This window comes from Bombina bombina, chromosome 7, assembly GCF_027579735.1.
Source record: "Bombina bombina isolate aBomBom1 chromosome 7, aBomBom1.pri, whole genome shotgun sequence".
NCBI lineage: Eukaryota > Metazoa > Chordata > Amphibia > Anura > Bombinatoridae > Bombina > Bombina bombina.
The window spans coordinates 510,097,409-510,169,497 of NC_069505.1; the positions used below are offsets into that span (position 1 = coordinate 510,097,409).

Sequence of the window (72,089 nt, forward strand, 5' to 3'; positions counted from 1 at the left end):
ATCTAAATGACAAAAGAAAAAAATCGGGTTCAGTGTCCCTTTAAGTTAGAAGTCTGGATAAAGACTTTTATTTTATTATACCCGCAACAAATGTGTAAAAGTGTATTAAAGTTTAGCATATAAAATGTCTGCGGTTGCCCATTTATTTATTTATTTATGTGTGTGTGTGTGTGTGTATATATATATATATAAAGGTGTAGATCACCAAGCACTCCACCATTAAAGGCAAATGACCTGGGTGCAGTCCAAAGGGTGCAAAATATAGAACAGTCTCTTAAGTATGGGCACTCACAGGATTTGTATAAAATACATTTAGACTTTATTCATTAGCATTTTGTAGATCACATGTCGACATTTCGGCCCCAAGTGGAGCCTTTATCAAGACAATATTTCAATTTACAGCCGTATTGCTAACACAAGAGCGGCATACAAGCCGTCTTCCCAAAGTCAGAAGGAAAATCGATTCTCTCTCTCTCTCTCTCTCTCTCTCTCTCTCTCTCTCTCTCTCTCTCTCTCTCTCTCTCTCTCTCTCTCTCTCTCTCTCTCTCTCTCTCTCTCTCTCTCGCGGCTTTAATATTGAACATTTACATTCTTCTATACATGTATAGGTCAGTGCTACTGTAAACGACAACGTGAAACTGTTCATCTATACACGTCATTAAAAGGCCAAATAAAATTCTTGGAATGCTAAAATCATTTGCATTGATCCAGCTTGAAGATGCCTGAGAATGACCAAACCCAAAGCAGCATGCTGAAGGGGGAGGTAAGGACAATTAGTCATATTGACACTTTTGCTATTTTGTGCTGAGTGACATGTATATACCCTTATATACACAGTAGAATTCTCGGGAAAGATCTATAGATTATTCATGGTCATTGCCCTAGCATCTTTGGTTCAGCACCTGGTTTGCGCTTGCTGATTGGTGGCTAAATGTAGACACCAATGAGCAAGTGCTATGCAGGGTTCTAAACCAAAAATGGGCCAGCTCGTAAGCATACAAGAAAACGAAGAAAAATTGATAATAGGAGTAAATTAGAAAGTTGCTTAAAATTGCATGCTCTATCTGAATCGAGAAAGGAAAAAAAATTGAGTTCAGTGTCCCTTTAACTTCTGCTACTGATGGACTGATTTTTTTTATTATTATTTTTTTTATTTTTTTTGAAGGGACAAATTGAGTTTGATGAAGTTGCGGTTTATTTCTCTGAGGAGGAGTGGGTCAATTTAAATGATGAACAAAAAGAGCTTTATAAGGATGTGATGGTGGATAATTACCAGACCCTCAGGTCTCTAGGTAAGAACCTATTTCTCTTTTGTTTAATTTCTTATAGAGTAATATAACACATAAAGGTTGAATAACTTTGGATTGCTCCATCTTTGTTTGTTATTCAATTAAATAAAAGTACTTTACTGACTTGTGAAATCAGGGCTTGACAAATCCTAGGAGAACGGGAGTCATGCTACCTAGAATTTTACATCCATCTCTTATAGTTTTAATTTACTGTCCATATACTTGTTTACAAATACCCTTCCCTTGAACCTAACACATGTAGCTGGCGCTTCAATGTTTTTGCTGGTTCCTAAGTTTGAACTAAATGTGCCCACCCCTTCTCTAGTTATACAGCTATTTAGTACTCTTCCTTTATGCCTCTCCTTGAGTTGCTGAGGCCTCTTAATCTTTTAAACTCCACAAACCATCCAGGTGACTTGTATTGATCATGTATACATGTGTTCAATGATGAAGTGCTAATTTGTCTGCCTTTGTCATAGTTCCAGTTGCAAACAACAGGGGCTATAGCTCAGCTTCTATCTGGTTCCAGTTGCAAGAAACAGGGGCTATAGCTCATCTCCTATTTGGTTCCAGTTGCAAGGAACAGGGGCTATAGCTCAGCTCCTATCTGGTTCCAGTTGCAAGGAACAGGGGCTATAGCTCAGCTCCTATCTGACTACATTTACCACTCAAAGGGACAGATGACCTTTTTTTTTTTTTTAGCCATCTCATACCTTTGTAAAAATGCATTTGTTAGCCAAAGAAATAACTACTGCCTGCAACACTTTACTGCAGTGGATACATTAAATGAGAGAGGATCTAACAGAACCCCTAAACTCATATATTTGTAATATAACTCACATTTCAGTGAGAAGCCTCACATCCTTATCAGTAAAATGTGTTTAAAAAATATCACAAAGGTTCCTCTGTACCCAAATATATCATTTATATTTATTATACACTCACATCACAGAGACTCAGCCTGAGGAAAAAGTATTTTAACTGTGAAACGCGTCACTGTATATTTTATGTGTTTTAATAAACACCTGTTTTTATACAACTTGCTGCCTGATTGCCTGCTTGCTCTTATTTCAAGAAACCTGCCGTACTGGTCTTATATTTTATGACCTTTTGGACACTACAGTGTTTTGTTTCAAACAGAGGTGGGGATTGTGGACCAACCTAACATTGAGTTCCAGTACGAAAGGTGAGTTTGCCAGGCAACTCTGAGGATCCGGTCTGCCTTGTTTGCACTACAATACAGTGCTTAAAACCATGTTAGTGTAAACTACCTTGCACTTTACTGATCTTATCACCCACAGAATTACGCTATGTGGCGCCTTCTCTACTCTCTTATAGTTATATGCTTTTGGTATTCGTCTCTTTTCGGAGCGGAATATACTCTTCTGCAAGTGAAAACACACTGAGATCTGGATTTGCACAGATCTTAGTGTGTTTCACATGCAATAGAGGATATTCTGCTTAAAAAATAGCTGATTACCAAAAACTGTCGAATGCACAAATTATATATCGAAACAGCATTCCAGATATTGTTTCTTGCTGAAACCACCCCAAAAGGGGATTGCTGTGTTTAAAACAGTACTTGGGAGCAAAAACTGTGAGATATTGTATATCTAATTTGCATATCTTACCCAGAGTTCCCTGGTGCATCGGTAAGAATGTATAAAGAGTACTTCTGGGGAAAAGCAAACGGATAATTACCTAGATTTGCTCATTATATATGATGGCAATCACTGCAGTGACCCTTCTAGAAATGCTTTCCACAAAATGTTTGCACATACGATCGGGTTGATTGACACCCCCTGCTAGCGTCCGTTTGGCCGTCAATCTGCAGGGGGCGGTATTGCCCATGCAGTTCTGGTGAACTGCTTGTGCAATGATAAATGCTGACAGCGTATGCTGTCGGCATTTATCGATGTGCAGCGGACATGATACGCTACATTGTATCATGTCCGCTCACACTTTGCTAAATATGCTCCTTCTGCTCTATTTTGTCCAGATAGAAGCTGTTGCAGACGGCTGTGTGACGTTGTAGCACTGAATGTGCATGATTTGCTTTCACATTGCAGTGGATTTTGGGAATTGGAAAAGAGCAACAATGTTAATCTCTGAATGCTTATTTAGGTAGAATGCAATCACACCATGCCCCTTGGTTAGGGTTAAACACATAGGCCTCTATTTATCAAGCTGTCTACTTACCTGCATTCGACGGCCCCAATACACTCGCCTAAGATCGCCTAACATCGCCGCCGCGGACTTGAATACGTTTGACAAATTTATCAAGAAAGCTGTCAAAAAGCTGCGCACCAAGTATGGAGCGATGAGCAGCGGACTGTTGTTAACTAACAGTCATCGATCTCGCTGCTCTTCGGCATATTCGCAGCTTTCTTGCTACCCTGTCACTAAGCACCCACACTATACTATACAGTTTTACCCCCTAAACCGCCGCTCCCGTAGCCCCCCGCAACTAAATAAAGTTATTAACCCCTAAACCGCCGCTCCCGGACCCCGCCGCAACTCTAATAAATGTATTAACCCCTAAACCGCCGCTCCCGGAGCCCACCACCACCTGCATTATACTTATTAACCCCTAATCTGCCGCCCCTTATACCGCCGCCACCTACGTAAAGTTATTAACCCCTATCCTGCCGCTCCCGGACCCAGCCGCAACTAAATAAAATGTTTAACCCCTAAACCGCTGCTCCCGGAGCCCACCGCCACCTACATTACATTTATTAACCCCTAATCTGCCCCCCCTACACCGCCGCCACTATAATAAACATATTAACCCCTAAACTTAAGTCTAACCCTAACACCCCCCTAACTTAAATATTATTTTAATAAATCTAAATAAATTTACTATTATTAACTAAATTATTCCTATTTAAAACTAAATACTTACCTATAAAATAAACCCTAAGCTAGCTACAATATAGCTAATAGTTACATTGTAGCTATCTTAGGGTTTATTTTTATTTTACAGGCAAGTTTGTATTTATTTTAACTAGGTACAATAGTTATTAAATAGTTATTAACTATTTAATAACTACCTAGCTAAAATAAATACAAAAGTACCTGTAAAATAAATCCTAACCTAAGTTACATTTACACCTAACACTACACTATCATTAAATTAATTCCCTAAACTACCTACAATTACTTACAATTAAATTAAATAAACTAAAGTACAAAAAACAACAAACACTAAATTACAGAAAATAAAAAAAATTACAAGAAGTTTAAACTAATTACACCTAATCTAATCCCCCTAATAAAATAAAAAAGCCCCTCAAAATAATAAAATTCCCTACCCTACACTAAATTACAAATAACCCTTAAAAGGGCCTTTTGCGGGGCATTGCCCCAAAGTAATCAGCTCTTTTACCTGTAAAAAAAGAAATACAACCCCCCCAACATTAAAACCCCCCCACCCACACACCCAACCCTACTCTAAAACCCACCCATACCCCCCTTAAAAAAACCTAACACTAACCCCCTGAAGATCACCCTACCTTGAGCCGTCTTCACCCAGCCGGGCACAAGTGGTCCTCCAGAGGGTCCAAAGTCTTCATCCTATCCGGGCAGAAGAGGACCTCCAGACCGGCTGAAGTCTTCATCCAGACGGCATCTTTTATCTTCATCCTTCCGGAGCGGAGCGGGTCCATCTTCAAGACATCCGACGCGGAGCATCCTCTTCATCCGACGGCCGACGACTGAATGACTGGTCCTTTAAATGACGTCATCCAAGATGGCGTCCTTTGAATTTCGATTGGCTGATAGAATTCTGTTACGGTACCAACAGGATACCAAGGGTTAATACCAGATGGAAGATGCCCTGAATGTGAGATCAGCAACTCACAACCCAGCTAATTCCCCCCTCAAACATGAGACCAGGCTCCACATTGAAGGTTAAAACAGAATGCACTTTATTGAAGGCTATATGCCCAGTATTTTTGCAGGTCTGACCCCAGATGGGGGGTTGAAAGAATATTGTACATTAGATAGAGGGAAAACGCCCTTTGACATGCCACAATAGAATTACATTACTTAAGCAGATAAACAATTTAGTCCTTCTTATCACTTGGGCGTCTGCTCTCTGGATGTGATTAAACAATGTGAATGTTTATCACTAAAACTTAATTACAGTACACAATAGCTGATGCTAGCAAACCTGTCTTTAGAAAATAGCTTCTCAAAGCTGAACAAAGTTAACTCTTTCAGTACTGACAGAAGGGTCTGTCACAAATTCTATCAGCCAATCGGAATTAAGGTAGGAAAAATCCTATTGGCTGATGCAATCAGCCAATCGGATTGAAGTTCAATCCGATTGGCTGATCCAATCAGTCTATAGGATTGACCTCGCATTCTATTGGCTGTACCAATCAGCCAATAGAATGTGAGGTCAATCCTATTGGCTGATTGCATCAGCCAATAGGATTTTTCCTACCTTAATTCTGATTCTTAATTCTGATTGGCTGATAGAATTCTAGTGGAATCTAGTGGAACACTCCGGCAGACCCGGCTTGACCCTTTGGCGGGTCAACCTGGGGATGACCGGACTAGGAGGTGGTAGGCATGTCAGTTTGCCGGGACAATCCATCTGTATTCCCGTTATGAGAGAGAATTCCTGCCCGTATGAATAAGGGTTCAACTTCTTCAGTGCCCAGACCAGGGCTAAACAGTCCTTCAAAATCTCATCAGCTTCTTTACGTGGTTTTTGTACCTGCTCTTTATAGGTATCCACAATCCCTTCATACTGACATAGGGTGCCCTTGAGTTGCTGCACCTCACTATGAGCCAGCGCCAGCTTCTCCTCCAGTGTCGCTAAGTTTGTCTTTAATGTTTCATGTTCCACTCTCAAGCTGGTGTTTTCTGCAGTCTGTCGGTGCAGCTTGTCTAGCAGAGATTCCCGTTCTAAACGTGCTTTTTCCTCTGCGCTCCTCTTCTCTCCCGCTAGCACTGTTACGTGATTGTTTAACGTGACCATTTCATCCTCTACTTGACTCTTCTCCTTCATCAGCGCATTGTAATGGGACTTCCACGTATCAATAGCGGATAGAGATTTACTGAGATCAGCGTCCTGGGGCTTAGCAGCAGGTGGGTCAGTCTCTGCTGCACGGATCTGGGCACGGGTAGTCACAGGGTTAACATCAGCGGGACCCTTAGGAGCGTAGGCAGAAACAAGGGGGGCCAAGTTATTTCCAAGGAGAACATCAGCTGGTAAATCCTTCATGACCCCCACATTCACAGGTCTAGCGCCCACTCCCCAATCCAAATGCACCCTGGCAACAGGTAGGCGGAACACAGCGCCCCCTGCTACCCTCACAGTCACAGTGTCTCCAGTGTGCTGTTTCTCAGACACCAAGTTCTTTTGAAGCAAGGTCGTGGTAGCACCAGTATCCCGTAGACCACTGACCTCCTTCCCATTCACTTTAACCAGTTGCCGGTTATTCCGGCGGGCAGCTTGCACAAGGTCTGCTTCATGTAGGATGCCCCAGCATTCTTCCACCTCTACGCAGTGGGCCGCAGGCTGAGGGTTACGTGGGATTCCGCCGGCAGGTCTTCTCCAGGACTGTGCTTGGTTCGCTGCATTTAGGGGACACTCTGGTCTTTTGTGCCCCAGTTGCTTACATCCAAAGCACCGAATAGGCTGTGAGTAGCCCCGTGAATTGAACGGGGCTCTCTGAGGATAGTTTGTGGCTGAAGGCCGTGTGGTAGAGCGGTGCGCCGGGGGTTGGTAACTGGTAGCTGCTGGGGTGACTGTGGGTCTGTACTCCACTCTGGCAGGGGGCTTAGTGGTAGCAGTGTCCAGTTTGCGGGCATCTGTATACTCATCTGCCAGACGAGCAGCTTCATGCAGGGTGGAGGGTTTACGGTCCTGAACCCACTCTCTAACTCCTGCTGATAACTTGTTAAAGCAATGTTCCAACAGGAATAGCTGCTCACCTCTTCCCCAGATACGGCCATCCAGTAAGATGCTGTGCGGTGCACCTTACATGCCCACTCAACGTAGGAATCACCGGCTAATTTAACAGTGTCTCTGAACTGCCTCCGGTATGCCTCCAGTGTAACCGCATACCTGGAGAGCAGAGCCTCTTTTACAGTATTATAATCCCCGACTTCCTCATCTGGAATGGCCCGAAAAGCCTCACTGGCCCGGCCGGATAATTTCCCGGATAATATCGTGACCCAGTCCTCTGTGGGTACCTGGTGTAGTGCACATTGCCTCTCAAAATCCGCAAGGTACACGTCAATCTCTCCTTCTGTTTCCAGGAAGTTTTTAAAAGCTGCAAAATTTACTTTTCTCTTTTCCACTGGGGTTGCTGTGACTTGGGCTGCTGCAGTGCCGCTTTGGCGAAGTAGGTTGGCCTCTACAGCTGCTATGACCTGGTCGATAATTTCCGCAGATGGGTTAGGGCCATAATGTGCCAGTCTTATTTTGACAGCCCGGTCAAAGCTTGCTTCTTCGGGGGTTCTGTCTGATATGCTGGGCCCATTGGTTCCTTCGGTCCCTGGTACTCCTTCCATCTTAGTCAGTATTGTAATAATCCCCCTCTTCCTGAGGTTACTGGCTTGTGTAGTTGCTCTTCTGGGCGATAAGGATCATCCCGTCGCTTGCCACCAATTGTTACGGTACCAACAGGATACCAAGGGTTAATACCAGATGGAAGATGCCCTGAATGTGAGATCAGCAACTCACAACCCAGCTAATTCCCCCCTCAAACATGAGACCAGGCTCCACATTGAAGGTTAAAACAGAATGCACTTTATTGAAGGCTATATGCCCAGTATTTATGCAGGTCTGACCCCAGATGGGGGGTTGAAAGAATATTGTACATTAGATAGAGGGAAAATGACCTTTGACATGCCACAATAGAATTACATTACTTAAGCAGATAAACAATTTAGTCCTTCTTATCACTTGGGCATCTGCTCTCTGGATGTGATTAAACAATGTGAATGTTTATCACTAAAACTTAATTACAGTACACAATAGCTGATGCTAGCAAACCTGTCTTTAGAAAATAGCTTCTCAAAGCTGAACAAAGTTAACTCTTTCAGTACTGACAGAAGGGTCTGTCACAAATTCTATCAGCCAATCGGAATTAAGGTAGGAAAAATCCTATTGGCTGATGCAATCAGCCAATCGGATTGAAGTTCAATCCGATTGGCTGATCCAATCAGTCTATAGGATTGACCTCGCATTCTATTGGCTGTTCCAATCAGCCAATAGAATGTGAGTTCAATCCTATTGGCTGATTGCATCAGCCAATAGGATTTTTCCTACCTTAATTCTGATTGGCTGATAGAATTCTATCAGCCAATCGGAATTCAAGGGACGCCATCTTGGATGACATCATTTAAAGGACCAGTCATTCAGTCGTCGGCCGTCGGATGAAGAGGATGCTCCGCGTCGGATGTCTTGAAGATGGACCCGCTCCGCTCCGGAAGGATGAAGATAGAAGATGCCGCCTGGATGAAGACTTCTGCCGGTCTGGAGGTCCTATATATATAAAAATATATACATTTTTCTTTCATGGTTCAGATAGAGCATGCAATTTTAAGCAACTTTCTAATTTACTCCTATTATCAATTTTTCTTCGTTTTCTTGATATCTTTTCTATTATCTAATTTGCTTTATTATCTTGACATTCTTTACTGAAAAGCATATTTAGATAGGCTCAGCAGCTGCTGATTGGTGGCTGCACATAGAGGCCTCGTGTGATTAGCTCACCCATGTGCATTGCTATTTTTCTACAAAGGATATCTAAAGAATGAAGCAAATTAGATAATAGAAGTAAATTGGAATGTTGCTTAAAATTATATTATCAATCTGAATAATGAAAGAAAAATATTGGGTTTAATGTCCCTTTAAATAGCAACACCTCTATTTTTTCAGATGATACAAAGTTGTGTAAGGTCATTAGGACACTGCAGGATGAAAATGCTTTGCAAGGGGATTTACAAAAATTGGAACAATGGGCTAGTAAATGAAAAATGAGATTCAAAGCCGGAAAATGTATGGTTATACATTTTGGAAGTAAAGAAAAGCAGGAAACATTATTTAAATGAGACTAGACAGATAAGGAAATACCTTTGGGTGAACTTATAGATAAGCTAAGAATGGGTGCACTTTGCAGGGCAGCAGCTTCTAAGGCTAATAAGATACTAGCATGTATTAAAAGAGGCATTGATGCAAGGGTGGTAAGCAATAGCATAAGTCACTATATAAATCCCTAGTAAGACCTCACCTTGAGTATAGAGTGCAGTTCTGGGGACTGATCTCCAAAAAAGACATTGCAGACCTAGAAAAAGTTCACAGAAGGGCCACAAAACTAATAAGGGGAATGGTGAATTTAAACTATGAGGAGAGTTTAGCCAAACTGGGTCTGTTTTCTATAGACAAAAGTCACTTGAGAGGGGATACGATTACTTTGTATACGGACCCTGAATATATTTATATAGAGTTGTCAGAAGCTTTGTTTATTTCAAGGAAATTGTTTGTGACAAGAGGTCACAATTTAGATACATTTCTGGCTCATCCAATGTGGTTTATCCAATATCATAACTGTCAAAAGGTTATTTTTATAACCTCTTTCTATAATATAGCTAGATCTAATATTGCGACTACCTTTTCCCGAAATAAAGAGATAAATAGCTTTATAAGCGATCAAGAAAGTTACCAATCAGAGCATATTCAACTATAGAATTCATCTTAACACTGTGATTGACATACGTGGGAACCAATGATATAATAAAAAAAAAACATTGGCCTAAAATGTAAGAATAAGGGAGTTGCAATTGGAGACAGTTTGTCATGTAGTGACTGATCTCCACTACATTGCAATTGGTTAGGTGTATCAACTAATGGAAACATATCCCCCCAAAAAGTTTATTTTTTTAGTAGTACATTTTCCCAAAAGATTATATATAGCGTGATATAATTGACAGTAGAACATGTCAATTGAAAGCTGCATGAACAAACTTCCACAACATAATTTAGTATATCTCCCATATTATACTTTTTGTATCGCAAATACACGATCACATGGTAAATCCTAGCATTTGTGAAACGCTTGGATTTACCGTTGGAACAAATAAAGGGGACATTCATTCATGAAGTATAAAATACTTCATGATTAAAGCTCCTTTATTTGTGCCAAGTGATCGCCGTTCTCAACTGCTAAGGCAGCCCGACGGCAGAACGCTATTTTCTGTATTTGGCTGAGTGGTGACGTTTTTACCTATTAGCCAATAGATGTGTGGGGAAATCCGGCTTTGGTGTCACTTTAAGGACACCAAAGTGCTACAATGATATACATTATACAATATTCATTATATAAAATAATAATGCACAGATAATCCTATCTAAAATTCAATTAATTTAAATTGTACGTGTATAACTAATAATTAATTCTGTGGGGCCGATTTATTATCGGTCTGTACGACATAATCCGCTCAGCGGTTCATGTCCGACAGACATGACATCATTTATCATTGACATCATTTATCATTGCACAAGCAGTTCTTGTAAACTGCTTGTGAAATGCCGCCCCCTGCAGATTCGCGGACAATCGGCCACTAGCAGGGGGTGTCAATCAGCTCGATCGTATGCGATCGGGTGGATTGCAGACCGCAGTCTCAGAGGCAGCGGACCAGCTTCATAACTGCTGTTTCCGGCGAGCCTGAAGGCTCACGCGGAAACAGGGGCATCAAGCTCCATTCGGAGCTTGATAATTCGGCCCCTATAACTACACATTTGTTCAGATAACCAATAAAAGTGAAATAGTCTATTAAAGAGACAGTAAAGTCATAATTAGATATTTGTGATTTAGACAGAACATACAATTTTAAACAACTTTCCCATTTACATCTATTATTTAATTTGCTTCTTCCTCTTGTTATCCTTTGCTGAAATGGTTATCTAGGTAAACTCAGGAGCAGCAAAGAACCTGGGTTCTAGCTGCTGATTGGTGGCTGCATATATATGTCTATTGTCATTGGCTCACATGGGTGAGCCAATGACAATAGACATATATATGCAGCCATCAATCAGCAGCTAGAACCTAGGTGTTCAGTAAGAAACCAGTACCGCATTGCTGCTCCTTCAACAAATGATACCAAAAGAATGAAGCTAATTTGATCTTAGAAGTAAACTGGAAAATTGTTTAAAATTGTGAGTTCTATCGGAATCATGAAAGAGAATTTTTGGGTTTCATGTCTCTTTAACTTAATTTTGCATTTAGTTACTAGACAAATTTACTTTTATTGGTTATTAAAGGGACAGTCAACAACCGACACAACCGGATTCCATACCTCTATCCTTGTCCTAGGAATACTTCCAAATACATACGTTAATGTAGTCGAAATATGTCCGCCAAACTCCCCCCACAGTTGCGTACTAACCTTCTCTTTCAATCCATCCTCCAATCAGAATGGAATCCTCGGTCAGAATCTTCAAACTCAGTCACAGCGTTTTGCGCATGTGCAATTCAATAGGAACCAAAAAAGCAGAAGTTTATTCTCCCCAATAGTTTCCGACGTATTATTTTTTTATCAGTACCGTATTACTTAACACCGATCTAATTAATTGGATGCGTCAACTGACTGATTTACAAATGCGCATGCGCAATGACATATCGTGCGCGCAATCAATACCTTCATGAACGAGCGTGATTTGGAAGTGAGATGGGGAAGAAGGAGGAGGGGGAGGAGTTTGACGGCCATATTTCGACTAGAGTAATGTATGTATTTGGAAGGATTCCTTGGACAAGGATAGAGGTAATAGAAAAGGATGCCGGTGCAGGCGGATCTTCGTTTGTGTTACAAACATATGGAATCCGGTTGTGTCGGGTGTTGACTGTCTCTTTAATTCAGGTGCAATCCATCCTTACTGAACAAATTGTACCCAAGTGAAAAGTCAGCCCAGTGCTCTAAAAAGTCAAACCCCTCATTTTTACACCACGTTTTTAACCAGGGATTAGCTGCCCTCAGCTCTTTCTGCCTTACTGGGTTGGATCAGGGCACTGGTAAAATCTCAGAGAGTAATACCTTGGAGGTCCTCGCTTTAAGCTTGCTACCTACCACCCTGAAGTCATTTTTGACGACAATGGATGATTTTCACTTCTTTTACATTTTTTCCTTCTCTTATTGTTCTTTGTTGAAAGAGCAGAGTGAGACAATGACAAGAAACATATATATGCAGCCACCAATCACCAGCTAGCTCCCAGGAGTACATTACTTTTCCACAAAAGATATCAAGAGAACAAAGCAAATTAAATAATAGAAGTTGAAAAGTTGCTTAAAATTACATAATCTATCTGAATCATGAAAATTTAATTTTGACTTGAATGCACCTTTACTTTTTACAAATAACTGACCCAAATATGCTCTTAGGGCCAGATTACAAGTGAAGCGCTAAATATCGCTTTCAAGAAAGCGATATTTGCGCTCCACTGTGTAATGCCAGCGCATGTTACGTGTGGTCACGTTTGCATTGCTGGGAAGCATTGCGCTTACGAGAACGTGCTTCCATAGGCTCAGAGGTGGCATCTGGACTGAAGCGTAGCGAAGGGGGTAAGTAGCGCAGCGATGCAGCATTTGTAAATATAAATGTATATGCTTCTATACATATATATTTATGTGTTAATATGTGTATATACACTTATTAACACATAGATATATATTTGTATATAAGCATATACATATACAGTTAGCCCTCAGTTGTAAATCAAAACCGTTGTAAATTGAAACCCAGTTTATAATGTAAGTCAATGGGAAGTGAGGGAGATAGGTTCCAGGCCCCTCTCAAAATTGTCATAATAACACCTAATACATTATTTTTAAAGCTTTGAAATGAAGACTTTAAATGCTAAACAGCATTATAAACCTAATAAAATAATCACACAACACAGACTTCACTTGCATTTTTCTGCAAACAGTTTTTTCTATGCATTCCAATCTGGACTGATTGATAGACAGGAAGATCTTGTTCCTTTGAAATCTGCTCAATAGCTCAGGTCTGGTTAAACTGATTAATTTCAGCTTGCTTGGCTTTGCTGCAACACAAGCGGACAGCTCCACCTACTGGCTATTTTAATAAATGCACTGCTTCTCAATGCTTTTCAATAGCAGTCACATGACTGGAAAAAAAGGTTGTTATTCTGAAACGGTGTAAATTGAACCGTTGTAAAACGAGGGCCACCTGTATATTAACAGGGACACACAGTTCCCATAGACCGCGATGTAAAGGCATAAACCCCAAAATACTGCCTAGTGCCATTTGTTATTTATTTAAAAAAATGCTACTTTTTAAAAAAAATAAATAAAACTACAATGCCCTCTATTTTGAGGGCATTTTGGGCACTTTTAGAAAATAAACCAGAGATCGAAACACTGGTTTATTTTCTGAGCGCTAATTGCTACTGGTTAATTAGCGTGCATTTGCGGGCACGGGATAATTTAGTGCTCCACTTATTATCTGGCCCTTAGGGACCGATTTATCATTCGTTGTCGGCATTTAACATTGCACAAGCAGTTGTGGTGAACTGCTTGTGCAATGCTGCCCCCTGCAGATTCGTGGCCAATCGGCAGCTAGCAGGTGGTGTCAATCAACCTGATCGCATGAGATCGTGTAGATTGCTGTCCACCGCCTAAGAGGTGGCGGACGAGTTAAGGAGACGCGGTCTTAAGACAGCTGCTTCTTAACGCCTGTTTCCCGCGAGCCTGAAGGCTCGCGCGGAAACAGGGCAATTAGGGGCCATTCCGCCCTTGTTAAATCGTCACCTGTGTGTTTTACGATTGTTTACAAAATGAACATATTGTCTAATTAAAATTAACTCTAGTGTGACTATTGTTAATTTAAAATATCCTTTTTTTGGAAAACAGAATTGGGAGACTCCCAAGAATAATACATTTAGCATTCTCTTTCTCACGTAACCACTGAAATATTTTTGTACAGGTTATGTTCATGTGAAACCTTCAGTTATTACAAAGATTGAGCAGGGAGTGGAGCTGTATGGGTGCCCTGTCCAGAAGATCCCTCAGGATAAACTAAATATCAATATGAAAAGTGAGTAATGAAATGTTAAAAAAATGTGATGCAATTTAAAGGGATATTGTTGTGGCGGCCTCGTGATTTTAGGCGCAAGAAGTTAACTTTTTATTTGTGTGTTGAATGTTTTTGTTTTTCCAAAGAATGTGTGTCCCTATGTTTTTGTTTTTTCTTAGAAAACCAGAGCTCTGTCATAATTACCTCTAAGCTTCACTGGAAAAAACTTTATTGCCTAAGATCAGTTTTACAGCCCCAACTTAAAGTGAAGGTCAAGTTACAAGCACAGCATTGCATAGACTAATCAAAACGAGCAGGAGTTCAAGTCATGATTTTTTTTAAATCTATTTTTTTCTTTTCTTTTTACCTTTAAACTGCTCCGTCGATAAGCGCAGCACTCCCGCCCGCCATCTTGTCTAATTGATTGACAGATGACGTATCCTAAACCAACTAATCCTTGTTTCCCCCGAGCCGTGTCGTTTACGCAAAGGGGCTGAACGCCCCCGGGGGGGAAACAAGGATTAGTTAGTTTAGGATACGTCATCTGTCAATCAATTAGACAAGATGGCGGGCGGGAGTGCTGCGCTTATTTGTGGAGCAGTTTAAAGGTAAAAGTAAAAAAAAAAAAATAGATTTAAAAAAAATCATGACTTAAACTCCTGCTCGTTTTGATAAGTCTAGGCAATGCCGTGAGGCTGTGCTTGTAACTTGACCTTCACTTTAAAGGGACAGTATACTATAAAATTGTTTTTCCATTGTGTTTCCAAATACTTTTTTTACCAGCTGCAGAGTATAAAATTTATGCGATTTGTTTTTTAAGGTTTATTTGTGTATATGAATTAGCTGATTTTGTGTTTTGAAGCCCGAACCTAATAAAATGGATTGAGATCTCATTACTTTATCACATTGTGTACATATAGATGCTTCTTTATCTTATATCTGTTCATAAACTGATCACCAATACTTGGAGAGAACAATGGAAAATTAACATTTTATTACCTTATCTCTTCTATATCCCACTGGGACTGTAATTTATTCTACTGGCTGTGTTTACATAGCTTGGCCTTTAAAGCCAAAAACGTTCAGGATAGGTGGGGATACCACAGACAAGTCAACTATTTCAAATGCCAATATAAGGGTAATGGAAATACTTGTAAAAAATATTTTTTATTGAGGTTTGCTATTGACAAAACAGTGTAGACGGATAGCAAAATGTTACAAAATCATACAATCAAAAATACATGCATCCTAATACAGGAGTATCACGTGTAAATATTTATGGTGAAATATGAAGATACAAATAAAGGTGTAGATTCCAACCACATAGAAAGCTCGTATTAAACCTTCAGCTATTTGGTAACATTTGACAAGAAAAACCTCCAAATGATAATTTTATAATATAAAATAACATAAAAAGTTGTGCGTTAGGGTTAAAAAGCAGCGTTGGCCGGTCCTAACGCTGCTTTTTAACGCCCGCTGGTATTACGAATCTTGCAGATACAGGTGTACCGCTCACTTTTGTTGCCAGACTTGAAAATAGCGCAAATCCACTTACGTAAATTGCGTATCCTATTTTTTCAATGGGACTTGCATAACGCCGGTATTACGAGTCTGCCAAAAAGTGAGCGGTAGACCCTCTCCTGTCAAGACTGGTACCGCATTTTAAAGTCAGTAGTTAAGAGTTTTACACTACAACGCCGTAGCATAAAACTCTTAACTAAAGTGCTAAAAAGTACACTAACACCCATAAACTACCTATTAACCCCTAAACCGAGGCCCTCTCACATCGCAAACACTAAAAGAAAATTTTTAACCCCTAATCTACTGAACCGGACATCGCCGCCACTATAATAAATATATTAACCCCTAAACTGCCGCACTCCCGCCTCGCAAACATTAGTTAAATATTATTAACCCCTAATCTGCCGTCCCTAACATCGCCGACACCTACCTACATTTATTAACCCCTAATATGCTGCCCCCAACGTTGCCCCCACTATATTAAATTTATTAACCCTTAAACCTAAGTCTAACCCTAACCCCCCTAACTTAAATATAATTTAAATACATCTAAATAAAATTACTATCATTAACTAAATTATTCCTATTTAAAACGAAATACTTACCTATAAAATAAACCCTAAGCTAGCTACAATATAACTAATAGTTACATTGTAGCTAGCTTAGGGTTTATTTTTATTTTATAGGCAAGTTTGTATTTATTTTAACTAGGTAGAATAGTTATTAAATAGTCATTAACTATTTAATAAATACCTAGTTAAAAAAAATACAAATTTACCTGTAAAATATAACCTAACCTAAGTTACAATTACACCTAACACTACACTATAATTAAATTAATTCCCTAAATTAAATACAATTATATAAAATTATCTAAAGTACAAACCCCCCACTAAATTACAGAAAATAATAAACAAATTACAAGATTTTTAAACTAATTACACCTAATCTAATCCTCCTAACAAAATAAAAAAGCCCCCCCAAATAAAAAAAGCCCTACCCTACACTAAATTACAAATAGCCCTTAAAAGGGCCTTTTGCGGGGCATTGCCCCAAAGTAATCAGCTCTTTTACCTGAAAAAAAAGTACAAAGCCCCCCCCAACATTAAAACCCACCACCCACAAATCCAACCCTACTCTAAAACCCACCCAATACCCCCTTAAAAAAAACTAACACTAACCCCTTGAAGATCACCTTACCGGGAGAAGTCTTCACCCAACCGGGCCGAAGTCCTCAACGAAGCCGGGAAAAGTCTTCATCCAAGCCGGGCGAAGTGGTCCTCCAGACGGGCAGAAGTCTTCATCCAGACGGCCCGATGTTGGGGGCAGCAGATTAGGGGGTTAATAAATATAATGTAGGTTGCGGCGATGTCCGGAGCAGAAGATTAGGGGTTAATAAGTATAATGTAGGTGGTGGCGATGTTAGGGGCGACAGGTTACTGGTTAAAAATGTATTTTAGTGTTTGCGATGCGGGAGGGCCTTGGTTTAGGGGTTAATAGGTAGTTTATGGGTGTTTAGTGTAATGCTACAGCATTGTAGTGTAAAACTCATAACTACTGACTTTAGAATGCGTTAGGGATCTTGTTGGTATAGGGTGTACCGCTCACTTTTTGGCCTCCCAGGACAGACTCGTAAACCGGCACTATGGAATTCCCATAGAAAAAAGGGTTTACAAACTTTACGTAAGTCAGTTTGTGGTAAGGCCAAAAAAGTGTGCGGTACACCTATACCTGCAAGACTCGTAATACCAGTGGGCGTAAAAAAAGCAGCGTTAGGACCTATTAACGCTGCTTCTTTACCTTAACGCACAACTCATAATCTAGCCGTATATTAATAAGATCAGTATGGTATAACTGCAGTTAACAAAACAGAGGATTTTTAAAGGGACATTAAAAATGTAAACGCACATAGATGAATTACATCTTTGTATAGAAACATATTTACAATATACATATATTAGCATTAATGCTTCTAGTAAAAGTTATCACAAATGTTTAAAAAAAAATTCTGAACTTGCATGTGAAGCATAGCTAGATATTGTCACTGCCCCCACATTTTAAATACTGCAGCTGCTCAGATCATCACTGGGGCTTGTATCATGTCGGCAATTAACAAAATGAGTCATTACCAGGTGGTACAAGCCCCTTAGGCTCTCTGAGCAAGTGCTGTGTTTAAAATGCTGGTGCACGGTACATACTTAAATACACTTTTGAAACAGCTATAGATTTTATTAGAAGCAGTTTTGCTAATGCATGTATATTACAAAATTGCTTCTGTCCAGGGGCATATTACCGCCTAAGCACACAAGGCACTGGCCTAGGGCGGCAGCTTGGGAGGGTTGCCACTTTTTGGAGCCATAGTAGGAGCGGTGTTACTAATTCAATCTGAGTAGTGTCTCAAACTTCCATGTTAGAGCGTGTCCAACAGATTTTACCAAGACGCCCTTTGAAAAGGGCAGTGTGAACATGTAGAGTACACACCCCTGCCAGACAAAACATACAAATGAAATGAGCTGTCCGTAATGAGCTCCTCCTCAATAACAGCGCTTTAAGGTTTAAAACGCTGTGAGATGCTGACAGAGATACAGCGTCTGCTGTGCAGCTGTACTTTGTTCCTCATTCAATCTAAGAAAAGTGCTGTTACAGAGGAATAGATCACAGACAGCCCATCTGCACATTCCATCTGATGGTGGTGGGGGTGTGTGTACTCTATATGTTCGCACTGCCCCTTTTGATGGACAACTAATAACCTATCCCCATGGCAACCAGGAAGCGCGTGCATTCTGAAAGGCTCAGAAGTGACTGAGCCGAGGAAGTGAGGAAGGAACACCGGTGTGCAGAGCTGATCATGAGTGCACGGGGGCAGTGACTTTACTGGCCCGCATTGTTCACAGCTTCTATTGGTCAGGCATTCAGGGCAGTACCATCTCACCATGCTGCATGCATGATCACATTAAGGTATATGCACCCACTAAATAAGGTTATGAATATTTTGCTGTTTTGGCTGTCCTTAATAAAATTACAACCTAAAATAGGTTGTAATTTCATTAAGGACAGCCAAAACATCTGTTTAAAACATATGCAATAAAGATTATATAAACTGCAAAAAAAAATAAGAAAAACTGCTCAGTATTTAAAATGGCACCCACATAGACTATACAAACAAATCAGTTGCTAAACAAAAATAAAAACAACATTTTTGTGTACAATGTCACTCACTATTTAATTCCCTGTGGGTTTGGAGTCCCCTATAGCAATAACAGAAATTAAACCAATCAAGGATTTTTTTATAGTGCTTTTATATATATATATATATATATATATATATATATATATATATATATATATATATATATACTGAGTGTGTATATATATATATATATATATATATATATACACACTCATAAATGGTATATATATATATATAATTACCTGAGTATGGGGGGTGGAGCATTAAATGTTTCCCCAGAGTTCCTCAACCAACTAAGGTATCCTGAATCCAGAGAAGATTTGTTTAAATCGTAACTATATGCAGCTGGGGGTCTGGTCATTAAACATAGCAGTATAAGCCAGAGAAATCCGCAATACAAGCAAGTCTTGAGGCTTAATAAACAGCCTCCTCCATAAAGCAGATGTGGATGAACGCCTATCTTCAGCCTATGGGGCCGAATGATCAAGCCCCTGTTTCCAAAGCAGCGGTCTAAAGACCGCTGCTCCATAACTTGTCCGCCTGCTCTGAGGCTGCGGACATCAATCCGCCCGATCCTATACGAGCGTGCTGATTGATACACAAGAACTGCTTGTGCAATGATAAATGCCGACAAAGTATGCATTTATCGATGTGCAGTAGACATGATACACCACTTTAGATCATGTCCGCTCGCACTAAATCTGCCCCTATGCCTTCTTTCCTATTGGGTATGGGGAGAGCATGTTGTCTCAAAGCTAGTGTACTCACGCAAATGTAACCAAGGGCTGTAACTGGAGAACGAGCATTCTTCATCTGTTCTTTGAGCTGATCAGCTAAACGATGTCTAGCAGAAGTAGCCGTGGGCAAATACTGTAGTCCAAATAGCGATTCTTCTGTTTTATCATCCACCTTCACACACAAGGCGGGAGTGTAGGCCACAATCACATCCCCAGTTGGGTCACACAGTATGACACCATACCTCACCTCTCCTTCTAAATCGTCTTCCTTTATGCCCAATTCACCAGCATTATTGGAGGGCAGTGCATTTATTACCATGGCAGGTAAGTACATTTCTGGAATTCCGGACGTTTCAGATGTCTCAAAAAAATCAGGTTCGGTAGGACTTGTCTTCATCTGTAGCTCCAACTGATATTCTGGTGCGAGGTTTAGCACCTCAAGTGAGTTGGCACTTCCCCACTGTTAGAATATCACCATAAATATTATCTCAGCAGTGTACTCCAACGTGTTAGATATAACCTAGGTTACAATATTAATTATACGCTGTAACCTCTAGCGTAATATATATTTACACTATATATACAATATTTCCAAAGTTCTGATCAGTTAATCCTTATTAAAACACATTGATTATATTTATGTAGAGAATAGATTATGAATCAATTATATATGTCTATGCTGGTACAATTTTCTATACAAAGCAAGCTATAAAAGAAGTATTTCTATAAATTAACCTTACTCAAAATGAATCGCTTATTAAAATCACACATTAAACTTACAAGACAATTTATAATTAGCCAGCAACACTTGCTCCAATAGCACAATATGGACTACTAACTTGACAATGCTTAGTTAACAATATAACCAAATCCTAATAAATCTATGGAATTTTCAGAAAAATATAATTAAACTATTTAGCCCACAAATGGTTCTATATAACTTCATTTAAACCACTAGAGAGTGTTACCCAATATTACCAATTTAACATATGCCAATTAATCTAGCATGAAACACTTCTTATTATTTTACAGCAACTCCAAATCAATTTCCTAAGCATAAAACACAAAATCTCTCTTTTCCTCTATGGTCAAATTACTTAACTTTGAATATGATTATTCTTACCTAAGCTACCCTAGTCTATGCAGTGTTAATTTATAATTACAAAATACCCTTTTAAATCACAGCTACAATTTAACTATTGTTATAGAATACCTTTGATTTAAAATATTAAATTATAAAATCGCCATACATTACAAAATAACCAAATTTGAGCGTTTCAGCTTTTCCAATATTCTATTTTCACCGTCATATAAGAGGGGATGCACACGTTTGTAAGTATGTTTGGCCCAATTTTGTCTTGCCAAACTCTGTGTATTTCCAAGGCAGCAGCTTGCCAGTCAGCCAAGTTAAGCAGCCAAGAAACCAAGCAAAAAGCCCAATATCTTCCTGTGCAAGGGTCTTTATCTTTGTGATAAAACCCACCTCTTTTCTAATCATTGGTGAAATTTGGGTACGCCCTTATCGAAGCTTGTCCCTCATTAGCCCGTTGGTAATGCATGTCTTTTAACAATCAACCCTTTTGGCTGTAATACCAGTTTTAGTCCATCGGGGGCAGCAGACATAGCAAAACAGTTTCATTATCAAATACTGCTACAGTTTAATATATATATTAACGTGTTTATTAAATACACTTATGTTTTCCAGTATCAATATGTTTAATCTATATGGGACTATTTAATACTACTAAATATGTATCATTCAAAACCAAACATGAGTATATTCCACTTATGATATACCTATAAATATATATATATATATATATATATATATATATATATATATATATATATATATATATATATATATATATATATATATATACTTCCTACCGGATTATATCCTATATATTATCTGTAAGCAGCATTCTGATGTGATTAATCATACAGCTATATTTACATTTGATTATTATACCATTCTAACATAAATACAGTATATCCCATATTTAGTATAGTATCTGCATTTAATTATAATTCTGTGGTAATTAATTATACAGATATATTTATTGGATTATCCCATATCCCATATTCAGTATATCTCTTGCTGAGTGTATAAAAACATATGATATAATTTACAGCACCAATTACACATGCATTTTCAGATGTCTGAAAAACAAGGAAGATGTTATTTATTCTGAAGTAGGTTGGTTAAACATTTTAAATTCATCATTGCAGCTAATCATTCAATACAGTAGATACTTATCTAATATGTTACTGTTAGTCATTTCTTTTGGGGCCATTTATTTATAAATATTTTATTATTTATACAATCTGAGTATAAATTAAATATTTGAAAATTTGTCTAACAATATATTTAATATTTAACCCCTTGAGTGCTAACGACGGCTGTAAGCGGGCCTGTTTTTTGACAGGCATTGCTGGGGCTTCCCGTTTTGCATGGTGACGTCACGCGCAATGATGTAATGACGTCACCGTGCAACTTTATGTAAAATTTACAATGCACAATATAGGTAAAGGGGGCATGCTGCTTAGAAGCCTGTATCTCAGTCATCTAAGCAGCTACAGACCCCCAAGACCCACCGTTGGAAAGGTAATCGTCCGTATAAGTCTTGGGGATCTTAAAAAAAAAAAGTGAAAAAAATATATTTAAAAATAGGAAGAAAAAAAAAAATGCTTAAATCCAGCTTAGCACCCAGGTGGGAAATGGCTTAGCACTCAAAGGGTTAAGATTTAAATTCTTATATGCATTCAGTTTCCACAGGGTTAAAGATGTTTCTCTTCTAGACAGCATATTGTGTATTGGTACTTCAAAAGAAACTCTCATTTGTATATCATACAAGTGCTAATTACTTACTTTCCTGAGGTTCTGTTAGCTTTAAATACTGATCACTGCAGACTGTCCCTGCTTCTAGACAGGAAACTCTATATATGGGCGTTCAGACCTGAGGGTGCCATGTGATAAAATCCCTTTGAAAAGACCTATCTTTTTATCTACATAAATGTCTGTTCCTATATTTCTCTGATGTTCTGTAATCAGGAAAAGGGGGTTGTGTTACCCAGTTTCAGGCCATTTGATGGAGAAAACTGTAATCTTACAGTAATAAAACTGATACCAATAGCTTCCTATATGAATTAATTAATCAATATGATATCTGTGCATATAGCTTCCAATGATATCTCACCTTTTACATGACACCACACTGCCTTCAGTTGGGTTGCCATGTGATTAAAACGATCCCACAGCAGACAATCTAAAACTGACAACAAGGTTTGCTCTATAGATGTCAGGGTTTTTTCCCTGTTTTGTTTGCCATGTGCTGCTGGCAGCCATTTTACTCACCTCTCTTGCTGACTATAGTGAATTGTGGGGGATGCTGCTCATTTCCTGCACTTCCTTTTATGGCCAGACTGGTGTGCATCATCCGTGTGAGACAGGAAAAGGGCCTCTGTTCAGTATGCTTTGCCTTTGCGTTGTCTCAGACCTGTTTGTGAGAGTTCCTGTGTATTACCTGGCTGCCTGACATCCTTCCTGGTTCCTGATCCCTGGCTTGTTCCTGACTCTGCTGTTTTCCTTGTTCCTGATTCCTGCTTGTCTGACTATTCGCTTTGGCTCCTGACTCAGCTTGTATGACTACCAGCTCTGGTTTTGTCTCCTGGCTTGTTATTTGACTTGTGGACTTTTTATTATTTTTTGCTATTAATAAAGGTGTGATTATTTTTGCACTTCTCGTCTCAGTCTGATTCCTAGCACCCTGACAATAGGTTCCGTTATGTGAGTTGCAGATCGGGGTTGTAGCTTATTAAAAAAATTGATTATTGAAACAGTGTTCAGCATATACAGCTGCTCATCCTGTGTCTTCAGGAAAATGGGAGGGCTAGATGAAGGCCTAGGCCGTTAGATGGCCGCCACTACGCACTTCATCTGTTCCGGTGTTCCCGGGCTGAAATTTATCTAGATAAGCACTGTATTTTGCTCAGCGCGTCTTGGGCTTCTTACTAGTGCTAAATAGCGGATTTACCAACTCTTGTATTCAGCCATGTTAAAGAAAACAGCCAATTTAATACACTCCAGCAAGTAAAATGGATCATTGAGAACAAATTAAAGAGGAGACAATTAAACTGTCCCTTTAACCCAGAGTGATTTTTATGATGCAGATTTGATAAAACCAATGCCCTCTACCCAGAGAGAGCTGAGGTCGATCAGAGGTGACACTTTCATTCACCAATATGTGGCTTATAGTACAATTGCATTATTGTTACTATTTCTATGAATTCGATTCAATAGTTGCTGTGTAATTATTTGAACAGCTCATCTAAAAGTGCGTATGTTATATTGCTGGATTGCAAGTAGAGATGGTATACTCTGATACTCACAAAAGCTAGGATTTACCATTGGAACAAATAAAGGGAACTTTTCATTCATGAAGTATAAAATACTTCATGATGAAAGCTCCTTTATTTGTTCCAAGTGATCGCTGTTCTCAGCTGCTAAGGCAGCCCACCGGCAGAACGCTGTTTTCCCTATTTGGCTGAGAGGTGATGTATTCACCTCTTAGCCAATAGCTGTGCAGGAAATCCGGCTTGGCCGTATTTCCCTGCACAGCTATTGGCAAATAGGTGAAAACGTCACCTCTCAGCCAAAAAGGGAAAATAGCGATCTGCAGGTCATACTTCATGAATGAAAGTCCTCTTTATTTGTTCCAATGGTAAATCCTAGCGTTTGTGAAATGCTAGGATTTACCATCACTTTAATCTCTCAGGATTATGTTCAATATCCTGTTATTTGTCAGAAATCTACTACTTATTTGAAATTCAAACAAAAAATGCATTGTCTTTTTAGTATGCATTTAACTGATTATGCTATATATATGAAATATGTTGAGCTTAAAAGGACATTCCAGTCTAAATTTAAATGCACATGGAATAATTACATATTTGAATAGAAATAGATTTGCAATATACATGTATTGGCAAAAATGTTGCTAGTAAAAGTTATCACTGTTTTAGTGTTAACATTTTTCTCTGCACGTGCATGTGAAGTAGCTATATCTTAGTGCACCAGCATTTTAAATACTGCAGCTACTCAGATCGCCAGTGGGGCTTGTAATCATGTCAGCAATTAACAAATTGAGTCATTACCAGATGGTACAAACACCTGAGCATGTGCTGTGTTTAAAATGCTGGGGCACAGTGCATACTTAAATACTCTTTTGAAACAGCTATAGATTTTATTAAAAGCATTTTTGCTAATACATGTATATTGCAAAAATGCTTCTATTCAAAACTGAAATCCTTGTGGATTCCAATTTTGGCTGGAATCTCCCTTTTTAAAAAACTAATTTAAAAAAATAGGTAACTTCCAACATGACAGTACATGAAAAGGGGACAAAAATAATGAAAGATTTAAAAAACAAAACAAATTAAAACATGTTTTATTATAACAACTTATACAGTTTAAAGCAGGGGTGGGCAATTACTGGCCCTCCAGATATTATGGACTACATCTCCCATGATGCTTTGCCTGCATTATGGCTGAAAGAGCATTATGGGAGATATAGCCCATAACATCTGGAGGGCCGATAGTTGCCCACCCCTGGTTTAACTTGACTTTCTGACATGAGTAAACGGATAAGCACAACGTACATATACTCACAACTACCAGTCCATTGCACAGTATTGTTCGTTTTACTGGCAGCCAAGAGTACATAACACAGAATGTAAAATTATATGAAGCAGATTTTTTACATGTAATCAGACATGTAAATGCTCCTAGGTGAATACTTATGTAGTCTGAGGAATCCAGCTCTGATGAACATACTTAGGATTGATGCTATAAATCAGGCATCTATATATAAATTCAAGAAATCCAAAAGGCTAAATTGTAATGTTGTTATCACCTAATGTTAGGTATATTTTAACACTGAACACAGTGAGAAAAAGAATTACATTTTTTTAATAGATAATTGGTACTAGACAGTAATTTAAAACATGAATTTTAATTACTCATCCATACCTTCTCACGCCCACCCTTCCATTCACTCATACTGGATTGTTAAATGTATCCCTTATTTAAATACTGATTCATGTTTTTTTGTATCTAGCCTATTCACAATTTTTAAAATATCTGTTCAAAATTTCTCAAAAAGATCATTTTGTCATTGTTGAGTAACTGCACTTTTATTGTATTTCTTTCTAACAGATCGATTAATGAGCTATAGTATTCCTAGAAAAGACCAGCCTAAGGATTCTTCTTTGAAAGAGATTGAAAGGAGTCACGAGAAAAATAAATCATATTCATGTTCTGAATGTGAGAAGTCATATTCCAATGAATCAAGTCTTATTAGACATAAACAAATGCATACAAGACTGGAAGATTTTTCATGTTCTGAATGTGAGAAGTCATATTCCAATGAATCAAGTCTTATTAGACATAAGCAAATTCATACAAGAGAGAGAGAATTTTCATGTTCTGAATGTTGGAAAAGTTTTACTAACAAATCGCATCTTCGTATCCATATGAAAATTCATACAGGAGAAAAAGAATTTTCATGTTCTGAATGCGGAAAATGTTTTACCCAGAAATCAACTCTTGTCTCTCATCAGAAAACTCATACAGGAGAGAAACCTTTTTTATGTTCTGAATGTGGCAAATGTTTTTCTCAGCATTCAACTCTTTCTAATCATCGAAAAATTCATACAGGAACAAAACCATTTTCATGTTCTGAATGTGGGCAACACTTTACTCGGAAATCAAGTCTAAATGCGCATCTGCAAGCTCATGTTGGACTAAGACCATTTTCATGTTCTGAATGTGATCAACGTTTTCTGAAGCAATCAACCCTTAATTCACATAAAAAAATTCATACAGGAGAGAAATCATTTGTATGCATTGAATGTAGAAAATCATTTACTCAGCAAGTAACGCTTACAGCTCATTTGAAAAGTCATACTGGAGAAAAAACCTTTCATTGTTCTGATTGTGGAAAATCATTTATCTGGAAATCCGCTTTTACTAAACACCAGAAAATTCATAGAGGAGAAAGGGTATTTTCCTGTTCTGAATGAGGTAAATCTTTTTGTTTAAAATCATCTCTTAATAGACATCTAAAACTTCATACAGGATAGAGACCATTTGAAAAAAGTTTTAGTGGGTTGGAAGAACCCCCAAAAAAGAATACACGTATAGCACTCAAGAGCTGTGTACAAATATATGGCAGTCTGCTGCTAAAGAATGGATATTAGTTATTCGTGACAGTTCTATTAGAAAAAAGGGGAGAGGGGGAAGGGGAAAGATTCAAGTTAAAATGTAACTTTTATTGGTATATTGCTAATAAAAGATGTGTGGGAAAACAGTAACTTTATTAAACACACACAATATATTGACTGGTTTTATTCGGATTCATATATACATATGTATAGATATATTAATAGTCTTGGGGTCAATGTTAGAGTTAAGGTCAAAGTAGAGTTATAGAGAATGACCAAGTAGGTTGGTAGATGTTATATACCATGCCAATATAAATATTATCTGCAAAGAATATTGGCGTATAGGCAATGCTTTACAGTACTAATACTTGGTTTGTCCAGATATATTGATAGTGATTAAACATTCTATTGTCATGGGCTAGGTATAGACAGCATTTTATAATAGTTAAATTATTTACCTTGGTATATTTGTGTTAGTCGGTTGACAGTATATGTGATAATATATCAAATTGCAACAGAATCACTAATTGCAATTATGATATATATTGTTGTGTCACTATTACTGTAAGGATATATATCAAGATTATAACTTGTATATGAAGACAGTATGCTAGTATGTGATGAATGTTGCATATAATGTCAATAAATAATCTGCAGATAGCACTGATATATGGGCAATGGTTTATCTTGCTGATGCTTTGTTTAGCACAAATATATCAAAGATAATTTATGATTTTATTATTTTTTTACTGAGTATTAACAACGGTGTTGCAACAGTTTGACTATCCACAACTGGTATATCTGTATCAAACGTTTAGAGGCATTTGTAAAAATATGTCAAATTGCAACTGAATCGTTATATTGCAACTATAGTATGTATTTTAGTCTCATGTACTGTAAAAATATACCTTAATTGTAACTTATATATAAGCACACTATGTTCCAATTATAATGTGTATTTTGTCTCATATACCACAATTGTGGCTTATATGTGGAAACAGTTGCAACATATACACTGGTTGAATCTTAGAGCATAATATTGAATAAAAGAATTGGATGTTTCCCCCGATGGGGTTAAGTATAAAAAGGTAATTGCTTTTGATTATTTGAAAATATATTACTCATTAGTAGGTAATTATAGCTCTAATATATATAAGAGCGTTGGAAATTAAAGCAATATTTGTGCAAATTTTTATACTATATTTCTTAGAGATTTGTTTACAACTTTGTATCTATGCGTAGCATAGTCAAATCAACCAACTTCTGTTATTTTCTAAATATAGCCCAGCAATATAGGAGTCCATGGGAACTCCTGCATTTTAACCAGCCATAATATTTGTCTGATTTACTTTATACTTTAACTGATTTATGCAAATGTAAGAAAGATCTGTAAATGGGGTGCAAACTGAGTTAGGTATCGTACAGTCAGAACGATGGAGAATTTAACTCCGTTAACACCTAATCTCAGTGATCAGGTCAAATGACTGTTATATATATTCAACCTCACAGGAAAATATAGTGAAAGCTACGAATATATAGCATTAACCTGACAGAGTTATACTGAGGCACAACTTTATATAACAATACCGATATTTGAAATTGAGCAATATTGCTGGGCTATACAGAAAAACAGCAGTTGGTTGATATATGATATAACTATGCTAGGCACAGATATTGTAATATTGCTGGGCTATATTTAGAGAATAACAGAAGTTGGTTGATTTGACTATGCTACGCATAGATACAAATTTGTAAACAAATCTCTAAGAAATATAGTATAAAAATTCGCAAAAATATTGCTTTAATTTCCAACGCTCTTATATATATTAGAGCTATAATTACCTACTACTGAGTAATATATTTTCAAATAATCAAAAGCAATTACCTTTTTATACTTAACCCCTTCAGGGGAAACATCCAATTCTTTTATTCAGTATTATGCTCTAAGATTCAACCAGTGTATATGTTGCAACTGTTTCCACATATAAGCCGCAATTGTGGTATATGAGACAAAATACACATTATAATTGGAACTTAGTGTGCTTATATATAAGTTACAATTAAGGTATATTTTTACAGTACATGAGACTAAAATACATACTATAGTTGCAATATAACGATTCAGTTGCAATTTGACATATTTTTACAAATGCCTCTAAACGTTTGATACAGATATACCAGTTGTGGATAGTCAAACTGTTGCAACACCGTTGTTAATACTCAGTAAAAAATAATAAAATCATAAATTATCTTTGATATATTTTTTTCTAAACAAAGCATCAGCAAGATAAACCATTGCCCATATATCAGTGATATCTGCAGATTATTTATTGACATTATATGCAACATTCATCACATACTAGCATACTGTCTTCATATACAAGTTATAATCTTGATATATATCCTTACAGTAATAGTGACACAACAATATATATCATAATTGCAATTAGTGATTCTGTTGCAATTTGATATATTATCACATATACTGTCAACCGACTAACACAAATATACCAAGGTAAATAATTTAACTATTATAAAATGTTGTCTATACCTAGCCCATGACAATAGAATGTTTAATCACTATCAATATATCTGGACAAACCAAGTATTAGTACTGTAAAGCATTGCCTATACGCCAATATTCTTTGCAGATAATATTTATATTGGCATGGTATATAACATCTACCAACCTACTTGGTCATTCTCTATGGGGCCCATTTATCAAGCTCCGAACGGAGCTTGTGGGCCCGTGTTTCTGGCGAGTCTTCAGACTCGCCAGAAACTCAATTTATGAAGCAGCAGTCTAAAGACCGCTGCTCCATAACCCTGTCCGCCTGCTCTGAGCAGGCGGACAGGAATCGCCGGAAATCAACCCGATGATTGACACCCCCCTGCTGGCGGCCGATTGGCCGCAAGTCTGCAGGGGGCGGCGTTGCACCAGCAGATCTTGTAAACTGCTGGTGCAATGTTAAATGCGGAGAGCGTATTGCTTTCCGCATTCAGCGAGGTCTTGCGGCCCTGATCCGCACTGTCAGATCAGGTCCGCAAGACCTTTGGTAAATAGGCCCCTGAAACTCTACTTTGACCTTGACTCTAAAATTGACCCTAAGACTATTAATATATCTATACATATGAATATATGAATCCGAATACAACCAGTCAATATATTGTGTGTGTTTTTAAAAAAGTTACTGTTTTCCCACACATCTTTTAGTAGCAATATACCTATAAAAGTTACATTTTAACTTGAATCGTTGCCCTTTTTTTTCCCCCCCTCCCCTTTTTTCTAATAGAACTGACACGAATAACTAATATCCCTTCTTTAGCAGCAGACTGCCATATATTTGTACACAGCTCTTCAGTGCTATATGTGTATTCTTTTTGGGGGGTTCTTCCAACCCACTAAAACTTTTTTCAAGTGAAAACAATACACAGCACCATTTTACTCAATATTTCCTATTTCATAATGTATATACCAAAAAGCAATTCAAATATTTGAGTTACTAAGAGCTTCATAAAATATATATAATCAGTAGTGCCATTGGTCCCTTGTTTGTTCCTAGGATAGAGACCATATTTATGCTCTGAATGGGGAAAACCCTAACTCCAACTGCTCATTTGAGGAGTTATAATAGAGAAAAAAGCTCCCCAAATTATCAAAAAACTGTTAAAGGGATAGTAAAGTCCAAATTAAACTTGATTAATTCAAGCAGAGCATGTAATTTTAAAAACCTTTTAAATTTCAATTCTGTTTCAAATTTATTTTGCTCTCTTGGTATCCTTTGTTGAGAAGCATATGTACATATTCTCAGGGGGCAACAATGCACTACTGGTTTGGTGGCTACACACATAGAAGGAGCATTTATTTAGGAGACCCCACTGTTAGGAGCAGATTTGAAAAAGTGTTACATATTCTCGGCTGTTCTCTTCATCATGTAGCAGTGTGCTGCCTTCCTGACTTGCCAATTGTTTACTTATGCCTTAAAAAAGGATTTATGAGGTATCACCTCTACGGTTATCTGATGGACTCGAAAGCATGGATATCCACAATACCAAAGAAGAAATTGATGATTTCCGTTTTAGTTGTCACAAAATGCTCTACAGCTGCTATAATGTATAAGATTAGGTAAAGGACTATATGCCAAGAAGCCACTTGAACTCTTGCTGTCTACCATATCATTTCTTATCTCTGATGAAGTGCATGTATGACTGCGCGAAACGCGTCAGTTAAGAGGGAGTGCACCTTTACCTTTTGGCTTACATCCAATAAACCATTGGATTTTACTTACTATGGGACTCAAGAGCGTGTTTCTTTCTTTCTTTACTATACTATTTATTTCTGACCTTAGTGTCCAAAACTACAGAGGGTTAAAACAATATCTCATACTGTATGCAGTCGTTATAGAGGCCCAGCTCTGCCATTTCTTTGAGTGACAATAGAGGTGCCAGCAATGAGCATTGACTGTGCCAGTAGCATGGATCACAGCCAGCCAGGACCAATAAAGCTAAAGGATAAAGAACGAATCACTCTGCTATGGAAGTGCAATACTTAACCTGAGGATGCATCAGTTTAATGAGTTGTGTTGGAATATTAGACTAGACTGCATGTGTCTTTACCAGATAAAGTTGAATTTCTCTAATTATGAATGTAGCTGATAGTAAACTTCATGGCACAATAAAGGAGATGCACTGATAAATGTTTACTAAATTAGCAGTATGATAGATAGATACTGGTGCTTAAAACATAACATAGTTAGCATAAGCAATCTCCCCTTGATGATTGAGGTTTTAATATAGTGATATTCAGGTTTACAGGATGAAATTAGCAGTTAATAAATTACAGAGACCTGAGTTAATTAGAAGGCTGTGTAAGCATAAAGCAACTGAGATCATCAGCAAGCAACTGAAATAATCTGTGATGAAAGTTTAGAATTAGCGAGTTTCAGGAAAATCGGCAAACAATGTAACCAGTTTCAATAACATGCATCTGAGCTTGTTAGTAGCAGAGTGAGCTGCAGAAACATAGATCAGCTGTTTCTCTTGTTAAGTGTATTCAGTCCACGGATCATCCATTACTTATGGAATATATTCTCTTCCCAACAGGAAATTGCAAGAGGATCACCCAAGCAGAGCTGCTACATAGCTCCTCCCCTCACATGTCATATTCAGTCATTCTCTTGCAACTGAAAAGATAGGACGTTGTGAGAGGTCTGTGGTGTTTTTATACTTCAATCAAAAGTTTGTTATTTTAAAATGACACCGGAGTGTGTTGTTTATTCTCAGGCAGTATTTGGAAGAAGAATCTGCCTGCGTTTTCTATGATCTTAGCGGCAGTAACTAAGATCCACTGGCTGTTCTCGCATATTCTGAGGAGTGAGGTAACTTTCAGAAAGGGAATAGCGTGCGGGGAACCCTGCAAACAAGGTATGTGCAGTTAATTATTTTTCTAAGGAATGGAATTGACTAAGAAAATACTGCTGATACCGATGTAATGTAAGTACAAGCCTTTAATACAGTGAGAGCGACTGTTAACAGGCTGATTTAGATATATACAGTAAAGTAATTTTCTAAGGAATGGAATTTGACTGAGAAAGTGATGTTATAAGCCTTAAATACAGTAGGAAGACTGGTAGCAGGCTTATCAATAGAGATACAAGCTCATTAAAAAAGGGATGTTTAAAACGATTTTACTGGCATGTTTATTCGTTTTGTGAGGTACATTGGTGATAAAACTTGTTGGGGCATAAAATTTTTCCACATGGCTGACAATATTTCTGCATAGAAACAGTTAACTGACACTCCCAATATTGTAATATTGAGTAGGAGGGGCCTATTTTAGCGCTCTTTTGACGCAGTAAAAAATTCAGGCTCTGTCTTCCTGCTTCCTTCTGCTTGACCCGGGTCGTCTCCAGACAGCTTAAGGGACTTCAAAAGTCATTTTGAGGGAGGTAATCAGTCACAGCAGACCTGTGACAGTGGTTTTTTGACTGTATTAATAAACGTTTTTTTGCTTATAAAAACCGTTTGGGTTTTAAGGGGTTAATCATCCATTTGCAAGTGGGTGCAATGCTCTGCTAACTTAATACATTTACTGTGAAAATTTGTTTGCTATAACTGATTTGGTTCATTGTTATTTCAACTGTGACAGTTTTCTGTGCTTCTTAAAGGCACAGTAGCGTTTTTCTTTATTACTTACAGTGTTTTCCAAGTCTGCTAGTCTTATTGCTAGTCTGTTTAAACATGTCTGACACAGATGAATCTGTTTGTTCACTATGTTTAAAGGCCACTGTGGAGCCCCACAGAAACATGTGTACTAAATGTATTGATTTCACTTTAAATAATAAAGGTCAGTCTTTATCTATAAAGGAATTATCACCAGACAACGAGGGGGAAGTTATGCCGACTAACTCTCATCACGTGTCAGTACCTTCGCCTTCCGCTCAGGAGGCGCGTGATATTGTGGCACCAAGTGCAACGGCCATACAAATCACCTTACAAGACATGGCTAATATTATGAATAATACCCTGACTGAAGTATTATCTAAATTGCCAGAATTAAAAGGCAAGCGCGATTGCTCTAGGGTAAGAATAGAGCGCGCTGGTACTACAAGAGCCATGTCCGATACTGCGTCACAGTTTGCAGAACATGAGGACGGAGAGCTTCATTCTGTAGGTGACGGATCTGATCCAGGGAAACCGGATTCAGAGATCTCTAATTTTAAATTTAAGCTTGAGAACCTCCGTGTATTGCTAGGGGAGGTTTTAGCGGCTCTGAATGACTGTAACACAGTTGCGATTCCAGAGAAATTATGTAGGCTGGATAGATACTATGCAGTACCGGTGTGTACCGACGTTTTTCCTATACCTAAAAGGCTTACAGAAATTATTAGCAAGGAGTGGGATAGACCTGGTGTGCCCTTTTCCCCACCTCTTATATTTAGAAAAATGTTTCCAATAGACGCCACTACACGGGACTTATGGCAGACGGTCCCTAAGGTGGAGGGAGCAGTTTCTACGTTAGCTAAGCGTACTACTATCCCGGTGGAGGATAGTTGTGCTTTTTCAGATCCAATGGATAAAAAATTGGAGGGTTACCTTAAGAAAATGTTTGTTCAACAAGGTTTTATCTTACAGCCCCTTGCATGCATTGCGCCTGTCACTGCTGCTGCGGCATTTTGGTTTGAGTCTCTAGAAGAGGCCATTCACTCAGCTCCATTGGATGAAATTATGGACAAGCTTAAAGCACTTAAGCTAGCTAATGCATTTGTTTCTGATGCCATTGTACATCTAACTAAACTAACGGCTAAGAATTCCGGTTTTGCCACTCAAGCGCGCAGAGCGTTATGGCTTAAATCCTGGTCAGCTGATGTGACTTCTAAATCTAAATTACTTAGTATTCCTTTCAAGGGGCAAACCTTATTCGGGCCCGGCTTGAAAGAAATTATCGCTGACATTACGGGAGGTAAGGGTCATACCCTTCCTCAGGACAAGGCCAAATCAAAGGCCAAACAGTCTAATTTTCGTGCCTTTCGAAACTTCAAGGCAGGAGCAACGTCAACTTCCTCCGCCCCAAAACAGGAAGGAACCGTTGTTCGTTACAGACAGGCCTGGAAAACTAACCAGTCCTTGAACAAGGGCAAGTAGGCCAGAAAACCTGCTGCTGCCCCTAAGACAGCATGAAGGGATGGCCCCCTATCCGGAAACGGATCTAGTGGGGGGCAGACTTTCTCTCTTCGCCCAGGCGTGGGCAAGAGATGTCCAGGATCCCTGGGCGTTGGAGATCATATCTCAGGGATATCTTCTGGACTTCAAGGCTTCTCCTCCTCTAGGGAGATTTCATCTTTCAAGGTTATCAGAAAACCAAATAAAGAAAGAGGCATTCCTATGTTGCGTACAAGACCTCCTAGTAATGGGAGTGATCCACCCAGTTCCGCGAACGGAACAAGGACAGGGATTTTATTCAAATCTGTTCGTGGTTCCCAAGAAAGAGGGTACCTTCAGGCCAATTTTGGACCTAAAGATTTTAAACAAATTCCTAAGAGTTCCATCATTCAAAATGGAAACTATTCGGACTATCCTACCCATGATCCAAGAGGGTCAGTACATGACCACGGTGGATTTAAAGGATGCCTACCTTCACATACCGATTCACAAAGATCATCATCGGTTCCTAAGATTTGCCTTCCTAGACAGGCATTACCAGTTTGTAGCTCATCCCTTCGGGTTGGCTACGGCCCCGAGAATCTTTACAAAGGTGCTGGGCTCTCTTCTGGCGGTTCTAAGACCGCGAGGCATAGCGGTGGCTCCGTATCTAGACGACATCCTGATACAGGCGACAAGCTTGCAAATTGCCAAGTCTCATACAGAGATAGTTCTGGCATTTCTAAGGTCGCATGGGTGGAAGGTGAACGTGGAAAAGAGTTCTCTATCACCACTCACAAGAGTCTCCTTCCTAGGGACTCTTATAGATTCTGTAAAAATGAAAATTTACCTGACGGAGGCCAGGTTATCAAAACTCTTAAATGCTTGCCGGGTCCTTCATTCCATTCCACGCCCGTCAGTGGCTCAGTGCATGGAGGTAATCGGCTTAATGGTAGCGGCAATGGACATAGTGCCATTTGCGCGCCTGCATCTCAGACCGCTGCAATTATGCATGCTAAGTCAGTGGAATGGGGATTACTCAGATTTGTCCCCTCTACTAAATCTGGATCAAGAGACCAGAGATTCTCTTCTCTGGTGGTTATCTCGGGTCCATCTGTCCAGGGGCATGACCTTTCGCAGGCCAGATTGGACGATTGTAACAACAGATGCCAGCCTCCTAGGCTGGGGTGCAGTCTGGAATTCCCTGAAGGCTCAGGGATCCTGGACTCAGGAGGAGAAACTCCTCCCAATAAATATTCTGGAGCTAAGGGCAATATTCAACGCTCTTCTAGCTTGGCCTCAGCTAGCAACACTGAGGTTCATCAGATTTCAGTCGGACAACATCACGACTGTGGCTTATATCAACCATCAAGGGGGAACCAGGAGCTCCCTAGCGATGTTGGAAGTCTCAAAGATAATTCGCTGGGCAGAATCTCATTCTTGCCACTTGTCAGCGATCCACATCCCAGGAGTGGAGAACTGGGAGGCGGACTTTCTAAGTCGTCAGACTTTTCATCCGGGGGAGTGGGAACTCCATCCGGAGGTATTTGCTCAACTGGTCCATCGTTGGGGCAAACCAGAACTGGATCTCATGGCGTCTCGCCAGAACGCCAAACTTCCTCTTTACGGTTCCAGGTCCAGGGACCCGGGAGCGAAGCTGATAGATGCTCTAGCAGCTCCTTGGTTCTTCAACATGGCTTATGTGTTTCCACCGTTTCCTCTGCTCCCTCGACTGATTGCCAAGATCAAACAGGAGAGAGCATCGGTGATTCTGATAGCGCCTGCGTGGCCACGCAGGACCTGGTATGCAGACCTAGTGGTCATGTCGTCCTGTCCTCCATGGACTCTACCTTTGAGGAAAGACCTTCTAATACAAGGTCCCTTCAATCATCCAAATCTAATTTCTCTGAGGCTGACTGCGTGGAGATTGAAGGCTTGATCCTATCAAAGCGTGGCTTCTCCGAGTCAGTTATTGATACTTTGATACAGGCACGAAAGCCTGTTACCAGAAAAATCTACCATAAGATATGGCGTAAATACCTGTATTGGTGCGAATCCAAGAGTTACTCGTGGAGTAAGGTTAGGATTCCGAGGATATTGTCTTTTCTCCAAGAGGGCTTGGAAAAAGGCTTATCAGCTAGTTCTTTAAAGGGACAGATTTCTGCTCTGTCTATTCTTTTGCACAAGCGTCTGGCAGAAGTTCCAGACGTCCAGGCCTTTTGTCAAGCTTTAGCTAGGATTAAGCCTGTATTTAAAGCTGTTGCTCCTCCGTGGAGCTTAAACTTGGTTCTTAAAGTTCTTCAAGGAGTTCCGTTTGAACCCCTTCATTCCGTTGATATTAAACTTTTATCTTGGAAAGTTCTATTTTTGATGGCTATTTCCTCGGCTCGAAGAGTCTCGGAATTGTCTGCCTTACACTGTGATTCTCCTTATCTGATTTTCCATTCAGACAAGGTAGTTCTGCGTACTAAACCTGGGTTTTTACCTAAGGTAGTCTCTAACAAGAATATCAATCAGGAGATTGTTGTTCCGTCATTATGTCCTAATCCTTCTTCAAGGAAGGAACGACTTTTGCATAATCTGGACGTAGTCCGTGCCCTGAAATTCTATTTACAGGCAACTAAAGATTTTCGTCAAACTTCTTCCCTGTTTGTCGTTTACTCTGGACAGAGGAGAGGTCAAAAGGCTTCAGCAACCTCTCTCTCCTTTTGGCTTCGTAGCATAATACGTTTAGCCTATGAGACTGCTGGACAGCAGCCCCCTGAAAGAATTACAGCTCATTCCACTAGAGCTGTGGCTTCCACCTGGGCCTTTAAGAATGAGGCCTCTGTTGAACAGATTTGCAAGGCTGCGACTTGGTCTTCGCTTCACACTTTTTAAAAATTTTACAAATTTGACACTTTTGCTTCTTCGGAGGCTGTTTTTGGGAGAAAGGTTCTACAGGCAGTGGTTCCTTCCGTTTAAGTGCCTGCCTTGTCCCTCCCATCATCCGTGTACTTAGCTTTGGTATTGGTATCCCAAAAGTAATGGATGATCCGTGGACTGAATACACTTAACAAGAGAAAACATAATTTATGCTTACCTGATAAATTTATTTCTCTTGTAGTGTATTCAGTCCACGGCCCGCCCTGTCTTTTTAAGGCAGATCTAAATTTTAATTAATACTTCAGTCACCACTGCACCCTATGGTTCCTCCTTTCTCGTCTTGTTTTGGTCGAATGACTGAATATGACATGTGAGGGGAGGAGCTATGTAGCAGCTCTGCTTGGGTGATCCTCTTGCAATTTCCTGTTGGGAAGAGAATATATTCCATAAGTAATGGATGATCCGTGGACTGAATACACTACAAGAGAAATAAATTAATCAGGTAAGCATAAATTATGTTTTTTTATATGCGAACCTTGCAAGACATTGTAGAGGTTGATTGAGATTTGGAGAGAGGATACAAATGCTAAAAGGTACCTGTTCTGACTGCTGTCTTACGAGAGGTGCCCAAAACAGTCCTGTTTTGGTAAGTATAGGTGGAAGGCAGAGGAGAACACATTCTGCTGTCTGTGCTGCTGGAAGGTATTATGTCTACACCTCTCACAGTAAAGTTCCGTAGGTGTTAGGGCTGGAGGCGGAGTCGTCAGGGGAACAGTCTTACTCAACTGGAGATCAGGTAGTAATGCCCGGAGAAGGTATCCACTTACGGAGAAGGCAAGCACTTCCTTAGAGTAGCGGAATGTAAGTGGAAGAATTTATCCAAGAAGAAAGGATGAAGACGGCAATGTTCAGCGTAGGCAATAGTGAGGCTTAGATAAATTGCTGAAGGAAGAGGTTAGGAGCAAAACTATCTTCCTCTAGACTTTGCAACATTTCAAGCAAGGAGTGATTCTGAAGACCTGCTGTTTTATAGACGTGAGTGAAAAGGGAGGAGTATCAGGATTAAAGGTACAGGAAGTAAGTCTGATATGACAGGAAGACAATAAACTGTACAATTTGTTTAGGCAATGACTGTTCTGATATTTTTCCTGCTCAAAACTTGGGCATCTATCTCACATTTATGATACCTTCCTTTATCTTTTAGATTTTTAATGCCTGACCTCATAATAAGTGAACTTGCTCAGTTAATCCCAAAATGAATACTGGCGGAGCTGTGATGCTTTAAAGCATAATACCTCTTCAACTTTGTATTATTATGAAGTCTCCACACTCTCATCACATATTAAATTGACATAAGATATTTTTTTGTATATAAAAGTTCAAAAGGACGATGGTCAGTGGGATATTAGTACATACATTATGAAGTAACAATATGGTATTTCTACATCCTTCTTGCGTGTATCTAGCTGGATTAGTGCACTGGATAGGCTACAATAATGTTAAATCATGGACATTGAGTGTGCACCACCCATATGACCCATATACCAACCACCAAGGACAGCCCAAACGAATTTAAAGACCTAAACCTGTAGTTCCACGACTTTGGGTTCTTACTGTGCTTACACCAGCAGAGGAGCACTCAACAAAAAATGCCATGTGTTGGTAGTTTATAAAAAATTTAAACTATGGGATCAAGAGTGTCAGCATTGGAAACTGTAGTTCCAGCTTAAGATCAAGCAAATTGCAATTACATGTATGGAAGGCAATTTTTGTAATATTTAATAAAATAAAATGTATTTTCTTGCTAATAAAATTAACTTGTTTATAAATATTGTGCTTTCTTTTTTATGCAAATTTTGAAAATGTTCCCAGATATTGTAGAGTCAATATTGTGTTTGTCACTGTTAAGACCTAATTTAATGGCAGTATCAAAAGTTAATCAAAGATACTCCTCCAAACAGTTCATAAGCACTATAATCACAGGACTGTCAACCAGATATCATAACCGTTAGCCAAAATGTATTGCTAGTACGATATGCCACAAGGCTGTATTCTCAAATATGTTTACAAGTCCTTTTTTCAAAAAAATAGCACAGTCACAACATAAATATAACCAACTTGAAAAATGGTAACTTTTGTACCAGTTTCATCATGGTTTGTCCGGTCCTAGTATGCGTCCACTTGGATGTCTGTTTCTTTGCATTTTTTTCTCTTTGTACATACCCCTTCTTTAAGGAACGCTATCAACCAGCGCAAGCTTTTTATAATCGTCACGGCTCTAGCACCTGCTTTCAGACACCATGTGTAAGCATTTTTTAGTTAGTTCTCTGTGCTGTCAATCTGACGGGGCAGCCAATCGCAGGAGGATGGATAATAAGAACAAATGGCTCATTAGCCAGTGCAGTGCTACACTTAAGGGACTAATGATATCCAGATATAGAAGCGTAATGAGGAGTACCAGCTTGATAAAACTTTAACTTTATTAACCTTATTAAAAGTTTAAATATCACACAGCTAAACATACAATAAATTGGTGGACTGCACAACAGCTGACATGTTTCGGCCAACGGTCGTGTACTCCAAGCTGTTGTCATTAAATTAAAAACCAACTCTTAAAAAACGAAAAAGAAAAGTCACCCTATTAGTTGATTGGTACATTGTATCATTACATCATGATTTTTCAGTTAACTGTTTGTATACAATATATTTCAAATATCAACAAAGAACTTTTCACCACAATACTCCATAATAGAATGTTAGCACCATAAAGTCTGTATATTCAAGTATCGTTTAAAGGGATATACTTAAATCTTAGGACAAAAAAGTTTGCATTGAACCTTGAACATTTAAACCCTAGAAATAGCAATAGGAACTGATCACTTCAAATTCACACATTGTGTGGTTACGACCTTACAACTATGATCTCATTTCTCACGACTCATGTCTCTACTATTTATAAATTCTATACACCTAATCATTGCTGAAATATGCTGAGGTTTTCCATTGCTACCAAAAATGAATTAAGTCATAGTCGGATATTGAACCCTTCAGTAACATAGTCTTTAATTTACAAATCCAAAAACCCTCCTGTTTCACAAAACCTTCCCCAAGCCTAATATCCTTTAAGAGATCCCTCTCTACATATCTCAAAACAGAATGCACCTGTCATGGTTGATTAAATATTTCCTACCTGTTCTATGTTAAACTTTTTTCATATATTGTGTATTATTATTGTTTTTGTATTTTATTGTACCCTATTGTATAAATGCAATGTCTTGTGGACCCAGGACATGCTTGAAAACGAGAGAAATCCATATAAAGGAGTCAGTGCTTATTTTATGTTTATTCACAAAACGCTGTACCAGTGGTGTGCTTGAAGACCCAACCCTTATACTAGACAAGTGCTCCCTTATTTTGGATCATACCTCCCGGGTTGTTAACCCTACATATTTCTTACCACAAAGTCTGCAAGTAATTAAGTATATCACAAAGGTCAATCAACAATTCATGCACATTTTCTTAAAGGGACAGTAAAGTCCAAATTAAACTTTCATGATTCAGATAGGGCATGTAATATTAAACAACTTTCCAATTTAATTTTATCATCAAATTTGCTTTTTTCTCTTGGTATTTTCTGTTGAAGGCTAAACCTAGGTAGGCTTATAGGCTGATTTCTAAGACTACGCAGTCCACCTCTTATCTCACAGTCTAGCTGTGAATATCTTATAACATACTGTGTGTTCATGTGTGCCATATAGATAATATTGTGCTCACCCCAGTGGAGTTATGTAAGAGTCAGCACTAATTGCCTGAAATGCGAGTCTGTCAAAAGCACTGAGATAAGGGGGCAGTCTGCAGAGGCTTAGATACAAGGTAATCACAGAGGTAAAAAGTATATTAATATAAGTGTTGGTTATGCAAAACTGGGGAATGGTAAATAAAGGGATTATCTATTTTTTTTAAACAATACAATTTTGGAGTTGATGCTATGGAGAGTGCGGCGTTTCTAGCAATATCCGGGGACCCGGCTAGTGGACCGGAAGTGATGCCGGTCTGTCTGAAAAAAGTTCAACCCACTTAGGTAGACGGAGTGCCGTAGCAGTGGCGAAACCAAGCCACTAGATAAGATCCATGGAGAGAGCAAAAAGCAGGCACTGCAGCAAGGGCTTCATAAAAGTAAAAATCCTTTATTGTAACAGATTAAAAAATTCACAGCAACAAACGCTGTATAACACGCAACAAAAAGTCAATGGCAGGAGTGTAAGTGAGACACTACAGGCTGTCTGACTAGTTTGGCGTACGCGAAACTAGTCAGACAGCCTGTAGTGTCTCACTTACACTCCTGCCATTGACTCTTTGTTGCGTGTTATACAGCGTTTGTTGCTGTGAATTTTTTAATCTGTTACAATAAAGGATTTTTACTTTTATGAAGCCCTCGCTGCAGTGCCTGCTTTTTGCTCTATCCATGAATACAATTTTGGAGTTTACTGTCCCTTTAAAGAAGCATTGCTCAGTCACTGACGATTTAAATTCGGTCGCCTTCTTCTACCTTTTCACATTCCATGCATTGTCTATTGTTACATTTATTTATACATCCCCTTGAATATCTGCCAGGATCATCCGACAGCTTGAGGGATGTGTAGTTTTGTCTGTGATATTATGTTGCCAATTGTTCAATTTTTTTTAGTAAGCAAAATGACACTACTTCTGTGCTAGTTCTACCAAATCATCATCTGCAGACAGCATTGGGAAATGGACTTTTATAATATCACTAATTTTAAAATACTGTTCAGAGTAACTGGTGGTGAATGTTACTGCTTTGGTATTATACTTTAATTCAAGTGAGGACTTCAATGCCTTTTTCTGATATGCATTCTTGTGCCACACTAGTTCCTGTCTATTTATCTTAGCTAAATGACTGTCTGGCATCATTAATAGTACTTTTTTTTGTTATAGCCTCTCCTACTGAGCCGTTCAACCAGATGATTTGTCTGAGCAATTCCTTAAACGAACAATCTGCTCCTTTGCTACAGCTCTAAAAACTATCTTTTGGTGACATATTTTTGCATCTAAAAGGGTGTTCCCTGTTATTGGCTTTCTATAGACCTCATAGGATACTGGTTCTATTGTGCTCAAACGTAAAGCCAATACCCAGTTAATTATTATTAAGCCAATCCATAAACCTTTGAATATTCAGCTCATTCCCTTGCCAAATTAGCAACAAATCGTCTACGTTGCGTTTGTAGAAAAATATTTCATGTGCGAAGGGGCTTCCCAACTCCATAGATGTGTTCTTGCTACCACCACCCCATAGAAACATAGAAACATAGATATTGACGGCAGATAAGAGCCATAGGCCCAGCAAGTCTGCCCGACCTTCCTAACAGTATAAACTTATCTAGTTCGTAGGATAGCCTTATGCTTGTCCCATGCATTTTTAAAGTCCCCCACAGTGTTTGTTGCTACTACCTCTTGAGGAAGTTTATTCCATAAATCAATCACTCTTTCTGTAAAGAAGTGCTTCCTCAAATTACTCCTGAATCTACTACCCTTTAGCTTGAGCTCATGACCCCTTGTTCTTGAATTTTCCATTTTATGTAAAATACCCACAACCTCAGTTTTACTAAACCCTTTAATGTACTTGAAAGTTGCTATCATATCACCTCTTTCCCTTCTCTCCTCTAAGCTATACATATTTAGGTCATTGAGCCTATCCTGGTAAGTTTTATTTTTTAGACCATGTACCATTTTGGTAGCCCTCCTTTGCACCCCATAAAGAAGTTAGCACAGGAGGGGGCAAACTTTGCCCCCATTGCAGTCCCACATCTCTGGATATAGAAAACCCCCTCGAACATGAAATAATTATGTGTGAGCAGAAACTCTGTCACTCTAACTACAAACTCGCCAAAGTGAGGGTTTGGGCCATAATACTTTCTCATGAAATAATGGATAGCTTCTAGACCAAGGCTGTGAGGTATAGATGAATATAGTGATTTCACATCTATAGTTAAGCCTAATTTCTCCTCAATTTTCATCTGTATCTGCGTAGAAGTGTACTCCTCTTTCAGAGTAGAGGATTGTGCTTAGATTTCATGTCAAGACACCAAATTAAGGCGTGTATATACTGGAATATATGCTGTGAGTATATACACGCCTTAATTTGGTGTCTTGAGATGAAATCTCCGCACAATCCTCTACTCTGAAATAGGAGTACACTTCTACGCAGATACAGATGAAAACTGAGGAGAAATTAGGCCTATAGAGAGACCACGGAAGTCATTTGAGTGAACCTGCGCCTCCATCCGGCACACCACATCTATCTATACAGGCTTCGGGAGAGACTGTAGGACGGCTGCGGTTCTGATATTTTAAGGGGAGTATCAATCCATATTGTACATTATCTTGCGTGTAACTACATCTTTTGTTAACCATCTAAAGTTATCTTCCCAGACTATGGCTAGTTTCCATTCGGGTGCTAAAATTTGGAAACAGGTGATAACATAAAAATTCTCCATAGGCTTAAATGGGGATAAATATTTTTACCATCAGTTTCCAAACTTAACCAACTCAGTGGAAACGAGGCCTATATTGGAAACTATATTCAATACGTGTTTAGTATCAGTCACATAATTCCAAAGGCTTAGAGCTATTGGCTGTAATATGGCAACATAATATCACCAACAAAACTACACAGCCCCCAAGCTGACGGTTCATCTTGGATGACATTTAAGGGGATGTATAAATGAAATAATAGACAATGCATGGCCTCTGAAAAGGTAAAGGAAGGCGACCAATTTATATCATCAGTGACTGGACAATGCTTTTTTTAAGAAAATGTGTATGAATTGTAGATCGACCTTGGTGATATATTTAATTACTTGCACACTTTGGAGTAAGTAATATGTAGGGTTAACATCCCGGGAGGTAAGATCCAGAATAAGGGAGCACTTGTCTAGTATAAGGGTTGGGTTTTCAAGCACACCATTGGTACAACGTTTTGTGAATTTACATTTAAAAAAAAACACTGACTCCTTTAAATGGACAGCAATTGAAAAAGTATTTCCCTCTGCTTGAGGAGGGGATAGGGAGAGATTACTTGAAAAACAGCAAAAAGTTTTTTTGATTTTTAAATTAAAGACTAGGTCACCGAAAGGGTTCAATTCCAACTATGACTTATTCATTTTTGGTAGAAATGGAAAACTGCAGTATATTTCAGCAATGATTAGGTGTACAGAATTTATAAATAGTAAATAATAAGTACATAATATGCAACGAGTCGTGACAAATGAGATGAGTAGTAAGGTCGTAAACAAACGATGTGTGATCAGTTCCTGTTTCTAGGGTTTAAATGTTCAAGGTTCAATGTAAACTTTTTTGTCTAAGATTCACGTATGTTCCTTTAAGCGATATACAGATTTTATGGTAATAACATTCTATTGTGGAGTATTGCAGTGAAGGTGAAAACTCAGAGTTCTGTGTAGATATTTGAAATGTATAGCATACAAACAGTTAATGAAAAATCATGATGTAATGATACAATGTAGTTCAAAGTAGAAAATAGGAGCACCGGCACTGTATAGAGTTAAAAATTCCAATTTTATTTATAACACCTTAGTGTCTTTAAAATCTTGTTTCAAGCTGGGCACAAACAGATAAATGACATAGGACTGTCTGATGACAACAGCCTTACATGTTTCGGCTTAAAAAGCCGTCCTCATAAGCTGCTGTCCAGTATACTAAAACTGACACTTTTAAAAGCAACAGACTAATCCAATTGGTTATAACCTAATTGTCAAATATATTACACCTGTTGGTTTATCCACATTGCAGATATTTTAACCCTTTATTTCCCCTAACTTGTAAGCAGTTTAGAAGTGCAGAATTGTACTCATATGTATAAATGTATACCTATTTTCTGGGACTTTGGCAACAATAGTGATATATTTAGTAAACATCTTATTCTATTTCTAATCACTTCAGATGAGCTATATCTGCTTGTTTCTCCTATCTAAAGTTTAATGTCAGTATAATTTTAGTTCTAATTTTAGTCTAATTTTATTAGACATATGCTTGACGGTTTACCTAATTTATGTTGCTTCTGTTAAGAATTATTTCCCTGCTATTCAAAATGCATAAATTTCAAATGTTAAAGGGAACCAAACAAGTAGACATATTTTTCCAATCTATGATAATTCTCTATAAAAACTTTTTCAATGTTATTCTAAGTGTAAAGAGGATTTCTGTTAGACATTATTTTTGGTGATGTATCTATTTCTATTTAAAGAAAGCCTTACTAATCTATCATTGCCAAAAGTTCATAAGGTCATACTCTGAGTTAAAGCCATTTGGCACCCTGGTCTTTAACTTAAAAATCCAAAATACTTCCTGTCTACCTAGAATTGTTTCTCTATCCCCACCATTCTTTTGTGGAGGGATTCTTTCTATAGCGGTCCATGTGAAACTACTGGTGTCCTGATTGTGAACTGTAACAAAATGTTGTACTAGTGGTGTACTAGCTAACCCAATTCTTATGGATGAAAGATGTTCCCTTATCCTGGTTCTGACCTCTCTAATTGTGAGCCCTACATACTGTTTTTGACAATCTCTACAGGTTATAAGGTAAATAATAAACGTGGACCTGCAGTTCATACACATATATTTCTGATACTCTTGTCCTGTGTGTGTGGAGATGAAGCTTGCCCCTGTGGCTACCTTTGCACAGGCCACACAATTAATATAGTGGCATCTATACATGCCTCTAGATGTCAACCAAGATGAGTCTTGTGTCAATTCCTTACTGGGTAATTTCGTTGGTGAAACCATGTTTCCTATGCTCATATTTCTTTTATATGCAAACCTGCAATCCTTAATATTGATATCTGCTAGACCATCATCCGCTCTTAAAAGAGGGAGATGTTTCCTTATTATATTGCAAATATTAGAGTATTGACTACTGTATGTAGTTACAAACAATAAGTCATTGGAATGAGCTTTCCTTTCTTTACCCCTCTTCTCTTTTTCTAATAAGTCATTTCTGTTCAGTTTTATTACAGATTCTTTCGCTGATTCTATGAGATTTCTCTGATACCCTCTCTGTTTTAACCTCTCTGTTAATAAAGTGGATTGTTCAAGGTAACTGTTATCATCAGAGCAATTCCGTTTGAGTCGTGTGTACTGTCCTTTTGCTATCCCTCTAAATGTGCTCACTGGATGACAACTTGATGCATGTAGCAAAGTGTTGCCAGCTATGGGCTTTCTATATACTGTTGATTTAACAAGTTTCCCTTTTGTTCCACTGAGTGTAACATCCAGATAGTTAATCTGTTTACTGTCATGTTCTGAGGTAAATCTTAAACCTACATTGTTTGTGTTCAAACCTTCTACAAACATTTTCATTTTCTCTTGGTCTCCTTGCCAAATGAAAAGCAGGTCATCTATGAAGCGTTTGTATATCACTATATTCTCCCTGTATGGGTTTCCATCTCCAAATATGCTGCACCGCTCCCACCAACCCAAAAATAGGTTGGCATATGAGGGCGCAAACTTTGCCCCCATGGCGGTGCCGCATACCTGGAGATAGAAAACCCCCTCAAAAGAGAAATAATTGTGTTTCAAAAGGAAATCTGTAACTCTTACAACAAATTCACAGTAGTCTGAGTTGTTACCATAATACCTTTTCATGAAAAAGGCTATTGCTTGTAATCCACACTCGTGTGGTATTGAGGAATAGAGTGATTGGACGTCCACTGTAAGCCAAGTGAACTTGTCATTCCACTCTATATCTGAAACTATCTGTAATATATGTTTTGTATCTTTTACATGGCTCCAAAGGTCTGAAACCATTGGTTGTAGAATATTATCTAGCCATTCTGACAGATGTTCTGAAAATGACCCTATTCCACTAACTATAGGTCTTCCTACCACATTCTCTGTACTCTTATGTACTTTTGGCAAGTGATTAAATGTGGGTATTTTTGGATTGGTAACCAGTAAGTACTCACTTGTGTCTGAGTCAATGAAGCCCATTTCAACACCATCATCAACTAAATCCCTTAGCTTTTTATTAAAGATTTTAGTAGGATCGTTAGTTAGTGTCCTATAGTTTAATGGATTATTCAATTGTCTTAGTGCTTCTTTAACAAAATCATCCCTATTCTGAACCACTACTGTGCCTCCTTTATCTGCGGCACGTATCACCAAATCTTTATTCTGTGCCAATTTTTTCAATACTTCTTTTTCATTGTATGTTAAGTTATATTTGGTGTTAGTCTGAGTATAATATAACTTCGTCAAATCATGTTCCACCCTATTCTGGAACTTTTCTATTATATTCCCTCTGCTCTGTATTGGGTAAAAAGTGGACTTTTTCTTAAATTTAGGAGTGCACAGTCGTGTTTCATAATTAGGCATAGAATTAGAGAGAGAGTTGGAATTAGAGCCTATGAGAGGATCAGAATCAAAATCAAAAGTCGGATTGGAAATAGGGTAGTGACTATGGATAGACCCATCCTCAACACTTTCTTCTGCTAGAGTTTCCAATGTATTCAAGTCACATAAATGCTGAAAATTTGATTCACTTGGATCCCTTCCAATTATAGAGCTAGGCTGAACAACCATGCTCTCATGTGGCTGGGATTCATTGGAAATATGTTTATTCATAAAAAAATGCTTTTTTAAAGTTAGTTTTCTAATCAGCTTATTCACATCCAATAATGTGTCAAATAGATTAAATGAGCTGGTGGGAACAAAGCCCAAACCTAATCCTAGCAGCTTTAATTCCACATAATTCAGTGAATAGTCTGATAGATTGATAACATTGATACTTGGAGAACTAATTGTAACATCTACTCCTGGTAATGTGTTTGTCTCTGTTGTGTCCTGCGAGGATATCTCCCTCTTGTTGAACCTGTGGTATCTCGCCCCCCCCCCCCCGTCTTGTTTGGGCTTTGTGATGCAAAAAACCTGATTCATTTCAGTTCTCTCAATGTTATCTGGATTATTAATCAGATTACCTCCACTAGGAACTGATTCTAGTATTGGTGTACTGTACTTAGATTTAGCGCCTTTTTGGGTATTTTTTAGTATTGACACTGGTTGTTGTGTATTCACTTTAGGTGTAGCTACCTGTAATTGAATGTTTTCTAATGGTGTGGTTATTTGTTGAATGTAACCTGCTTTCCCTATCTGTTGTTGATCATAGTGATAGTTACTCACAACCTGGCTATTTTGATGGTTGCTCACATTCTGGCTGCTCTGCACAATATGCCTTGTGTCTTCTTCTCCCCCAGAGAATGAACTATCTCCTGTTCCTTCTGTTTCACTATCTGAGAATTGAATATGTCTTCCACTTCTACCTCTTCCCCTGTGTCTACGACCTCTACCCCTGCCTCTGTTGCCAAAATTATTCCTTTGGTTAAAGTCCCGTCTGGTTTGAAATCTCTCTTTTCTGTTCCAGACATAGACCATATTATTCGTATAATCTAATTGATCTCTAACGAATTTTGAATGTTTCCTGTCTAATAATACCTTTTTGGCTTCAGCCACAATATCATGCAAGGTTTGGTCAAATACAGGATAATTAGCATGTTCACTTCTAATATTCAATTCATCTTGTATAAGAGTTATCACATTTTTTACACTAAGCAGTTGGTTTGTCTTGTACTGTATCAATAGTTGCATCAACCTGAACGAACAATCAGATAAAACATCATTCCATTGGTTAATAAAAGCTCTATCATCTGTTAAAAATGTAGGATATTTGTTTAAACGTAAACCTCTAGGTATGATATTGAGTTTAGTATAATTTTCCAATGTCCAAATGTCCCACTTTAACTTATTTTCTCGTATTAAATTAGACTCCATTTCCTCAAATAATGCAGAAAGTGTGTGTTTGGATCTGTCCATAGAAAATATAGTTTCACACTCAGGGTTAATATCCCTTTCCTGTGCACTTCTTAATGAAAAGAAAGTTAAGGGTCTTACTGCAATCTCCATTTGTGCCTCCATGTTTCAGGACAAAGCAAAAGGTAGCAGCCTCTTTAGAAATGTTTTTGCTGTTTTAAAAAAGCGTTACCCCAACGCTATATAATAAACAAATGGTCAACCGGAAATTAACAGCAAAAAACACATCCGTGGCTGGTCTATTCAAAGTTATCTAATGTGGCTCATAGCCCAAGCAGAGGTAAATTCTGAGCGTGTGTTCAACCTGTTAGTGACAAAAGTTCCATACAATGGATAAAGTTTTCCTTACCGTGCCCCCCGTGTCAGCCTGCCGGTCCTTGGGTAGAGGCTATGGTTCCTACGCTGCAACAATCCTCTCTCGGATCTTGGCCGGTACCTTCTTGTACACTTCAGCGTTCTCCATTCAGCCTAATATACCCTCCTCAGCTGCTCGTCGCAATAGGGGGCGCGGTTACGCCTCTGATGCGTCTGATGACGTTCTGCTCACCTCTGCATTTGCTTGTTCCGGAATCCTTTGCCGGATAAGAATAGTCCTGAAACTGCTTCTGAAACTCAAAAAGCTGCCGTGCTCACTGTGGGTAAAGTTCAATAGCAGTTCAAAGTAGAAAATAGGAGCACCGGCACTGTATAGAGTTAAAAATTCCAATTTTATTTATAACACCTTAGTGTCTTTAAAATCTTGTTTCAAGCTGGGCACAAACAGATAAATGACATAGGACTGTCTGATGACAACAGCCTTACATGTTTCGGCTTAGAAAGCCGTCCTCATAAGCTGCTGTCCAGTATACTAAAACTGACACTTTTAAAAGCAACAGACTAATCCAATTGGTTATAACCTAATTGTCAAATATATTACACCTGTTGGTTTATCCACATTGCAGATATTTTAACCCTTTATTTCCCCTAACTTGTAAGCAGTTTAGAAGTGCAGAATTGTACTCATATGTATAAATGTATACCTATTTTCTGGGACTTTGGCAACAATAGTGATATATTTAGTAAACATCTTATTCTATTTCTAATCACTTCAGATGCAACATAAATTAGGTAAACCGTCAAGCATATGTCTAATAAAATTAGACTAAAATTAGAACTAAAATTATACTGACATTAAACTTTAGATAGGAGAAACAAGCAGATATAGCTCATCTGAAGTGATTAGAAATAGAATAAGATGTTTACTAAATATATCACTATTGTTGCCAAAGTCCCAGAAAATAGGTATACATTTATACATATGAGTACAATTCTGCACTTCTAAACTGCTTACAAGTTAGGGGAAATAAAGGGTTAAAATATCTGCAATGTGGATAAACCAACAGGTGTAATATATTTGACAATTAGGTTATAACCAATTGGATTAGTCTGTTGCTTTTAAAAGTGTCAGTTTTAGTATACTGGACAGCAGCTTATGAGGACGGCTTTCTAAGCCGAAACATGTAAGGCTGTTGTCATCAGACAGTCCTATGTCATTTATCTGTTTGTGCCCAGCTTGAAACAAGATTTTAAAGACACTAAGGTGTTATAAATAAAATTGGAATTTTTAACTCTATACAGTGCCGGTGCTCCTATTTTCTACTTTGAACTGCTATTGAACTTTACCCACAGTGAGCACGGCAGCTTTTTGAGTTTCAGAAGCGGTTTAAGGACTATTCTTATCCGGCAAAGGATTCCGGAACAAGCAAATGCAGAGGTGAGCAGAACGTCATCAGACGCATCAGAGGCGTAACCGCGCCCCCTATTGCGACGAGCAGCTGAGGAGGGTATATTAGGCTGAATGGAGAACGCTGAGGTGTACAAGAAGGTACCGGCCAAGATCCGAGAGAGGATTGTTGCAGCGTAGGAACCATAGCCTCTACCCAAGGACCGGCAGGCTGACACGGGGGGCACGGTAAGGAAAACTTTATCCATTGTATGGAACTTTTGTCACTAACAGGTTGAACACACGCTCAGAATTTACCTCTGCTTGGGCTATGAGCCACATTAGATAACTTTGAATAGACCAGCCACGGATGTGTTTTTTGCTGTTAATTTCCGGTTGACCATTTGTTTATTATATAGCGTTGGGGTAACGCTTTTTTAAAACAGCAAAAACATTTCTAAAGAGGCTGCTACCTTTTGCTTTGTCCTGAAACATGGAGGCACAAATGGAGATTGCAGTAAGACCCTTAACTTTCTTTTCATTAAGAAGTACACAGGAAAGGGATATTAACCCTGAGTGTGAAACTATATTTTCTATGGACAGATCCAAACACACACTTTCTGCATTATTTGAGGAAATGGAGTCTAATTTAATACGAGAAAATAAGTTAAAGTGGGACATTTGGACATTGGAAAATTATACTAAACTCAATATCATACCTAGAGGTTTACGTTTAAACAAATATCCTACATTTTTAACAGATGATAGAGCTTTTATTAACCAATGGAATGATGTTTTATCTGATTGTTCGTTCAGGTTGATGCAACTATTGATACAGTACAAGACAAACCAACTGCTTAGTGTAAAAAATGTGATAACTCTTATACAAGATGAATTGAATATTAGAAGTGAACATGCTAATTATCCTGTATTTGACCAAACCTTGCATGATATTGTGGCTGAAGCCAAAAAGGTATTATTAGACAGGAAACATTCAAAATTCGTTAGAGATCAATTAGATTATACGAATAATATGGTCTATGTCTGGAACAGAAAAGAGAGATTTCAAACCAGACGGGACTTTAACCAAAGGAATAATTTTGGCAACAGAGGCAGGGGTAGAGGTCGTAGACACAGGGGAAGAGGTAGAAGTGGAAGACATATTCAATTCTCAGATAGTGAAACAGAAGGAACAGGAGATAGTTCATTCTCTGGGGGAGAAGAAGACACAAGGCATATTGTGCAGAGCAGCCAGAATGTGAGCAACCATCAAAATAGCCAGGTTGTGAGTAACCATCACTATGATCAACAACAGATAGGGAAAGCAGGTTACATTCAACAAATAACCACACCATTAGAAAACATTCAATTACAGGTAGCTACACCTAAAGTGAATACACAACAACCAGTGTCAATACTAAAAAATACCCAAAAAGACGCTAAATCTAAGTACAGTACACCAATACTAGAATCAGTTCCTAGTGGAGGTAATCTGATTAATAATCCAGATAACATTGAGAGAACTGAAATGAATCAGGTTTTTTGCATCACCCAGCCCAAACAAGACGGGGGGGGGGGGCGAGATACCACAGGTTCAACAAGAGGGAGATATCCTCGCAGGACACAACAGAGACAAACACATTACCAGGAGTAGATGTTACAATTAGTTCTCCAAGTATCAATGTTATCAATCTATCAGACTATTCACTGAATTATGTGGAATTAAAGCTGCTAGGATTAGGTTTGGGCTTTGTTCCCACCAGCTCATTTAATCTATTTGACACATTATTGGATGTGAATAAGCTGATTAGAAAACTAACTTTAAAAAAGCATTTTTTTATGAATAAACATATTTCCAATGAATCCCAGCCACATGAGAGCATGGTTGTTCAGCCTAGCTCTATAATTGGAAGGGATCCAAGTGAATCAAATTTTCAGAATTTATGTGACTTGAATACATTGGAAACTCTAGCAGAAGAAAGTGTTGAGGATGGGTCTATCCATAGTCACTACCCTATTTCCAATCCGACTTTTGATTTTGATTCTGATCCTCTCATAGGCTCTAATTCCAACTCTCTCTCTAATTCTATGCCTAATTATGAAACACGACTGTGCACTCCTAAATTTAAGAAAAAGTCCACTTTTTACCCAATACAGAGCAGAGGGAATATAATAGAAAAGTTCCAGAATAGGGTGGAACATGATTTGACGAAGTTATATTATACTCAGACTAACACCAAATATAACTTAACATACAATGAAAAAGAAGTATTGAAAAAATTGGCACAGAATAAAGATTTGGTGATACGTGCCGCAGATAAAGGAGGCACAGTAGTGGTTCAGAATAGGGATGATTTTGTTAAAGAAGCACTAAGACAATTGAATAATCCATTAAACTATAGGACACTAACTAACGATCCTACTAAAATCTTTAATAAAAAGCTAAGGGATTTAGTTGATGATGGTGTTGAAATGGGCTTCATTGACTCAGACACAAGTGAGTACTTACTGGTTACCAATCCAAAAATACCCACATTTAATCACTTGCCAAAAGTACATAAGAGTACAGAGAATGTGGTAGGAAGACCTATAGTTAGTGGAATAGGGTCATTTTCAGAACATCTGTCAGAATGGCTAGATAATATTCTACAACCAATGGTTTCAGACCTTTGGAGCCATGTAAAAGATACAAAACATATATTACAGATAGTTTCAGATATAGAGTGGAATGACAAGTTCACTTGGCTTACAGTGGACGTCCAATCACTCTATTCCTCAATACCACACGAGTGTGGATTACAAGCAATAGCCTTTTTCATGAAAAGGTATTATGGTAACAACTCAGACTACTGTGAATTTGTTGTAAGAGTTACAGATTTCCTTTTGAAACACAATTATTTCTCTTTTGAGGGGGTTTTCTATCTCCAGGTATGCGGCACCGCCATGGGGGCAAAGTTTGCGCCCTCATATGCCAACCTATTTTTGGGTTGGTGGGAGCGGTGCAGCATATTTGGAGATGGAAACCCATACAGGGAGAATATAGTGATATACAAACGCTTCATAGATGACCTGCTTTTCATTTGGCAAGGAGACCAAGAGAAAATGAAAATGTTTGTAGAAGGTTTGAACACAAACAATGTAGGTTTAAGATTTACCTCAGAACATGACAGTAAACAGATTAACTATCTGGATGTTACACTCAGTGGAACAAAAGGGAAACTTGTTAAATCAACAGTATATAGAAAGCCCATAGCTGGCAACACTTTGCTACATGCATCAAGTTGTCATCCAGTGAGCACATTTAGAGGGATAGCAAAAGGACAGTACACACGACTCAAACGGAATTGCTCTGATGATAACAGTTACCTTGAACAATCCACTTTATTAACAGAGAGGTTAAAACAGAGAGGGTATCAGAGAAATCTCATAGAATCAGCGAAAGAATCTGTAATAAAACTGAACAGAAATGACTTATTAGAAAAAGAGAAGAGGGGTAAAGAAAGGAAAGCTCATTCCAATGACTTATTGTTTGTAACTACATACAGTAGTCAATACTCTAATATTTGCAATATAATAAGGAAACATCTCCCTCTTTTAAGAGCGGATGATGGTCTAGCAGATATCAATATTAAGGATTGCAGGTTTGCATATAAAAGAAATATGAGCATAGGAAACATGGTTTCACCAACGAAATTACCCAGTAAGGAATTGACACAAGACTCATCTTGGTTGACATCTAGAGGCATGTATAGATGCCACTATATTAATTGTGTGGCCTGTGCAAAGGTAGACACAGGGGCAAGCTTCATCTCCACACACACAGGACAAGAGTATCAGAAATATATGTGTATGAACTGCAGGTCCACGTTTATTATTTACCTTATAACCTGTAGAGATTGTCAAAAACAGTATGTAGGGCTCACAATTAGAGAGGTCAGAACCAGGATAAGGGAACATCTTTCATCCATAAGAATTGGGTTAGCTAGTACACCACTAGTACAACATTTTGTTACAGTTCACAATCAGGACACCAGTAGTTTCACATGGACCGCTATAGAAAGAATCCCTCCACAAAAGAATGGTGGGGATAGAGAAACAATTCTAGGTAGACAGGAAGTATTTTGGATTTTTAAGTTAAAGACCAGGGTGCCAAATGGCTTTAACTCAGAGTATGACCTTATGAACTTTTGGCAATGATAGATTAGTAAGGCTTTCTTTAAATAGAAATAGATACATCACCAAAAATAATGTCTAACAGAAATCCTCTTTACACTTAGAATAACATTGAAAAAGTTTTTATAGAGAATTATCATAGATTGGAAAAATATGTCTACTTGTTTGGTTCCCTTTAACATTTGAAATTTATGCATTTTGAATAGCAGGGAAATAATTCTTAACAGAAGCAACATAAATTAGGTAAACCGTCAAGCATATGTCTAATAAAATTAGACTAAAATTAGAACTAAAATTATACTGACATTAAACTTTAGATAGGAGAAACAAGCAGATATAGCTCATCTGAAGTGATTAGAAATAGAATAAGATGTTTACTAAATATATCACTATTGTTGCCAAAGTCCCAGAAAATAGGTATACATTTATACATATGAGTACAATTCTGCACTTCTAAACTGCTTACAAGTTAGGGGAAATAAAGGGTTAAAATATCTGCAATGTGGATAAACCAACAGGTGTAATATATTTGACAATTAGGTTATAACCAATTGGATTAGTCTGTTGCTTTTAAAAGTGTCAGTTTTAGTATACTGGACAGCAGCTTATGAGGACGGCTTTTTAAGCCGAAACATGTAAGGCTGTTGTCATCAGACAGTCCTATGTCATTTATCTGTTTGTGCCCAGCTTGAAACAAGATTTTAAAGACACTAAGGTGTTATAAATAAAATTGGAATTTTTAACTCTATACAGTGCCGGTGCTCCTATTTTCTACTTTGAACTGCTATTGAACTTTACCCACAGTGAGCACGGCAGCTTTTTGAGTTTCAGAAGCGGTTTCAGGACTATTCTTATCCGGCAAAGGATTCCGGAACAAGCAAATGCAGAGGTGAGCAGAACGTCATCAGACGCATCAGAGGCGTAACCGCGCCCCCTATTGCGACGAGCAGCTGAGGAGGGTATGGTAGGCTGAATGGAGAACGCTGAGGTGTACAAGAAGGTACCGGCCAAGATCCGAGAGAGGATTGTTGCAGCGTAGGAACCATAGCCTCTACCCAAGGACCGGCAGGCTGACACGGGGGGCACGGTAAGGAAAACTTTATCCATTGTATGGAACTTTTGTCACTAACAGGTTGAACACACGCTCAGAATTTACCTGTGCTTGGGCTATGAGCCACATTAGATAACTTTGAATAGACCAGCCACGGATGTGTTTTTTGCTGTTAATTTCCGGTTGACCATTTGTTTATGATACAATGTACCAATCAACAAATAGGGGGACTTTTCTGTTTTTAAAAGAGCTGATTTTTTTATTTAAAGGGACAGTCAACACAAAAATTTTTATTGTTTAAAAAAATAGATAATGCCTTTACTACCCATTCCCCAGCTATGCACAACCAACATTGTTATATTAATATACTTAATGACATTTAAACCTCTAAATTTCTGTCTGTTTCTAAGTCACTAAAGACAGCCCCATGATCACATGCTTTTTTTATTAGCTTTTCACAACAGGGGAGTGCTAGCCATGTTGACAACATTGTGTTCACGCCCGTGGGTTCTAACAACACAGCACTAATTGGCTAAAATGCCAGTCAATAGATAAGAAATAAAAAGTCATGTGATCAGGGGGCTGTCAGAAGATGCTTAGATACAAGGTAATCACTGAGATAAAAAGTATATTAATATAATTTAGTTTTCTGTGCAAAACTGTGGAAAGGGTAATAAAGGGATTATCTACCCTTTTAAACAATAGTATTTTTTGAGTTGACTGTCCCTTTAATGACAGCAGCTTGGAGTACGGCTATGGGCCGAAATGTGTCAGCTGTTGTGCAGTCCACCCATCTATTGTATGTTTAGCTGTGTGATATTTAACCTTTTAATAAGGTTAATAAAGTTACAGTTTTATCAAGGTGGTGCTCCTCGTTACGCTTTTATATCTGAGTCTCAAAAGTTATTCAACACATGTTTTATAGTGAAAATGTAAAGACTTTAGTGCACATGTGCTACAGTTTAGGTGCCAGATAATCTATATGCATTATTTGATCTGAGTTTCCTTCAACATTGAAAAAGTCAGAAGACTTTGGATCAAAATATCCACAAAGCTATGGTGGAGATAAAAGTGTGGGATTAAAACCCTCCATTTCATAAAAGTAAGAGCTTATGGGGGCTAGTTATCAAGCCGTCTACTTTTCTGGCTTCGCCGGCCCAATACGTCCGCCTAAGCTCGCCTACCTTCGCCGCCGCGGACCTGAAAAAATACGCCTAAGTTATCAAATAAAGCTGTCAAAAAGCCGCGGGGCGATGAGCAGCGGACTGTGACAGTTATCACTCATCCGATCTCGCTGCCCTTCGGCTTTTTCCCAGCTTTATTGCTAGCCTGTCACTAAGCACTCACACTAAACTGCACTGTTCTACCCCCTATACCGGCGCCCCCGGAGCCCCCCGCAACTCAATAAAGTTACTAACCCCTAAACCGCCGCTCCTAGACCCTGCCGCAACTCTGATAAATGTATTAACCCCTAAACCGCCGCTCCCGGACACCGCTGCCACCTACATTATACCTAGTAACCCCTATCCTGCCCCCCCTATACCGTCGCCCTCTATTATAAAATTATTAACCCCTATCCTGCTGATCCCGCACCTCTCCGCAACTAAATAAATAGTTTAACCCCTAAACCGCCGCTCCATGAACCCGCCGCAACCTATAATAAATTTATTAACCCCTATCCTGCCCCCCACTACGCCGCCGCCACTGTAATAAAATGATTAACCCCTAAACCTAAGTCTAACCCTAACCATAACGCCCCCCCTAACTTAAATATTAATTAAATAAATCTAAATAAATTAACTCTTATTAACTAAATGAATCCTATTTAAAACTAAATACTTACCTTTAAAATAAACCCTAATATAGCTACAATATAAATAATAATTATATTCTAGCTATCTTAGGATTTATTTTTATTTTACAGGTACCTTTCAATTTATTTTAACCATGTACAATAACTATTAAATAGTTATTAACTATTTAATAGCTTACCTAGCTAAAATAAAGAGAAATGTACCTGTGAAATAAATCCTAACCTAAGTTACAATTACACCTAACACTACACTATACTTTAATAAATTATTCCTATTTAAACTAAATACTTACCTGTAAAATAAACCCTAAGATAGCTACAATATAATTAATAATTATATTCTAGCTATCTTAGGATTTATATTTATTTTACAGGTAACTTTGTATTTATTTTAGCTAGTTAGAATAGTTATTAAATAGTTATTAACTATTTAATAACTACCTAGCTAAAAGAAATATAAAATTACCTGTAAAATAAATCCTAACTTAAGTTACAATTAAACCTAATACTACACTATCATTAAATTAACTAAATAAACTACCTACAAAGAACTACAATGAAATACAATTACATAAACTAACTAAAGTACAAAAAATAAAAAAAGCTAAGTTACAAAAAATAAAAAATTAAGTTACAAACATGTTAAAAATATTACAACAATTTTAAGCTACTTACACCTAATCTAAGCCCCCTAATAAAATAACAAACCCCCCCAAAATAAAAAAAATCCCTACCCTATTCTAAATTACATAAATTTCAAAGCTCTTTTACCTTACCAGCCCTTAAAAGGGCCATTTGTGGGGGCATGCCCCAAAAAGTTCAGCTCTTTTGCCTGTAAAATAAAAATACAACCCCCCCAACATTAAAACCCACCACCCACATACCCCTAATCTAACCCAAACCCCCCTTACAAAAACCTAACACTAATCCCCTGAAGATCATCCTACCTTGAGTCGTCTTCACTCAGCCGAGCCACCGATGGAACTGAAGAGGACATCCGGAGCGGAAGAAGTTAATCCTCCAAGCGGCGCTGAAGAAATCTTCCATCCGATGAAGTCATCATCCAGGCGGCGCTGAAGAAGTCTTCGATCCGGCCGATGTCATCTTCAAAGAGGCGCTGAAGAGGTCTTCTATCCGGGCGAAGTCATCTTCCAAGCCGGGTCTTGAATCTTCCTTCCGCCGACGCGGAACCACCTTCTTCACCGACGGACTACGACGAATGACGGCTCCTTTAAGGGACGTCATCCAAGATGGCGTCCCCTCAATTCCGATTGGCTGATAGGATTCTATCAGCCAATCGGAATTAAGGTAGGAAAATCTGATTGGCTGATGGAATCAGCCAATCAGATTGAGCTCGCATTCTATTGGCTGTTCCGATCAGCCAATAGAATGCGAGCTCAATCTGATTGGCTGATTGGATCAGCCAATCGGATTGAACTTGAATCTGATTGGCTGATTCCATCAGCCAATCAGATTTTCCTACCTTAATTCCGATTGGCTGATAGAATCCTATCAGCCAATCGGAATTGAGGGGTAGCCATCTTGGATGACGTCCCTTAAAGGAGCCGTCATTCGTCGTAGTCCGTCGGTGAAGAAGGTGGTTCCGCGTCGGCGGAAGGAAGATTCAAGACCCGGCTTGGAAGATGACTTCGCCCGGATAGAAGACCTCTTCAGCGCCTCTTTGAAGATGACATCGGCCGGATCGAAGACTTCTTCAGCGCCGCCTGGATGATGACTTCATCGGATGGAAGATTTCTTCAGCGCCGCTTGGAGGATTAACTTCTTCCGCTCCGGATGTCCTCTTCAGTTCCATCGGTGGCTCGGCTGAGTGAAGACGACTCAAGGTAGGATGATCTTCAGGGGATTAGTGTTAGGTTTTTGTAAGGGGGGTTTGGGTTAGATTAGGGGTATGTGGGTGGTGGGTTTTAATGTTGGGGGGGGTTGTATTTTTCTTTTACAGGCAAAAGAGCTGAACTTTTTGGGGCATGCCCCCACAAATGGCCCTTTTAAGGGCTGGTAAGGTAAAAGAGCTTTGAAATTTATGTAATTTAGAATAGGGTAGGGATTTTTTTTATTTTGGGGGGGGTTGTTATTTTATTAGGGGGCTTCGATTAGGTGTAAGTAGCTTAAAATTGTTGTAATATTTTTAACATGTTTGTAACTTATTTTTTTATTTTTTGTAACTTAGCTTTTTTTATTTTTTGTACTTTAGTTAGTTTATGTAATTGTATTTCATTGTAGTTATTTGTAGGTAGTTTATTTAGTTAATTTAATGATAGTGTAGTATTAGGTTTAATTGTAACTTAAGTTAGGATTTATTTTACAGGTAATTTTGTATTTCTTTTAGCTAGGTAGTTATTAAATAGTTAATAACTATTTAATAACTATTCTAACTAGCTAAAATAAATACAAAGATACCTGTAAACTAAATATAAATCCTAAGATAGCTATAATATAAGTATTAATTACATTGTAGCTATCTTAGGGTTTATTTTACAGGTAAGTATTTATTTTTAAATAGGAATAATTTATTAAAGTATAGTGTAGTGTTAGGTGTAATTGTAACTTAGGTTAGGATTTATTTCACAGGTACATTTCTCTTTATTTTAGCTAGGTAAGCTATTAAATAGTTAATAACTATTTAATAGTTATTGTACATGGTTAAAATAAATTGAAAGGTACCTGTAAAATAAATATAAATCCTAAGATAGCTATAATATAATTATTATTTATATTGTAGCTATATTAGGGTTTATTTTAAAGGTAAGTATTTAGTTTTAAATAGGATTCATTTAGTTAATAAGAGTTAATTTATTTAGATTTATTTAATTAATATTTAAGTTAGGGGGCGTTAGGGTTAGGGTTAGACTTAGGTTTAGGGGTTAATAATTTTATTACAGTGGCGGCGGCGTAGTGGGGGGCAGGATAGGGGTTAATAAATTTATTATAGGTGGCGACGGTGTAGGGGGGGCAGATTAGGGGTTAATAAATGTATTATAGGTGGCGACGGTGTAGGGGGGGCAGGATAGGGGTTAATACATTTAATATAGGTTGCGGCGGGTTCAGGGAGCGGCGGTTTAGGGGTTAATACATTTATTATAGTTGCGGTGGGCTCCGGGAGCGGCGGTTTAGGGGTTAATATGTATAGAGTAGCTTGCGGTGGGCTCCGGGAGCGGCGGTTTAGGGGGTAATAACTTTATTTAGTTGCGGCGGTGTAGGGGGGGTCAGATTAGTGGTGTTTAGACTCGGGGTACATGTTAGGGTGTTAGGTGTAGACAGCTCCCATAGAAATCAATGGGATGTCTGGCAGCAGCGAACTTGTACTTTCGCTATGGTCAGACTCCCATTGATTCCTATGGGATCCGCCGCCTCCAGGCTGGCGCTTTGAAAACCAGGTACGCTGGGCCGTAAAAGTGCCGAGCGTACCTGCTAGTTTTTTGATAGCTAGCAAAAGTAGTGAGAATGTGCCGCACTTGTGTGCGGAACATCTGGAGTGACGTAAGAATCGATCTGTGTCGGACTGAGTCCGGCGGATCGAAGCTTACGTCACAAAATTCTACTTTTGCCGGTCTCGAGCCTTTGATAACTAAGGCGTATCAGCCTCGCCACAAATACGCTGCGGAATACGCAGCGTATTTGAGGTTGACGGCTTGATAACTAGGCCCCATTGCATATACAATTAGTACATCTAGGCAAGTATCCCTGGTTGCTTATCCCCAAAAGTTTAACGTTAAAGGGACAAAAAAAAACATTTTTTTTCTTTCATGATTCAGATAGAGCATGCAATTTTACCCAGCACCCTGGGTAGCGCTTGCTGATTGGTGGCTACATTTAGCACTACCCAGGTTCTGAACCAAAAATGGGCCGGCTCCTATGCTTACATTCCTGCTTTTTCAAATAAAGATAGCAAGAGAACAAATAAAAATTTATAATAGGAGTACATTAGAAAGTTGCTTAAAATTGCTGCTATGTCTGAATCCTGAAAGAAAAAAATGTGGAGTTTGTGTCCCTTTAAGGTTATACTTTTGGGATTCATTTCTGCAAAATTATTAACATATACTAACAGGAGGTGCAAGCACTGTATCCTATTTTCTGGGCAGTTATTGTGGCAATATAATAGTACTAGTCGAATAATCTGGTTTAGAAACTGCTTAGTATACCATTAAATCACAGAAAAAGCGGATATTACGTTAGCGAGCTAAATTATTGCACTGATAAAAGCGGCCGTCATTGTTTCCCACTCCCTGGGTAAGTTACCTGTGTTAATATGCATTTAAAGTAAACACCAAAAATGTTTTTGTTTTAAAAGATAGATAATCCCTTTATTTACCAATTCCCCAGTTTTGCATAACCAACACTGTTAACAGAAATATACTTTTTACCTCTGTGATTACTTTGTCTCTAAGCTTCTGCTGACCTCCTCCTTATCTCAGAGTCAGATCTTTTAACAGACTTGCATTTTAGGCAATTAGTGCTGACTCTTAAATAACTCTACATGCATGAGCATAATGTTATTTATATGAAACACATGAACTAACTCCCTCTAGCTGTGAAAAACCGTCAAATGCATTCAGATAGCAAGTGGCCTTCAAGGGCTTAGAAATTAGCATATGAGGCTACCTAGGTTTAGCTTTCAACTAAGAATACCAAGAGAACAATGCCCTATCAGAATAATGAAAGTTTAATTTGGACTTTACTATCCCAAAGCCAAATCTTTATTGATTGAAATTAAACACAAGAAATATTTGAGAGACCAATCTGACTATGACTGCAATATAGTATACATTTGGAATAAGAGAGAGGGGTTTCAATATCGCAGGATCTTTGAACAAGGACAGCTTAACATCAGACGGGCAATAATAGGAGGAATAGTTCTAGGAACACTAGGTGGGTAAGATTCTCAGATACTGGGGCAGAGTCGACTGAGGAATTTTCAGAATCGGGAGGAGAGGATTCATGGGGGAGCATGTTATACACAAAGGTTCAATCCCACATTCCCATAAAGTTATAGGTAATGAGGTAGGGGTGCCATCTAGAACACAGAGTGAATCTGTGTTCACTCTGTAAGTTGTAAGACCTAAAGAATTCCCCTCCAACCAATTCTTAGGCAAGACTTTAGGAGGAATACACAAAGTAAATATCAGGGCTCTGGGAACAATGAGACTCCACAAAATTCCCAAAGAGAGATGATATGGAACAGTTTTTTAATTTGGGCCAAAAAGGACAAGAAAGGGTGGGGGGAGAGGTACCTACACAAACGTAAATATATGCTTGCAGGTTCCCGGTCAGGGGATTCCTCAACAGAACCGATACCCACTGAGGAGGGGCCAACAAAAACAGTACACAAAGTACCACTAAATAGCAGTGTTAATCTCTCCAGTCATGTTCTATCAGAGGTGGAGAGAAAAGTTCTAAGCTTAGGACTGGGTTATGTCCCCTCAACAGGTTTTAAAGTCTTTAACACATTGGTTGATGTCAATAAAATGATCAGGAACATCACATTGCATAAGTTCTTTAAACATCATGACCATCCTGATATGCATCTATCCAGGGGGTCTCAGATGGTTCATAACTATGAACCTAATTTAAAATTTTCTGTGGATTGTCATTGAATCTCCATGGGAGGACTTATATCAGGAAGGGGCTGTAGTAGAAGTAGGGTGAGGCTTTTTTTCCAACCTTTAAGGAATTTTTTTTACCCCTTTCACAATTGGGGTGATATCATATAATTATTTCAAAAAAGAGTCAAGAGGGATCTCACAGAATTATCAGAACATCAGAATGAACATCATAAAAGGAATAAACTAACTAGTAGGGAGAGAGAAACTCTGGTCGCCCTAAGGAAGAATGCGGATATGATCATTAGATCAGCAGACAAGGGGGGTTCTATAGTCGTTATGGATAGGGAACAATTTGTCCAAGAGGCCCTCAGACAGTTGGAGGATAGGACTCAATATACACTACTCAGAGCCGATCCCACCACACGGTTTCAGAGAGAGTTAAAGGATCTTCTGGATGATGGCAGAGAAAATGGTTATATGGATGAACAAACATCTGAATTTTTGATGGTAGAAAATACGATTATTCCCATATTTAACCATTTGCCTAAAGTCCATAAGTCTCTATCTAAAGTAGAGGGACAACCAATTGTGAGTGGGATCAGTTCTCTGTCAGAATGTCTCTCCCAATGGCTAGATGCGATACTCCAACCATTGATGATGAACCTCCCTAGCTATCTCAGAGATACAAAACACCTTTTGGGTCTAGTACAGGATATTGAGTGGTCAGAATCCTATCTGTGGCTTACGGTTGATGTAAAAGCACTGTATTCCTCAATTCAACATGATAAGAGCCTAGAAGCGATTCATTTATTTTTGAAGAGATCCATGCTATATGATGTTAACAGCTGCATTTTTATACTGAGAGTCACAGAGTTTTTACTGACTCATAGTTTCTTCAAATTTCAGGAATGTTTTTATCTCCAAAGAGGTGGGACAGTGATTGGGGCCAAATTTGCACCCTCCTACGCTAACCTTTTTATGGGTTGGTGGGAGCTGTCCCACATCTTCGGTTATAACAATCCCTTCAGAAGGGAAATTAAATTTTTATAAAAAGGTATATTGACAATTTCATTTTTGTCTGACAGGGTGAATAGAATGCAGCTGTCTCATTTATGGATTGGTTAAATTCAAATAATATTGGTATCTCTTTTACATTTGAGATTCAAAAACAAAAGGTTAATTACCTAGATGTCACACAGTTTGGCGAATGCAGCCAAGTAAAAGGTTCAGTAAGCACAGATCTTTTTAGGAAACCCATAACGGGAAATACATTGCTTCATGCAAATAGCAATCATCCAAAAAGAGCCAAACTGGAGTTCAGAGGAACTGCACTACCCAGTCCCAATTTGAGAATCAAGCAAACATATTGCTAGGTAAACTAAAGGAAAGGAGTTACCCAGAACAAATGACAGAGGTTATAAAATCAATAGCCTTGTTGAACAGAGATACACTATTAAATAAAACAAAAATAAAAATAGGAATGATGAATCTAGGGTAACCAATCGAGCATCATTTATTACTACCTTTAGTGATCAGTATTACAACATTTGTAAAATAGTGGACAAACACTTTAAGATGCTGGCAGCGGATGAGTACTTGGTTGATCTAGTTGAAAAATGGTGCAAGTTGGCATACAAGAGAGGTTGTCGCCCACCTACCTCAAACCCGTCAACAGAACATCAAGCTCTTGGCTGACTATGAGGGGAGTCTATAGATGTCATCATTTCCCCTATAAAGCCTATGAGTATGTAACAACAGGTGAGTGATTTAAAAGTGATGTAACTGGAGAAAGCTTTACACATAAAAAAGTGTTATAATTGTATGGTCACTTATGTTGTCTATCTGCTCACGTGCATTGAGTGCAAAATCCAATATGTAGGAATGTCTACAAGAGAGGTCAGGACAAGAATAATAGAGCATGTGGGAAATATCAAAGCAGGATCTTTGACTACACCACTCATTACTTTAAAGAATTCCATCAAAAAAGACCAAACGCTCTGAGGTGGACTATAATAGACCACATTTTGGTTGGGGACAGAGAAGGTAACATGGACAGACTGTTAGACAAACAAGAGGTATTTTGGATCTTCAGGCTTAAGGCCAGGACCCCAAGTGGGCTAAACTCAGATTTTGACCTGATTAATTTTTGGGAATAAAATTTTCAGAAAACACACAATACACAATACATAACACCTTGAGATATGAATCATATTATGAGAGTAGATTGTGGCCATGTATTTAAAAAGGTAATACTTAAAACAATAAGGGCCCCTAGGTATATGTATATATATATATATATATATATATATATATATATATATATAAAATTATGATTTTATATATATAATTATTGTATAATCCTTATGAAGTGTTTTTAACCCCTTAATGACCACAGCACTTTTCCATTTTCTGTCCGTTTGGGACCAAGGCTATTTTTACATTTTTCCGGTGTTTGTGTTTAGCTGTAATTTTCCTGTTACTCATTTACTGTACCCACACATAATATATACCGTTTTTCTTGCCATTAAATGGACTTTCTAAAGATACCATTATTTTCATCATATTTTATAATTTACTATACATTTTTTTATAAAATATGAGGAAAAAATGGAAAAAACATACACTTTTTCTAACTTTGACCCCCAACATCTGCTACAACCACCAAAAAACACCCATGCTAAATAGTTTCTAAATTTTGTCCTGAGTTTAGAAATACACAATGTTTACATGTTCTTTACTTTTTTTGCAAGTTATAGGTCAATAAATACAAGTAGCACGTTGCTATTTCCAAACCACTTTTTACATTGGGACACTGATATCTTTCAGGAATCCCTGAATATCCCTTGACATGTATATATTTTTTTTTAGAAGACATCCCAAAGTATTGATCTAGGCCAAGTTTGGTATATTTCATGCCATCATTTCACTGCCAAATGCGATCAAATTAAAGAAAACGTAAACATTTTCACAATTTTAGGTTTCTCACTGAAATTATTTACAAACAGCTTGTGCAATTATGGCACAAATGGTTGTAAATGCTTCTCTGGGATCCCCTTTGTTCATAAATAGCAGACATATATGGCTTTGGCGTTGCTTTTTGGTAATTAGATGGCTGCTAAATGCCGCTGCGCACCACATGTGTATTATGCCCAGCAGTGAAGGGGTTAATTAGGGAGCTTGTAGGGTTAATTTTAGCTTTAGTGTAGTGTAGTAGACAACCCAAAGTATTGATATAGGCCCATTTTGGTATATTTCATGCCACAATTTCACCGACAAATGCGATCAAATAAAAAAAAATCGTTCACTTTTTCACAAATTTTTTCATAAACTTTAGGTTTCTCACTGAATTTATTTTCAAACAACTTGTGCAATTATGGCATAAATGGTTGTAAATGCTTCTCTGGGATCCCCTTTGTTCAGAAATAGCAGACATATATGGCTTTAGCGTTGCTTTTAGGTAATTAGAAGGCCGCTAAATGCCACTGCGCACCACACATGCATTATGCCCAGGAGTGAAGGGGTTAATTAGGGAGCATGTAGGGAGCTTCTAGAGTTAATTTTAGCTTTAGTGTAGTGTAGAAGACAACCCAAAGTATTGATCTAGGCCCATTTTGGTATATTTCATGCCACCATTTCACCACCAAATGCGATCAAATAAAAAAAATCGTTCACTTCTTCACAAACTTTAGGTCTCTCATTGAAATTATTTACAAACAGCTTGTGCAATTATGGCACAAATGGTTGTAAATGCTTCTCTGGGATCCCCTTTTCCCCTTTGTTCAGAAATAGCAGACATATATGGCTATGGCATTGCTTTTTGGTAAATAGAAGACCGCTAAATGCCGTTGCGCATCACACGTGTATTATGGCTAGCAGTGAAGGGGTTAATTAGGTAGCTTGCAGGGTTAATTTTAGCTTTAGTGTAGAGATCAGCCTCCCACCTGACACATCACACCCCCTGATCCCTCCCAAACAGCTCTCTTCCCTCTCCCACCCCACAATTGTCCCTGCCATCTTAAGTACTGGCAGAAAGTCTGCCAGTACTAAAATAAAAGGTATCTTTTTTTTGGGGGGGGGAGGGACATATTTACATATGCTGCTGTGTAGGATTCCCCCTTAGCCCCCAACCTCCCTGATCCCCCCCCCAAACAGCTCTCTAACCCTCCCCCTCTACCTTATTAGGAGCCATCTTGGGTACTTGCAGCTGTCTGCCCATACCCAGTTTACAATAAAATGGTGTTTTTTTTTTAATTTTTTAATTTTTTTCTGTAGTGTAGCTTCCCCCCCCCCCCCAAAGACCAACCCCCCACCCCCTCCCAGATCCCTTAGATCCATTTAAATGCCCAATTCCCACCTCCCTTTCTCCCTCTTAATATATAAAAATTTTCTATAGTGTAATGGTTCCCCCCCGCTCCCGCACTGTGCACGCGCCCGGCCGCCACCCCGGTGAACACACGCGTGCCACGATCCCGCCCCCTCTAGCATCATGCACGCCATCGATGGCCGCCCACCCGCCTCCCACATCAGCCCCCACCGATTGCGGCCATTGATGTCCGTTGCTCTCTGCATCGGATGGGTAAGAAAAGTTATTAGGGAAGGTTATTGCAGGATGCCTCGATATCGAGGCATCACTGCAATAACCCGGAAAGCGTCTGGAAGCGATCAGGATCGCTTCCACCGCTTTCCAAGACCGACGCCGTACGGGGTACATCCTCGGTCGGTAAGTGTATTTTTTTAGAGGACGTACCCCATACATCGTCGGTCGTTAAGGGGTTAAAGTGATAGGAAAGTCAAAATTAAACTTGCATGATTCAGATAGAGCATGTCATTTTAAGACACTTTTAAATTCACTTCTCTTTTCAAATGTGCTTCGTTCTCTTAGTATCATTTGTTAAAAAATGACCACGCACATATCATACACTTGTGGGAGCTGCTGCTAATTGGTGCACACATTTGTCTCTTGTGATTGGCTAACTAGATGTATTCAGCTTCCTGTCAGTAGTGCAATGCTGTCCCTTCAGCAATGGATAACAAGAGAATGAAGAAAATTTGATAATAGAATTAAATTGGAAAGTTGTTTAAAATTGTATGTTCTATCTGAATCATAAAATAAAATTTTGGGGTTTCCTATCGCTTTAAGGAGTAAAGATAGAACGTATCTCCTGAATAATGACTATAGGCTGCATTTTATATCACACATATATATGTGGTTATGTTTTGTTATTTTATTTCATTTTTTGCATATAGATGAATTTTAAAAAGGAGTTAAGAATAGGATTATGCTTTTGTTAATGTTGATATCCAAAAACAAAACGGGAAATAGCAAGTACAATTAACTCCTTTTTTCATTTGTGCACCATTTGTATATATATGTGTAGTCTTTCTGTACTATTTCTGTACTGTTTGTATTTTTGTATACATACACACATATACAAATGTAGTATATACTACACTTTTGACCCTACTGTCACCAGTGGCGGCTCGTGGGTTATTAAAATGGGGGTTCACAATACATGAACTGGGGCTAAATACCACCTAGCAAGTATTTTATAATTGGTTTCAACTATAGCAGTGGAGATAGAGCAATACAGCAGTATTCCTATTATCTGTATAGGTGGTGGCATTGACAGGAAAAAACAGCTACTTCAAATGACAAAATAAAGGTAAAGGAGAGTTAGCTCCTTTACCTTTATTTACCTTACCTTTATTTTAAAAACTTTACAATATACTGTTCCTTTAATATTGAAAATGAAAAAAGGTTGTTTCATATAGTTGAAAATGTTTTGCAGGTGTTATTATACATACATATATATATATATATATATATATATATATATATGCAGGGAGTGCAGAATTATTAGGCAAGTTGTATTTTTGAGGATTAATTTTATTATTGAACAACAACCATGTTCTCAATGAACCCAAAAAACTCATTAATATCAAAGCTGAATAGTTTTGGAAGTAGTTTTTAGTTTGTTTTTAGTTATAGCTATTTTAGGGGGATATCTGTGTGTGCAGGTGACTATTACTGTGCATAATTATTAGGCAACTTAACAAAAAACAAATATATACCCATTTCAATTATTTATTTTTACCAGTGAAACCAATATAACATCTCAACATTCACAAATATACATTTCTGACATTCAAAAACAAAACAAAAACAAATCAGTGACCAATATAGCCACCTTTCTTTGCAAGGACACTCAAAAGCCTGCCATCCATGGATTCTGTCAGTGTTTTGATCTGTTCACCATCAACATTGCGTGCAGCAGCAACCACAGCCTCCCAGACACTGTTCAGAGAGGTGTACTGTTTTCCCTTCTTGTAAATCTCACATTTGATGATGGACCACAGGTTCTCAATGGGGTTCAGATCAGGTGAACAAGGAGGCCATGTCATTAGATTTTCTTCTTTTATACCCTTTCTTGCCAGCCACGCTGTGGAGTACTTGGACGCGTGTGATGGAGCATTGTCCTGCATGAAAATCATGTTTTTCTTGAAGGATGCAGACTTCTTCCTGTACCACTGCTTGAAGAAGGTGTCTTCCAGAAACTGGCAGTAGGACTTTGAGTTGAGCTTGACTCCATCCTCAACCCGAAAAGGCCCCACAAGCTCATCTTTGATGATACCAGCCCAAACCAATACTCCACCTCCACCTTGCTGGCGTCTGAGTCGGACTGGAGCTCTCTGCCCTTTACCAATCCAGCCACGGGCCCATCCATCTGGCCCATCAAGACTCACTCTCATTTCATCAGTCCATAAAACCTTAGAAAAATCAGTCTTGAGATATTTCTTGGCCCAGTCTTGACATTTCAGCTTGTGTGTCTTGTTCAGTGGTGGTCGTCTTTCAGCCTTTCTTACCTTGGCCATGTCTCTGAGTATTGCACACCTTGTGCTTTTGGGCACTCCAGTGATGTTGCAGCTCTGAAATATGGCCAAACTGGTGGCAAGTGGCATCTTGGCAGCTGCACGCTTGACTTTTCTCAGTTCATGGCCAGTTATTTTGCGCCTTGGTTTTTCCACACGCTTCTTGCGACCCTGTTGACTATTTTGAATGAAACGCTTGATTGTTCGATGATCACGCTTCATAAGCTTTGCAATTTTAAGAGTGCTGCATCCCTCTGCAAGATATCTCACTATTTTTTACTTTTCTGAGCCTGTCAAGTCCTTCTTTTGACCCATTTTGCCAAAGGAAAGGAAGTTGCCTAATAATTATGCACACCTGATATAGGGTGTTGATGTCATTAGACCACACCCCTTCTCATTACAGAGATGCACATCACCTAATATGCTTAATTGGTAGTAGGCTTTCGAGCCTATACAGCTTGGAGTAAGACAACATGCATAAAGAGGATGATGTGGTCAAAATACTAATTTGCCTAATAATTCTGCACTCCCTGTATATATATATATATATATATATATATATATATATAGCCAGGTACTCATTCAATTCATAAATGCTTGCATTTTTGCACATATATATTTATTGTATTTTTATTTTAATGAATAACCAAATAAAGCTGCTTTTTCAGCCCTATTTAAAAGGTTGACTATCACACTGAATGCCACTAAGCGTTAGTGGGTTGAACTGTAACATTTAACAACTTCAAAGCTAAATATCACTGTCAAACCTTTGTCAAACAGTGGTAACACATATTAAGTATTAACCCCCGTAAATCAATGGAGACTAAAGAGGAATATATTAAACATAAAACATCTATTTTATTTGTACAATCATTTAAAACTCACAGTTTAGCTTGGTTGCTGATCCCATTTTGCTCACCAGACAACACCTCTGTGAGGGACCGTGATGATGTGACCACTGACCAGCATAGTCCTACCCTTGCTGCTGCAGACTGCAGTGACTGCTTGCCTCCCGAGTCCCTCAGCTTGCTAAGCCCACTGCTTCCTTCTCTCACTCTTCCCGCATTCCTGCATGCATAGGATGCTGAGAGTGGGACTGGGAGGGACTCACTGGGAAGATTTGAAAGTGGGTCAAGGTGGGGAGCGGCAGCGCCAACTAGAGTTCACAAGTCACAGACTGTCAGTGTCAGGTCACACATGAGGCCCCTGTTCCTCCCACCCCAGCTAGTGCCCAGATCAATAGTTTAATAGCAGCCAGTGCCAGCAGCCCATTTTACAGACTAGTCACTTGTATACCATAATTAGACTCAGAGAAGGCCAGTCTGCCCCAGGGGCAGCAGCTTTGGGCCCCACAACAATGTTAAAGACAGCTCTGGTGCCATCATCCGACAGTGTCCCCCAGCCCTCTACCGCACAAACTTGTCTGTCCCTAGCCACGCCTCCCTAGACAAGAGAGGCACCACCAATTGGCTGTTTTGTTTAGCTCCATCTGGAGAGCCG

General features: G+C 38.5%; 1 protein-coding gene across 1 annotated transcript; it reads left to right on the top strand.

The window, feature by feature from the left end:
- Nucleotides 1–614: 614 nt before the first annotated feature.
- Nucleotides 615–26,871, top strand: LOC128666918 (gastrula zinc finger protein XlCGF8.2DB). Its single transcript, XM_053721736.1, has 4 exons — nt 615–763; nt 1,166–1,292; nt 14,251–14,361; nt 26,006–26,871. The coding sequence occupies exons 1-4, from the start codon at nt 719–721 to the stop codon at nt 26,869–26,871; spliced, it is 1,149 nt and encodes a 382-aa protein (XP_053577711.1). The 5' UTR covers nt 615–718.
- Nucleotides 26,872–72,089: the final 45,218 nt, after the last annotated feature.

Coding starts and splice junctions, on each gene's coding strand:
- LOC128666918 (XM_053721736.1), top strand. CDS start 719: ATGCCTGAGAATGACCAAACCCAAAGCAGCATGCTGAAGGGGGAG. Junction 764..1,165: donor GCAGCATGCTGAAGGGGGAG/GTAAGGACAATT, acceptor TTTTTTTTGAAG/GGACAAATTGAGTTTGATGA. Junction 14,362..26,005: donor ACTAAATATCAATATGAAAA/GTGAGTAATGAA, acceptor TCTTTCTAACAG/ATCGATTAATGAGCTATAGT.